Genomic DNA, 53,828 nt, shown 5'->3' on the forward strand with positions numbered 1-53,828 from the left:
TATATTGATCGAATTACGTAACATTAAATGCAAGTCTATCAAAGTTTAAAAGATATTTACAGTAACCGTTATATTTCATCATTGTTTAATTAAATTTAATTGCAGAATTTTATATATTTATATTAAATTTGATGAAATTCCAAATACCTAAAATGCAAATGAAATTTAAAAATAGTAAATCACATCTGTAAAACTGCAAAATTTATTGTAAAATAACTTGTTTAAATATTTTCATAATTTATTTCATAGCTTTCGTAATTTCATAATTTTTGTTACACGAAAAGTTGCATATTTGATATGCTTCTCTATGTTTTCAAATAACTGAGACTTGTTCCTGTTATTTAGAAAAAAATATAATTATTAACTATTGCACTAGATATAAAAGATATGTAATATAATTATATGTGTAATGTAATTTTTATATTTTTGTTATATATAATTAATTTAATATGACGAACCTTTTTAAAATAATATTTCAGGTTGGAGTTGGATATCATCTTTAATAGCAATCTAGGACTACTATTATTCCAAACTGCTTTGATGCATACATTACATTTAAAGTATTATACATTTATGAAATGCGAGTAATTATCAGTTGACCAGAAAAAAATCATCAAAGGTATTACGTTAGAAGTGGCAACATCTTTTATTGTTATTCATAATATAATATTTAATTAGTTTTAAGTATCATCAAGTGTTATCTGTAAAAATCTGTTTTATTTTTAGTATTTTGACGTACTATAAATGTATCAATAAAATTTATTGTTTTCTAAAACTATTGCATCAATTAATTTGTTTTGTGATTATCAGTATTTAGAACATTACTATTTTAATCTATTTCTTATTCTTTTCGTTTTCGCATGTTAAATATATTGCATCTGTTTCATAACGTTATGAAATTGAATGTAATAATTTATTTCGAATTTGCGGAAACGCTACTTCAGAATTTTCGTAAAAAATATTTAATAAAGATAAATTAAGTTCTTTTATATACAAACCAAATAGAATTTGTGCGATGCGGAAAAATTATTTTAGATCTGTCTGTTTCCGTACAACAGATACAACGTTTTCATACCTGCAATTCGGTTTTGTACTACCTTTTATTTCACTATTTATCTATTTTTGTTCGGTTCCTCTTCCTTTTGTTCATCACACATCTAAGTACACCTCGATGGCTCACACGGGTATAAACGGCCAAAACCCCTGGATACCTTTTATTCCTCAAACGTCCGTAAAAGTTGGCACCAAACGATTTCGTTGCAGATTGAATTTTGCTGGCGGCCGTGGCAGTTGGCCACGACCATTGTCACTGCAGATTGCATTGAACCAAATCAATATAGTCACACGTATTGGTGGATTCGAGCTGCAATAGCTTGAAAAAAAGATGTCATATCTGGAGGGGGAAATTACCCGATTGGAATAAAGAACCGACTTCCACGAGAACATAAATAAAAAGTAAACTAGAAGTATAACCAGTAAAACATTTTCAACATTTCCATTAAATTCAGAAATATTTTTAATCATTAAAATTAGTGTTACTATTCTAAATTTATGCCTTTTGTTAAGGTTTTATGTATTCATATTCTTGCAGAAGTGTCAATTCTCTTCATAAAACACATCCAAAACTACATATGTTACTTTTTACAAATACCTATATATATAATAACACTTCGACTTTTAAATAAGTAACAATCATATTAAGGTTTTTTTTTTATTATTTAAATTGAACTGAATTTTATATTGTATTTATAAATATTAAACTTAATTAAGCTGAAAGTTTCACTATATAGCGAGTCTGATATAAGTATTCATATTCCGCTGGTGCGTTTTTGAGTTCATCTCCACTCGAGTTGTCAAGCAATTATGCAGAATAATTGTTTACTCCATGTGTACTCCGTTGTTTTATAATTCGCGATTTAGCCAGATAAATTGCACATCCATCCGTTACTTCCATTATTTTTCTAGCAATGAGTCCACTGACTAGAAGTTAGTTGTAAGTTTCACACTTAATTATGTTCTGGTGAGAATAATATAGGTTTATCTCGTTTTCCATTCTAGAATTTCTCCGCGCCGTAGAGTGAATAATGTACCGTCGGCTTACGTTAGATTACTTCATTCGTGCATTTTATGGAGATAGCATGAGCGATTTAATTGCAAATTGGATTCGGGCTCTTTCGTTATTTTTCATTATTTCAACCGTAATTGAAACTGTTGCGAAGTTCTTTTATCATACGCATTTCCGAGTGTAGGATCGTGACTCATTTTAATACACGTGCCATGTAGAAACTCATTAGCGATATTATTTTACACGCTGTATTCATTAATAAGCTCGTTATTATAGTAAGGACTCGTTGCGGAAACATAACTTTCATATACGCATATTTATTTACCATTTTGAGCATTTATCCAAATTAATCATTATTTTTTGTATTACTAGTTTAACTTTACATCGCTTTGTTCAGAATGTTGAGTGACCCAGAAGCGAAAAGAGATGTGATCTGGAGGTAAAAATTAGAAGATCATTTTTAATTTATACTATAATTTATTACTTTTAACAAGTGTCCTGTTCTGTGTGTATGTATGTTCATGTCGCGTGTGAACGTGTCTTCGAGTATTTTTCACGCATTAGTATGTATAGATATTGCCTTCAGTATACATACAGCGTTTTTTAATCTTTTACGCTCTTATTTTCTCGCGGCTTAAATCTCAGCAAATTAAAGGTTCTTTCCTTAAATCTATGCCCTGTATAGACCATTGGTGATAATAAATAAGAAATCCATAGGAAAACACAGCATCCGATCTCACGCATCGGCATAACACGCTCGTACGTCGTATAATATACTATGTATAATATATATCTGTTTTTAACGTTATAACACTCCAACACTTTCATCCTCAAAAGACAGCGTGCCGATCATTTCACAGGAAGTTTCTGTAATTCTCACTCAATTATTAGGAATTGTCAGAAACTCCACATCGGACTCCCCCATGAACGTGCACACAAACAGACGCAAACATGCTCCCCTAATTAGACTTAGAATATTTACACAGATATACAGCGCTATGTTGACTTGCTCTTGCAATCGTGACATCGTTTCCATGTATATGTCGTATATCGTCATGAGTGTATCGATACATATCATATACAGGTGTCGCATATATGTACAGAGGGGAAAGTATCAGGTTAGAAAAATACAGCCATTTTACTCAGGATTATAAGAAACTTTCTAACATCTTTCGAAGTGTCACGCTATAACAGAAGACTAGGCTTACCTCTCTTCCTTTTCTCTTTCACTCTTTGTCTCTTCATACAAATGCATTTCTTACTCCCATTCAAATCATCGTCTGGAACCGTTAAGTCTCATATTCTTCTGATTCATCACTCAGATTGGGACCCGTATCTTCACCTTGCATTTAACGCATAGATAAACGAAATGAATGGTTTTCTTGAAACATCTAAAAATTTACTCGATACAGATCTGAAAATAATTTTGTTCATAACATAAAAATAATTATGTAGGACACTCAAACTTACTAGAACTTTAAAACTTTGTGTAACATTATTATCGACGTTTAATTGTAGAATGCTGTCGCTATTGAGTAGTGATGAAGTATTGCTATTAATATGTAAATTGTATAAGAGAACAGGTTACTATTAATTAATGTGTGTGTAACATAAAATGTTTCATACATTTCATTTTTAATAATAAAATATTTAAAATTTAAATCCTAACACAAATAACTTAACTGTTAACTTAAAAAAAAAAAAATAAGAAATGAACTTATCTCAAATTTAAACTTAAAATGATATAAAGTATCCAATTGTGTGTCTCTTCATATATGATACTGAAATTAAATATAATGACTGAAAATAATAACATAAAACTGCATAAAAATTGAAATTACTCATCACGTTCTGTACTGACCACCAGAGAGTTCAAATTGATGTACATATAAAAAAATGAACAATATTTTTGAAAGTTTATCTCTGCTTATTCTAGCTTTTAATACAGCAATTTGGATATCCCAGTAATTATTGAAGATGCATAGCTTAACGCCCAATAACCTCGTTCACTTATATGTAAAATTTAAATATCGATAGACTGTTCAACACAATTATTTTAATGATTCAACAAAATTACAAAAAAAACGGAAATAAATAATCAAGTTACGAACAGTTTAAAGATCGTATTACAAAAAATAAAAACCATTATTTATTTCCATTCCATAGTGAAATAAATAAATTAAAATAAGTGTACGTTAATTTGGTTATTCTTATAAAATTATATTCAAATTTGTATCTGAATTTTTATATAGGTACTTTAGCAAAACCATTCTATTCGTACATCTGATATGCATCTTTATTTTATTAATTGGCCTCTGAGAATGAGACTTCGAGATCAGACAGCCATTTAATAGTGCTAAGCGATGCAAAACGGGGATGAGAATGTGGCTGTCGTGATAGGTTGTGGAAATGCGAGGATTACGCAGAGATCGCGCAGGCATATCCTGCCATACTTGTTCACCGCGCTTCGTTAGTGATACGAGAAGCAAAGCGTGCGAACTTTGCTAATTAAGAAGCGATCGACTTCGTCCGGAAGTCTCTTTACCCCTTACAACGATGTTAAGTGGCACATGGCGCGATCTACGAGGATAAAGACGAGACTGGGGCGGCTCCCGCGGGGGATAAGTCAAGAGATGATCGGTCGACAAGCGAGAGAGAGGAAGTTGACAAACTTCCCGGCGGAGTTATGAAAATGACTTAAAACTTCACAGCCGGCTTGCGCGGATTCATTGTAGCCGAAGCGACTTAAGTAGGTTTTATACTTTTCAGAGGTTTACATAAATTAAAAGCTTTATCCTCCGAATTGAGAGAGAGAGAGAGAGAGAGAGAGAGAGAGAGAGAGAGAGAGAGAGAGAGAGAGAGAGAGGGGGGCATTAAAATCCGGGCGTCTCTGTTCGCTTCCGGTGCCAAACCATATTTCACTCCACAACGGAGTCGTCTCGTGTTCCCTCTTCGAGAAACTGTAAACGTTATCGTAACGCGAATATTGTCTTGCCAAAATACCGTTACCTTTTCTCTCGAGAAAAAGAAGTTGAAAGTAGTCGACGAAACTTGCAACAGCAGAGAGAAATTGGCGAAATTGCAAAAGGTTCCATTCGCGACAGTTTTCGTCTTCGTAACGTTACTTCGCAGGAAGACTTAACAAATTTATCATTAATCTCCATTAGCTGTATCTATTATTAGTTGCATATTATTTTAAATAGGACAAATATACGCAGTCCCTATTATACGAAATAGCGAAACGAAGAACGTTATTAGCGTGTTAAAAGGGGAACCATGTCGCGTGATTATTCCGGATTCGCGAAATTCAATTTGAGATAATGACGTAAACAATTAAACTAACGAAGCAATTTCTCATTTTGCAAAAAGTACACTATGCGAAACCTCGGTGATCCACGACGAATGTCGTTCGATTCTGCGGACGTTTGTCACGCTCGAGCACACATGTCATTTATCGCAAGTGACCGCACGCTCGTCCAGGCTTCACACGGCACGAAACATACGCGAACTACGTTTTACCAAATCAACTCGATCAGAACGTTGTCGTAAACCGCGCCATGTTTAACACGAAGCTATACGTAACGATAGGATTAATGGTACCGTTTATGTGTAGCTCGTAGAATATTTACAAATGTACATCGGAGGCTTAAAGCTACGTCGCACAGCATTTAAAAAAACCTAGCAAAAAGTTTTGATTGTAGACGTTTATTGCAACAGCACGAACGCACGTAACGTATATCGAAACGAACGATATCGTGATTTATTCGTAACATACCGAGCCGTGCAAAAATTTGCATCTGGTCTGATTTAAATGCGTTACTATACACGTCTCAAATATCTATTTATCAAAGAAACCTTAAGATTAAAAATGATACGCGAAGTAAAAAATTTACACGGTCTTATTAACACTTTGATTGTCATGTGTATGTAGTTGAATTGAATACACATCTACAGTCACGAAATTAATTATCCGGACAGTGTGCCATTATATATTGATTTTTCTAAACTGTTAAATATCACAGAAAAGCAACCCAATCCCTTAAGTTAAATGATCTTTTGTTATTTTTAACTTTACATAATATTGTATGTAGTATATTATGTGAAATTTAAAGAGATAAACTTACATACTCAAAGTCAAAAATTGCAATTAAAAGTATATTTTATTGGAAAATATTTTTATGGAATTAAAATTAGCAACGTAAATTTTAGATTATGTATCAATTTACATATTTTATAAATAAATTTAGTGTAAAATAGTAGTGCAAAAACCGATTACAGCAATCAAAGTGTTAATGTGATTTGTGGGTGATGTATTTTCAAGAATAGAAGGGAATTAAGATAAAATCAAGCAATTTAATTGATTATTTTTTCCTAAAAGAGTAAAATTATTACAAAACCTCTTCTACTTCTGTTTCGAACATGTAAATCTTTTAAACCTTAATACATTTCAAACGTGAGCTTGTCGGCTGGAGAGACAAAAATCGCTTACCATGTGTGAAACTAGGAATAAAACTATTGTTTTTAGAGCAGATCTCGAGATTTTGAGATTGACAGCATCAATTTTCGGAGCGGCTGCAATCAAGGGCTTATATCGACGTTGCGTAAAAAAGCATCGTGTTGTAAATTTTTTATCAAGAAGCGTGCTTCGGAAGTAATGTAATCGAAAACATGCTTGACGTGTGTAAAATTTCCAAACAAAGAGAAATGGTAGCGCTTGATATTCATACAATGAACATAGTCACGTTCGGTTGATTGATTTTATACACCTGTTATCGGAGAAGCAACCTTATACTTCTTGATATATCTTTTCAATAATTTAATATTAACCCTTATTAATACATACGATTGAGGACATTTATGTCATCAACGATTTTTTCCTTGAAATACTCTCTAGCTAAATAATAATTTATACTCTTTCAAAAAAAAAAACTTTGGTATCTAAAGAACAAGTTTCATGCATTGCCGACTTTCGTTTCTGCGTATCTTCCAACGAGAACGTTTTAGAAATTCACGAAATCTTAAGATTCGAAAGACCTATTTGTGTGTAAGATGTAAGTCTTTTTACAGCTAAATAATTTATATATTTTTTATTTTTTAAAAATTAATTCTTGTAAAGATTTAACTATTAAAAAAATTTGAAAATAATACTTGCATTGAGTAAATAATATTTAAAAAAATGTAATAAATTAAAATTCAAAAATATTAAAAAAATGTAATAAATTAAAATTCAAAAATATTAAAAAAATGCTTCCTCTAGTTACTTTCACATCTTGTAACGCAATATCAATGATAAAAGTATTATTTGAAGTGCAATAACTTTTAATTTATACCTATTAATGCATTTAAAAAATATATCATTGAGTTTCTCAATGTCTGTGAGCTTTTTGAATAGTTGACCCAGAATATAAAAGATTCATCGTGTGTAGTAAGCTAAAAACTATTGTGTATTAAGAGTTAACAAACTGTAAAACACTCCTATTAAATTATTTTCTCTTTCTCTCTCCTTTCCTCTACAGCAAGCTTGTAATTGTATATTTAATGTCACTGTTCGTTTTACACAATCTAATACCTGAAACGTTTAGACTAGATTCAGGAAAACTCGAAAAAAAAGATATATATATATGTATATAAAAAAATAAAATTTTATTAAAAACTTTCAACATAGTCTTTCCCTTCCTTTCTCGATCACAATGCTCCGAACGTTCTTTCAACCGTTACACACAAGGAAAGGTTTTCTTCAAATTAAATAACTTATGCATTGGAATAATCCAACCAAATGGATGTTTAAATTAAGAATATGATTATTTGCATTAAAATTAAATTTTTGTAATTAAACAAAATATGTTTCATTTAAAATTACATTTGATTCAATAAAACATAAATAGAACTCATTCTCGCGTGGATACAAACTAATCTTTTTCTCTGTGTAGAAAAGTTATTGCAGTACTTATTTTTCAAAATGCCCTTCAATACGCTTATCACATTAAAAGTTTCTTCAAGCTTAATTTGCTCAAATATTCAAAATTTATCAAAAGCGTTTCGTTTATTTGCATTCTCGAAGTTAAAACTATCTGCGTCTAAGAAAACGATCACATCGTGTCTTGATTTTGGATTTTGTTTCATTTTGATTGGTTTTACTTCCTTTGAGATAAATTCAGGATGAATTTTGAAATAAAATTTGTTTCAGAATGTAAATCTGGGATTGACCAACACCTTCTTGAATTACTGAGACAAAATTTGACAACAATTCGCTGTTTCATTACAAAAATTTTTACAGGAGAAAAAATTCAACAAAACCCACACGACCGGTTTTCGAAACATATCGCTTGCAGCGTCATGAAAAAAATTGCAAAGTAGTCAAATGTTGATATTCAAAGTTAGCCGTCAGAAAAAGGATATTACTTGTACATTTAAAAAGAAATCAGATTCGAAACCTTTTAGACAGACTATGATATAAATGAAAAGCGTAAATATATTAATAATTAACTATATTATATGAACTCTCTCAGACACGGGTTAATTACTTCGTTCAAATTTGAAACCCGAGGAAATCACCGCATTTTCGACATAAATGTGATTTGAGATGCTCACATTACGTCGATCAAATATTAGTTGAAACGTGAACTTCGTGATTGCAAGTCGTGAAACTTTGCACAAGTTAATTAAACACAGGACATATCACACTCTGCATTTCTGCGTATTAAGACCCGACATACGGATATGTTTTTCTCCCAAATTAAAACTGACGAGTTTAATTTTTGGCGTAATAGACACGGAGAAGTATATTTATACTAAATTTGAATAATTTATACTTTACGTATAAAATATAAATAGTGTCTTGAAGGATTGTATTAATTTTAACTTCTGTTGTTCTATATATAATAGATCGCCATAAATATTAAAGTACACAAATAAACGTAAAAATACTTACCAGAGTAACTTTTTTGCATCAAGACATCATAACGTGGATTGTAATATACCTCTTCAAATTCGAAACTGTTGTTAAATATTATTAAGTATTGATGCATATCTATTATACAAATTACGACAATAATATTAAATGTCTCTGAAGTATATAAAACGTTTACATACATTGTTAGGTATTAAAAGAACAGTGTATCATCATCAAGAAACACGATAACTTCTTGAGTCATAATCGTAAAAAATACTAAAAGTATATCCTTTCCGCAGTGAAACTGCTAACAGACTCTATATCTTTAAACGTTAAACAAAAACAAAAATTAATTAACTACTTCAGAGGAACTTTTGCTCTCTTTTTTCCAAGCGCAGTCGCAGTTCTGTTAGATAATGATTCACGGTTGGTTTTGAATAGAAGTAGCGTAATGCAGCGATCGTTGATGCGCACCGTCTCGCAGCTTGATGGAAAAGTTTTGATAAGTATACACAAGTTTTGATAAGTATATACAGTATTTTGATAAGAGTATACACAGCCGCATTATTTCAAGAAAAAGAAGAAGTGTAGCCCAGAATTCGATTGGTCGATTCGCAAGCAGCTATCGCGCTGCGTACTCGTATACCTGATATGCTTGAAAATTCGGTCACGGTGAATTTCACGCTTGACCACGAAACAGAAGGCGTGAAGTATCGTCGAAACTCAGAACACGTACGTACACAGCATTGCGAGAAGCTCAGCATAACTTCCGTCTGAACAGAAATCTTGCGAACATAACACGAAACTCGATAACGAACTTCTTATCAAGTTTCCCCTTTTATTTCGTATTTTCCACTTTTCAGATTGATATTTTTGTTTATAACTTTTATTTTTTAGTTCTTTGTAAGGTACATTAATTTTACCCGTATTTTACTGCGTTTTAAAAGAAATCAATACTCGACAGTTTGCATTTACATCATGAGCTCGAAAATCCCGATGTTGCGCTTTTGCGCTCGATCGAGTCGTGAAACCGAGAATTGTGTTTCCAATCTTCACATATGCCATCGTCATTGTTTCAAGTCCACCTGATTATTCATACGATTCGTAACTGGTAGCATTGGTATTGGAATATTGCAACAAATCCTACATATCAAAGCTCACCGAGGCGGTTGGAACAAGTTTTGGAATTTCGCTGTTCGATCGAATCTGTGCGATGCTCGCAAGTCAAATCTGCGTATGTGTGTGTACGTCGCGACAAAATCATAAAATAATATATACATATATATATATATATATCAGGAGATCTCAATCCCTGCATATGCTCATGCTCTGTTTATTATTTATGTATCCGTTGCTTACTGCATAAATACTTTATAGATGAGTGACGTAACTCAATACTAAATCCTCTTTACCATTCAGAAGAGGAACACCCGTAATATCGGATATACGAAAAACGTGTGTAAATTTTATTAATTAATAAAATTAGAAAAATCCTGGGAAAATGAATAAATGAAATTAAAATAAAAACAGAGACATGTTGGTAAAAGTGAATATAATTTCATATAGGCATAAATTTGGCTGCCTCATCAATATTCATAAACTGCACATGTTTTGTAATATTTATATATACATTTGCTTACGCGATTTGATTTTTAAGAAATTTGTGCTGTCATAGTTTGATTGTGATTCAACTACTAATCGTTTTCATTTAATTCTCGTTAAAAAGACGTATATTTAAAGTTAATAATCGTTCAGTGACTTTAACAAAGTAGAAGTGGATTGATCATTATTATAATATCAATGCAAAATAATGGGAGCGCTAAATTAAGAAATCCTGAGAAACTCGTATGTAAATATCGAGAGATTAAGTGTAGGTTTTAAAGTTTTTTAAAATATCAAAAACTCTTTCTATTCTAAAAGACGATTATAATAGCGAATTTATATTTTTTTTTCCGAAAAACATATATTTTCATAAAAATAAAAATTATGATTCTAAAAGCTCAATAAACCCCATCTCTCTCTTAAATATTTTCACGTTCAGAAAAATATCTTATTTTCAATGCACAGGTTTAATAAATGTTTTTCTAACTTAGAAATAATTATATTCTCAAACATTTGATAACATGAGTAAATGAGCATTCAAGCTAGTCTATCCAAAGTTACACTGTTCCCAAAAGTTAATCTTCCATGTCGTCCTAAAGCTTTTGCCCCATATTTGGTGTCACCCTGTATATCGTGAAAGGACGTAACTTTATTTATGTAACATATGTATAAGTAATATATATCTGTCTTTTTCTCCCTTATTCTCTCTTTCCCTCCTCCTCCTCCTCCTCCTCTCCCTCTCTCTCTCTCTCTCTCTCTCTCTCTCTTTCTCTATATATACCGAAATATAAATACATATAATTACACTGCGAGTGTGTACAGCGTGATTCTATGTATCGTCATACAAACGGCGGTTTCAGCTGCTTTTGCTTTGAGCGAAAAAAAATATTGCTATGTTACTTATATCCTACGTTAATACTGTCACGGCGTACTTAATCATCCAGATGGAGACGTATAGTGTGTAATATATGCTCGCATAATAAATACACTTCTAACAACTTTAACCCTCCGCACTCTCCGTGCCCCTTCCTCTCACGCAAATCTCATTATTACCTGCTTTCGCGAACTTAAATTATCTTCGAGGGGTGTAATAGCTCTTGTGAACGCGCGATTATTACATCTCGACATAGAGCCAGCCTGTCTCTAACGAGTCCTTTGGGCGCCGTAAACGTTTGCCGTATGTGATTTGTACAGATTATCTAAATTTCCTGCTAATTTGCGCGATACCGCGCGGTTGATCGACGCGGTGTATTTGCTTTCGCTTCGCAAAGCCTTACTTAGCAATTACTTGAGCTGCTCGTGAGAAAGCGAGAATTCAACTCTACGTTCATGCACGTGTATTCTAGCGCACATGTGTGTTACGCCACGATAGTTCGATATCACAGTGCACGCATTTTCACGCACGTGGACGCGATGAATCATTGCGGCGATACAACGAATACTAACAGACAATTTTCGCTGTCTGATCACGTGTCAATTTTATATATACATGAAGAAGTATTTTTTTCATTTTGCGTGATTAACGAATAATATTTTCAAATATATTGTACATTGATTTGTCTTGTGAATGTCTCATAAATTTGAAAAAAAGTATTAATATTCAAACATTTTATATAGTATACATGCACGCAGAAACTTCGTTAAACAAAAATATTATTTTTATTTCTATTTTTAGTTTAATTACTCTTTTGTAATCTTTATAAATTATTTTCAGAGAACGCATAAAAATATCATGTATGACGTTTATTGGAAATAACGTTTTATCTGTCTTTTCATGTCGCAAACCGTATTTACTAAGTATTTTAAAATGGAAAATGTTTCGTGAGACTCGGCTTTCCTTATTCGCTTGGAAAACGATTGACACGCGACGGAACGCGAAAACCGATAGGCAAATGCAGCTGTTGAGGTTCCAAATACAAGAACAACAGTACCTGTTGCAAGCTTGCCGAGTGCCTACAGTCTCGTTGTTACATCACAAATACGACGATTTACACCGAGTATAACGTTTGCTGTCCCGTGTCTCTTCTTCAGCGGTAGAAGTGGATGAGTTGCACGCTTATATACTGATCAGCTTGCGGAAGGCCTTACGGAATTCGGGGTTGAACACAGTGTATATTACGGGATTCACAAAGCTGTTCATGTAGCCCAACCAGGAAGTAATGATGAAGGCTGGAACACCAGGCTGACAAGCTTTCGTCAGTTTCGTGCAGATTGCATCCATGATGTTGCAAGTGAAGAAGGGCACCCAGCATATTAGAAAGACACCTATGACATTTATGGCGTTGATCAAAATACATCAGTAAATGTACGATTCATTATTATATCATACTTTATAAAAATATAACATCTTTTAACGTTCTTATAATTTCTGACTTATTCAATACAATTTTAATTATAACCATAAATGTATATCTCAATAAATGCTTGTTGTTCTTTCTCTAATAAATGTAATTTAAATATAAAATAATACAAATTCTATATCTAATAAACTCGAGATATATATAAAAGCTTTATATATTTTTAGTGTTATATCGTTCTATTAATATTTTGAATACTTTAAATACTTATCGCATTATGCATATCTAAACATTTTAAACAAAGAAAATAAAAAAAAGAAAATTATTATATACAAACTATATATTTATTTTAATAAAAGTCGGAGAGTTTTAATATACAATAAAGATTAATAATGCAATTTAACTTTTCATCCCTATTCCTCGTTTTCAATTTATAATGCAGTATTTATTGTCGGAAATTATGAAATGCGTGCTAAATTAACTGTTATAATTTTCTACAAAGTAAGTATATTTTAAGCTTCAGCATTTCGCTTAGTTTGCAAAATACATTCTGTTAACAATTTTAATATATTAAGGACTTCAGAAACTTTCAGCATCTATTATTAATTTATCCTTTGATGTTTTATGTATTAGAAATATTTCTTGCAAAGTACAAATTATAATCCATCTAAATCTCTTTCATTCAACCTCACAGTGAATTTTATTTGAAACAGATTTGACAAGCTTTAGAGCTTTTTAATACCGAGATTTTCGTACTGTCTCTCTATAATAATACCTACATTTTTCACGGTATTTCTTCGTATTGATTTCAACGTTTCAATATTCAAGTAGTTTACATTTCGTATAGTAAAAATAGCAGTTTCGTATAGATATTTATTGCCACATATTTATTACTCGCAAGAAATAGTTACAGAGATAAATCGCTTGATCTTATCGAATCGTCATGTTGGACATGTAACTAATCTTCCAATCGTTCGATGTTTTTAAACCAGTACTTGCCTATATTCGCCTAACCATGTTCAGACTTTCACATATATCTATTACAGTACCGTCGTTCTTTCTGATTCTCGCTTCGACTCGCAAGTAAAACCTGTGAGCTCATCAATAATAAACGTAAGACGGAGCGAGCTGAGCTATTTATTAAAGCAACGGTACGCGCCTAACTTACCTAACACGATCGCCAGAGTTTTCGTGGCCTTGCGCTCCTTCTTGGCTGAGCTTTTCTCTCTCTTCTTTTTACTAGCCTTATTGGCCTTGTATATTGTGAACCTCGACCCGGCCGATGCGTTTTTCCGATCCTTTTTGCAGGAGGACGACAGTACGCTAGGTGTCCTCGCGAGCTGCAGCGGCAGGAGCGAGCCAGCGCTCTTCAGCCGCTTCAACTCCTGCTTATTCGCGCCGCCATTGTTACCGTTCCTCTTCGTCTGCGTTGAAGAAGACACGCTGGTTGGACCTCGTGTCGGTGGAGGCGACGATGAGGTCGACGAGGACGGTGGGCCCGACGTAATCCGCGGATTCGGACTCGGGCTTGAATTTGTCTCGAGTGGCTCGTGGATCATCGTGCTACTTGCTGCGACGTCGTACCCGCTGGAGTCCTGCCGTTGTACATGTGGTGTTCCAGTCAGCTGAGCCTGTGCCACCGCGCTAAAACGACAACTGTCATTCGAGTGTCAGAAAATCCCGACGTTTATTCGCTTCGCATTAGAGTTTACAACCCGCATCACCAGTCACTACTAAATCCGATGTCAGGAGTCCAAAATCTCGTAATAGAAACGCAAAAGATACTTAATACAAAAATAAAGATAGCCCTCAAAAATTTTACTCGATATCTTTGTATAAATTATTTCTTTTTTGTTAATATCACGATATTATATTGTTGCAATTCAAAATGATTACGGGCAATATATCTTCAACGATATCATATAATGCAATATTTTTTGCATGTCTGTATCATCATGCGGATAGAAATTTTAAACGGTAGTTATTTTCAAATTTCTTATTATTTATTAATAACTATGGGCTTTATTTTTTTCCCTAGATATTAAATTTTGTACTTAAATTTTTGCGTTCCTATACATTTTGAGATATCAGTTAATATTCTACGAAAAATGATAATATAAAATATTTTTAGGAAAACGTTACGGGGAATTGGATAATATTTATTTAACAGATTAATGTAAATTAAAAAATAGTACTTATTAAAATATTCATGCAAATGACAACAGGTCTTTCAAAGACAAAAAAGACTACAAAAAAAATATTCTAAATAAATATACAACAAGATTTAATTAATTATATATAAAAGAATATCTTTAATCTCTCTCTTTTTTATTATCTATGTTTTATTGGATTTTCATATAAATCATCGTTTAACTGATATTATAAAATAATTATGTAATCATTTTTATATAATTTTAAGATAATAAACCACGTACAACTTACTTTCCACCATAAAGGTCACGTTATATTTGCTCTTTTTCCTTTTGGTATAATTTTTTAGAAGCATAACTAAAAATATGGATGCGATTATTAAGTTCAAGAATGATGATAAATTGTACCCCATGTGCAAAGATTTTTTATAACAACTCGGTGCGAAGTTTCGCGCGTCCTAAAATATGCGGTAGTATTATTTGAGCGCTGAAAATATACAATCCAATTAATAACCGTGAAATGCCCATGTGCATGAAGTTGATTGGCTTATTTTTAAAGGTAACGCGAAGTGCTAAATGCAAATTGTTCGTGGACGCCGGTACAAAGAGGCCACCCTATCACGATTAGCTCGCAAACTTCCGGATTACTATCAGAGCGACGAGTTTCCGTTAAACTAGTATTGTGCACGGGCTTTGAATAGAGTTTTGGACATAGAGAGAGGAAGAGGGGGAGGGAAAAGGAGAGAAGGAGAAAGCATGCTGACTTTCATAATAGCTCCGAATAACATCCACTATAGTCACTGTACTGCAATTATCGAAAGAACGAAGAAAATAATCACGAGATCATAGGCTTTTCGCGATTCAACCTGCGCTCCTATTCACTCTTTTTTCCCCAATCTGCGAATTTTTTCGTTTCGCCTCATCGTCCAACGCGCAAGAACTTTTGAACGTTCAACTTGTCAGCTGTCCCGAATATCGACGTGACTTCCTGTTCGAGTTTTCCGATCGAGCGAAGTTCCAACGTCGCTTTGAATTGTCTTCACCTCTTTATCCATTCGGGACGAATTACTGAAAGGTGTTTTTAAAAAAGGAAAAAACCGATTTATGTCTTTCAAAGGACAAAAAAAAATGAATTGAAGAAAAAAATAATCATTCAAGAAGTTTAAGAAAACGCGTTTTTAATTTCTTCGTGAAAAAACATAAAATTGATTTATAAACAAAAATCAGAGAAAAATTGTTTTTATGTACACGAAAAAAATAATTTCGCTGAAATATTAAAAAATTTAGTTAGGTAGATACAGATATGAAAATAATTTTTTTTTGTTGAACAATCAAAGTAATTATGTAAGAAACTCAAGTATAATGAACAATGCTGCACAGAAAATTTTGATATTCTAATAACCAGTTTGAGTATCCTATACATAATTATTTTAATACAACATTACTTTCAAGTCTAGCTAAATTTTTACTTCAGCAAAACTGTTCTTTCCGTGTACATACATAATATATATTATATAAAACTGAAAAAAAATTTTGTAACTTGATAACATACACACATATTTCGCTATTACAGGCATATTATTATATTACTTTGGATAAACAGGGACAACCTGAAACAATAATCACCTCTTGCTTGAAAAAACACTGCAATTATTCTCACGTTACATGTAATCTGAAGAGGATTCGGAGCAGAGGGGACATAAACTAGCAAACTTTGCGACACGTGAGGCAAAAGTAATATCCTCTTAATTGAGGATTCCCAATTGGCCATTTCAACGGTAGACTAAGACTCTTGATTGACTCCAAGCTTTTCCGTGTTGATTAGAAATCTTCAGCAAGAGTAGGAAAATAATTGTGTAACTCACTACAAAACCTGCACGTTCTTTTATTTGTCCATTTTATTTAACGGATTGCTCTTCCAACCTCTCGTGCAGCTTGAAATTCCATTAAATGAAATTTTACGAATCTCATTTGCTATACGTTAAGTAGAAAATAATAGCATCCAAAAAGTTTGTAGAATCATTTGATGAAATTCTTCTAAATATATATGTAGGTCAAATTATATAAAGAAAATTTAATTTAGCATCAATAAGCCTCTTTTAATCCTCTTTCAATTTCGTATTTCATACTTTTCTCAAATTGCAAGTCGTAACCAAGAAGAACTAAACAGAAAGGCAATCTACTTCGTGTGATAATGATACGGAGAACCTCAGATCAGATCATTTCAAACGGCGCGTAATGAAAAGAACGCGAACATTTCTCTACTTCCCTACTTTACAGGTGAATGGAATATCGTATAATCATCTCATTTGCCTTTCAGACATCCAGGACTTTTTAACTGTTCGTTTTATTTCTCGGAGCTCAGCAAAAGCAGATGGAAAGAGAAGTTGTATCTTGGTAATTCAGTGCCCTTCATCATTCGTATAAGTCATTTTTAAATTAATTCTGACATGCCCATGATGTAAAAATAAAATAAATTTAATTTTATAATTTATTTAATATACTTAAGGATATTTATCATTTAAGTTTTTAATATAGAAACGCCGTTTCTCTTCAATAATATGCATTTTTAATGACTGTAAATAAAAAAGTATATAAAATTTTATATTATTTAAAAATAATTTTGTACGCGCGCGCGAAAATTGATGTATTAATAGCTAAGTTATTGACCCTAATTTTACAATAATTGAGATGGATACTTAATATCGAGCGCAATTTATCTTGAATCAATCATATATTTTACAAAAAAAAACTAACAGATATTCTTTGATCACTCGACTATATATCGAACTGCCATCGCAAGAGATGCACATTTCAAACTAAGCGACGCTAACTATTTGAAAGACGGTAACCATCTCAGAGACAACGCGATGGCTTTTTGCATCGATGATCGCTATGACGAGTCGCGTCGCACAATGTCGTGACAATGCGATTCGATATCGTTGAAAGAAAATTCCGACATCTTCCTTCCGATCGGGATGCGCGAAGACGCAGATGGTGAAGAGGAACGAACGATAAGAAGATATGATGAAATTCTTACGCTGCTTCCTCGACGACCGTGGCTAAAAAGAATTCCGTGCTCTTGTCATTGGAGATGACGACGACGGGATCGAGGGGCGTCTCATCCTCGTCCTCGTTGCTGCCGGAAGCGGTGTTCGTCGGTTCCTCGATCCCAGGTGCCACCAGGGCGGCCGCCCCCAGCGCCGTTTCCGCAAACCTTGCCACAGAATACCCACTACGTGATCTTAGTCAAAAGCCTCTAGAAAAGCCTCTACACCTATCATGCACTTCCTTGTTTATCCGGCATCCCCCAGCGTTAATCCAGCAAGTAGCGTATCTATCATGCACAAAGCGACGACACGCTTTTTGACAGCACCTGCAAGATCCTGAGTGACAGTGCGTCGCTGTTTCCTTTTTATGGCGGAAATCTCAAACGAGTCTTTAATTTGTTACGAAACAGCGATCAAGTCGAAACAAATTTAGTCATTACAAATTTTCCTCTATAATTTTGAATATAATAAATATTATTTTTAAATATATATATATTCCTTATATTTTTGTAGTTAATATTTATAAGTTTTTTTATTATACCAAAATAGAAACATTTAATCATATCATAAGATTGCAAATCTAAGAAAAAGAAAACTATGTAGGAAAGAAGGATCGATAAAGAAAGAGAAAGAGAGAGAGAATGGAAGAGAGTAAGAAAAAGAATGAGTGATTTTGATTAAATGCGCGATGTAAATTAAAGTTTGTTGCACGCTGATTTATCTAAATGTATATTTCCGTTTTGATCGATAACATTCTCAATAATATAATTCTGCAGCCAATGTAACAATTTATATCGAGCATTTCATTTGCATTTAGGGTTACAACGTTTATCGAATATAAATCGTTACGTTAATTTGTACATAACAAGCTTTTAACATGCTAATAAATTCAACCAAATTTGCTAAAAATTTTTTAATCTCTCACACAATATCTAAAATTCGTGAATTTTCTAAAAGTTGAATATTCTCTAAATGGTATTGTCGAAACTTTGGCTGCTTGGATAATGCAGAATTGCGTTACAATGTTTAATTTCCGTGAACTCGCACAAAATTCGTTTTGCATTGCAAAATAATTCATATATTCGGCGAAGGAGACCGCGATTTGAGCTGCCATAAGCTTTATTAACACTCTTATCCGCAAATTGGAAGCTTCGCTGTTAAATTTTGCATTATCGAACTCTTGGAAGTGATAGTGTCCGCGATATATTGCGACAATATATGTAGATACGTTCAATCGCCTGATCAAAGCATGATCCAGCATTTTCTCATGCACATTTTAAATACGTGAAAAAGCGATACATCTAAAACATACATAAATTTTCTGCAAAGAAGAAATGTTCTCACGTAAAAGAAAATTCTCATAGCTAAGAATTTATTTTAAGAAATTATGATGAGTCTTCAATATGCATTAAATTTAAAATATTGTAACATATCTTATTAATCTATTATTAAAATAACAAAAAGTTATAAAATACACACACTCACACATTTTAAGACATATATAATATCTACATTAGAAAACATGTGCAAATGTATTTATTTTTACAATATATTATATTAAACAACAACAATCAAACATTAATGAATATTATATATACGAAAAATAAATTAAGAGACACTTTTATGATAACATTTGTTTTATTATTTCATTTTAAATACGTTTATTTTAATTAAAACTATTTTATAGGTACGTATTCTCTAAACAAAAAAAAACTCTTTTATCGTAACATATATGAAAAAAAAACATCGTTATTGTCATATAAATATAATACATACAATCTCAATTTAGAACAATAATCTATTTTGGCCTTCCATTCTGATTTCATTTTAATCTCAACGCAAGCAATTCCGGCTTTACATGTATTATCACATGGTACAATAATTAATTGCATTAATCATTTGCTAAACCTTAGCTTCCGGATAAGATACGCGTGCCACGGCAACATGATTCGTGCATTAGATTGACAAGATAAATATCAAAATTTCGATGCTCTTGGCTGAACCTTCGCGCGATAACAAAGTCGATAAAGGGACAACGTGGTCAACGTGGGTGCATGTAGGCGGATTAACTGGGACGCCAGATTATGTCGGATACATTGCACTCTAGAGATATCAAAATGCGGATGAACTTCCCAAATTGCGACTGCGACTGTAAACACCTAAGTTTAATTTATCGTTCATCGCCGTCATGCGTCATGTGTTATTATAATATAAATGAGATCTCCGTCAAAGTCAAAAGCAATTATTGATTTATTGAGATGCATTGTCATTGATTCTATAACGAACAAATTGTGTATTAAATGGTATTTTTCGCACTTTTCTAAATTGTATGTGTGTGTATAAGAATAAAATAAAATTCAAAAATAAACAATTATGATACGAATTTAGATTATTGAGAAATCTAATTAAACAAGAGAAATCCTATATTTGATCACAGCGGATCTTATATGCATATCTGATTATATTTCAAGACCAAAAAAGATTTTGACACATGGTTTGCAGAATTAGATATGTTTATAAATTTACACTGAGCTATTTAAGCACTAATTATAAGATATACTTTGATCAAATATAGGATTTCTCTTGAATAAAATTTAAAAATGTTTTTTTAAATACGCAAACAAAAAAATCTGTAGGAGTTTTAAAATCGTCCAATTTTAGAAAAATTAATCAACAAAAAGATATCGAAATTGAAACTCACGAATATAAGTTTGGCTATCTAGATATCAAGTTATAAATGAAATTACATTTTGTATCAACATAACTTATTGCAAATATTCTTTGTTATTTTAAATATTCTTTATTCTAAAAAATTTTATCTCGCGCAGAGGAATATCAATTGAATCTAAGTTAATCAATATTATTAAAATTAATTAACATTCAACTTTCTTTTATACAGTACAGTTCTACCGATACATGTAGTATAAAATACAGTAAAAATCGAGATATTTTTTTACTGTTTAACTTAAACGATACCTTTGTGCAACAACTAGCCTTACTTTTCGGTCACTATTTCCCCGTACGTGCCTTTTCCGCATTCAAGTGCTTAAATACTTAGATTTTCTGCACTCTTCCCTAAGGAAGGTAAACAGGAGTTTGTAGGAAAATTTCGTTTACCTTGGTGGTACTTCCATCGGGTAGACTCAAGTACTTAACGAAGTGCTTTAATATTTTTCGAAAATCTTCTTAGATAGCTAGGGATGTCGGATATTTACGAACGTATAGGTATACGTACTATTGAACTTTACGTGGTTCTGTGTATACATTTCTAAAACAGCGATTCTCTTCTTTTAAATCGAATTCAATAATTATCAACTTCAATTAATTTGTAATTAAGGACATGAATAAAACTTTAATTGAGCAACACTACGTATGCTCGCAACTTTTTAATTCCCGTAATATTAAATATCTTCCCCACTTTAGGCTGAAAATTAAATTGATTTTTCCTTGGAAAAATCAATTTTAATTAATTGAATTATAAGAGTTTCTTATTCACCGTCAGAATTCAATTCGCCATTTTTTAATTCAACGTTAACACAATCATCATTTTTTATAATTAATAGTATAACATTCACAATATAAAAAGGTGATTATATTATTTGAATATTTATGCAAACAAAAAAATTTGTAGAAGTTTTACAATAGCTCAATTTTTAAGAAATTAATAAACAAAGATAAATTAATATTGCCATCATTTTAACTAAAAATGTTAAATTTTTAATTTGCATGTTTAAATTATATGCGTTCAAATTGCATATGTGACGGAAACAGATAGTGTTAAGGTAGAATATTTTATATTTCTTTAAAGCCGTCATCACGATATTCTGCGAGGAAAATAATCCTTACATCAAATTCGAGCTGCGGTAAGGTTATATGCGATTCTGATGCATCGAAAGTAAATGGCAATGCACATAAATAAACACGAATACTATTATCTTGGTTTACGACATTACGTATGGTACATGCGAATTTTATACAGTTGCGATATATGCACTTTGCATAATGTCAATAAAATATCGCGAGAAGCGATATTTTATTACTGGATACATTTTAAACTCTGTACTTAAAATAATCGAGTTATTCTTGTTTCTTGAAACTAAAATAATGTTCATTACTTTATACATATTTATTAATATATAAATACATATTTTCATTTAAATGAAACATATCATTCGTCTATATACTTTAAAAGTAATACAACTCAAAACATTGAGTTTTTTTTAGAAAAAACTATTTTTCAATTTAATAGAAAGTTATTAACGAATCTCTATACATTTTTAGAGCAAATTTTATTTAAAAAAATTTTGAAAGAATCAAATAATAGCAGCAAAAAAAACTGTTGTTTCACAAATTTTAAAATTCATTCTTTTTTTCGAATTTGACAATTTTAATATTCTATAAAATTATAACAAATCCAAAATAATTTAATCAGTTAAAATAACTAAATTTAAAATAAAACAATTTCTTCTTCTCTCATTTTACAATCACAAAAATTTTACATAACTCTAATTTTCTATAGAAAATTCATTTTTATTTACAAAAACTCAAAATACAATATGTTGTTCTTCTAGAAGATATTATAATCTGTTTGAAGACATTAAAAACAATATACATAAATGCTGTTTGGAAAACGGATTCTAAAGTTAAGTTAGTTTACTTTTAATGATTAATCGAGTAATTCTTACTTAATTAATTTTTGGTAATAACTTGAAAATCATCCATATTTCTTAATTATATCACTTTTAAGATAAAAAAACGATATTATATTATAATAATCCAAAATATGCAGAACATTTTCTTTCTTCCTATTCCTTTATTTTCGTTCAAATTTTATTCGACATTCTTATACATATCAATCAAAGACTTTACTTAATTTGCTATCATCTTTCCATTGTAAACGTCAAATATCAATAAAGAATATCTTTCTCGATAATATTCAATTTGTATAAATTTTAACGCGAAGGGACGAACAAGGAAGACGTAACGAGATACATGCTTAATAGAAAGGTACACGAACAAAAAGACTAGCGATTAAGCGGCGTACAAGTAGTTTGCTATTCAAGACGAGACTGCCCTCGTCAGCACGACGGAAATGAAAGCACGTGCGAGGTGGAGGCGTGCGAGAAAAGCGAATTATCCGGGGATGCTCGGGACTTAACCCTCGGCCGCTCCGTATCTCAACTCGCGTTGCGCCAGCTGGCACCAATCTCCACGAGAAATTGTCTCGTTGGAATGCGAACCTTACGCGGTCACGAAAATTGAAAAGAATCGTCGCGCATTGCGCGCGCGACGTGTTCCAAGTGTCGTCAGCCCGTTCTCGCGCTTATCATGCCGACAAACGGCTCGGATAATGTCGTATAAGAGAGCTTATGAATAAATTTTCACCAGCAATATTTTCTCGGAGAACGATTTGTCCGCAGACATGCGAATTATGCAAATCAATCCTGATTAGATCTATTACGAATAATATCGTTTCAACCGCAAGCTGTCTTATACGATTTTGAGATAATTTATATTCGGCAAAATGGTGAAAGATCAACATCTGTTAAACCACTTTTTAATTTCTTAATGTTGCTATAATCTATGTAAAAATTTTTTTTCAAAAATTAATTAAAAGATAAAGATACTCTTATTTTTTAAATTAATACATTATACTGTATAATTGCTCTGAAATTATAGGTAAGTATATTGAAATTTTTGTCAGCAAAACTCAATCAAATTTGAATTCAATTAAAAAAAAATTTATACTTACAAAAGGCTTGTCACAATTGTCCAAAATCAATTATTCATGAAATATGTTGTTAAACACAAAAATCTAAGGAATACATTTTTTTTTAAATCTGTCCAATTTGAAGGGTAAAAAACAATTTTATGACAACAATTGTGTTACATTAAAACAGAACATATTTTAAGTAACACATATAATGAAATATCGTCTACATTAAGATTAAGAAAAGATTCTCTAACAGCCTATTTTTCGGATAAATCTGTTGCGCTCTTAAGAATTTAACAAACAGAGAAAAAGTATAGACAGACAGAAAAAGTTAAAAATTCAAGAATTTATGGCACAAGTTCAGAGACTGAGAATGTAACAGTTCAAGGATGCATAAAAAAGTACAAGTGTATCGTAAAAGATTTACAAGCTGCCGTGTTTAATTTTTCTAAACGTTATATTTGTATCTTGACTGTGTTTTACTTGTATTATTGAAAGTTTGAAAAGATACAAAACATTGAGAAAGTACAAATGTATTTTTTATCCAATTTATCAGTATAAGATATTAGTGCTTCTCTGAACCAAAGTTTAATTCCAGAGCTGAATTAAGATTCCATCCGTCTTATTTTTTTTACGAAATTATATGATTGTAAATATATCAGAGGAAGCTGAAACGATAGTATACAATACACGTGTGTGTGTATGTTGTGTGTGATTGTAATATTTACATGCGTCACATGCGAAACATTAATTTTAGTAAAAGATACAGCATAGTGTCTTTCATTTATCTTGTATATAATAAAAGTAAAAAGTACATTTAAAATGAAAACAACAAGAAGTACATTCGTTTTTCCAAAGATTTAATTACAATTAAAAAGTAATTACAAAATTATTAAGATTAAATTCTCGTTTTTCGATTAAATAAATAATATTTAACCACAAAATCAAATATATGTATGAATAAATTAATTCAAGAATACAAAGAAATAATAAAAATTATATAATTCTTGCTGTAACTTTTACCATATAAAAAGATAGTATTTAATTAGTTAACGAATTATTTACACAGTCGAATACTCACCTACGCGTGTGTGCGATATTCTCGATGATACTCCCCGGTTTTATATCGCCTAAATTCGGTTTTTTAGTAGCACGAGCCCTTTTCGCTCTGTTTCGCAGAGCCTGAAACGGTCAATTGAAAATCTACATTGTGACATAAATCAAACGAGGGGTTGCAAAACTCGAGGCGTAAACGTATATAACATAAATCTTTGCGTGAGATTTCTGTAGATAACACTCGAGACGCGTTATCGAGCACCTATCTACGGATAACGAGATTTATTTCGACAGTTTTACGGAAGGAAATCTCTGTGCTGCTAAAGCATTACAATATTTCACTGTTGACTTATGCCATCGAAAAAGGTTTTGTTTTCTAGTTTAAAAAAAGAAATTACATAATTCTCGATATTTTATTCTCTTGGAAAAAACTTATTTTTCTAGAATTAACAAAAATATTTTCTGTAATATACATAATTATAATCATAATTATAATACAAATAATTATAATCATAAAAAGGATTTAATACAGCTTATATTTTTTACTTTTTGCTACTAATTTAAAATAATCAAGTTTAGAGAGAGAGAGTGTGTGTGAACAAATAAATTATTATCAGAAATCATAAAGTTAAAAGATGAAAAAATAAATTTTAATCATGAGCAAAGAATTTTTTTTACATTTTATTGTGTATCGTGTATGTGAGTGGGTTTAACAAAAAGGGTTATTGAATTTTTTTTAATAAAAAAGAAAAAGGTAGAAGGATGGATGCTGCTACACAAAAATTCCGTTCGTTATTTCTTTTAAATTTCACTAAATTTTTCTTTTGAGTTCTTCGCCTTTCTAAAGTTATATCCTTTGCACTCCAAGTTTTCTACGAAGTTCGAGAGATTTACAACTGACAGTGATGCCGCTCCGGTTTTATGAAGGGTGTAAGCTCATGATATAATATCACACACGAATAATGTGGTAATATCATATTGAAAGTATAAAGGTTATATATCAATATTATTACGGTGTTTCGCGCCGATATTATGCGCGTACAATTACCACAAGTACGAAATTAACAGTCCAATCGAAATACTCTGTACGCTACAAATGTTGAAATTGTCCAACTAGCTGTATTTATGATCCACCGCAATATGATAGAAACCGCTGTATAAACCGCAATGCACTTTGCTCCATCTGCGCCCGAAATTAATCGCATAAAATTTGAATGCAATTTTTATTATGAACGTATCAAACATGAGAAATCCTCGATGGATAAAGTTGATTTTGATAAGCTTGTTTATAGCAAAATTATTCGTCGTAAAGCCACATCACATTATTTAAACATGTGTACGATTTTCAAAATACGTAACATTCATGTGGTCGCATTACAATTTTATGTTGACTATGTATTACGACTGACACGTGTATTTTAATTATTATGGTTGGCTACATCTTTTTTCTATTTTAATTTCACAACGAAATATTAAAGAATTCTGCGCTGTCGGCAACAAAGTCGGATTAATTTTAGCGGTATCACACACAGCGCATACGTGACAATTAAATTAAAAGACAGCAGACTCGCCTTTGCAAGAGTTACCTTTCATAGTACAGCCAATTTCGCGATTGGTTCACGTTTCTGAAGTAATCATAAAGATAAAAGAGGCATGAACAAATTTTTGCCCTTTTGTAATCGAGCTAGAGGTAATTTCCTTTGCGTCTTGTCATACGTGCGTGTGTCAGTTCAGCTACAAAGACTACTATCGATTTCTTTTTGGAGCAGAATCTTTGAAATAAATTTCACTACGCAGTCTTTGAGCAATTGCTATGCAACAGCTACATTACAAAAGCCATATGCTTTGAAATTCGTCGTCACATAATTTCAACGTCGCGAATTTTTTTGTCTAAGATTTTACCTCACTGCACCATTAATCAATTTCTAAAAATATTTAAAATATGGCGACGTCAATCGCAATTTAGAAATATAAGTATTAAATTGCAGATTTTTTATTATTACATCAAAATTTGTTCACGTCGTTCACAATTTGTATGGGCGATGGTAATGACGTTTTATTTAATCTACGTGTTCGTTTAATACGCAATTTCGATTACCCGTATGATCCTATATTTTCCGCTAGCCAGCTTGACCTATTAATACCAGCGTTTCTCAACCGTCAGTGAGAAAACTTAATCTCTCGTTTAGTATATGTACTATATGTGTATACTAAGTTTCATAACAAAAATTTTAAATTAAGTAAAAGATTTTTTTTTAAATTTTATGGTGTAGAATATAAGAACCGATACGTATGTTGATATCGCTCCTTATTTCAAAAATAATAACATAGAAAACGTAATTTTCAAATTATTACCATAAATGAGAGTTAAATAAACATTTTTCTATCATTCATCAAAAGTGGATTAACTTAACTCTTTTTATAAAAAAATCATCAAAATCGTTACAATTCAAAAGGGATGATCTCTTTTTAAATTGTAAAACAAAAATAATAAAAATAATATTTGATCATGTTAAAAATATATTCTTTTCGCCAATATTATTTAATTTAATTAGTCAATAATTTTCTACATAAAATCGAAAAATAGTTTTTCTCCTTTTTTGAGAAACTTAATGTTTTAAGTTGTCATTTTTTTAAGTAAAGTAGTGAAACAATGTATATTGATTGATAAATGAGGTATAGCAAAAACGTAAGTGCCAAAATCGTGAAAAATGTGCCTTATTACAAGACTAGGTAAATGGTAAAATTTGGTCTCAAAAGTATTATCAACAGCAAAAAAATGGATAGTAAAACTCATAATATTCTATCTATTATGTAATTGGCATTTTTATTTATTTATTGGACAATATCTTGAGTTGCACTTTTATGTGGAATTATAGCATTTATAAAAATTTTAACTTTAATACGATATTTTGAACATTAGAAATACCTAATTGTAAATTCTTGCAGAAATTAATTGTTCATACTTTTAATTTTATCATAGTAAGTTTTTTTTAGACTTTTTGAAGTAATTATTTTTCAGAAAATAAGTTTTTCCTTTCTCCTGAAAAATTTAAAAATAGCACTTGCGTTTTACTTTGGCATATTTTAATTAGTTATACTCTACATGCATCAGTCGATTCTTAAGTATACGAAAAAAAATATAGGTTTATATGACGGAGTATTAATATGTATTGCTGCAAAAAAAAATCACATCGATCTCACCTTGAATATATTGTAGTAAAGGAATACCATGATGATGCAGGGTATGTAGAAGCTGGACAGGCTCGAGTAGATGATAAAATCCGTATTGTAGAACAGACATTGGTCCGGTATCCGATCCGGAGTATTATTCAGGCCTAGGACAATCGGGCTGCCGATCGCAGCCGATATCGCCCAGACCAACAGTATCGTCAACCATACTCTTCTATTGTTCTTGTGCTTCGCATACTTTATCGGCTGGGTCACCGCTATGTATCTGCAATTCAAAATCGGTTCGCGTGCGTTGCAATTGCCTCCCGCACGATAGATATTATATCGTCGCAAAATCATCTATGCAGATCCAGCAGCTCTTGTCTCATCCATTCTTCAGAATTTCCATTTCGTATGACATTAACATATGTGTGTGTATTTGTTATTATCATTAAAGCCAATTGTCGCTTTGACAAAATTAATTTCGGAAGAAAGCGGGAATAAATTTTAAAAGTGTGTACATATATTTGCAGAATTGAGAGGTAACTCGTCATTTGTTACAGTTAGAGTTACTTTTTTTCAATAAATATAATTTAATTTTGTTCCTTCTTTCCATCTGTAACTTAACTTACAATTAGTTACATTTCTTGGTAACTATTGTACATAAATACTTAATGTAATAGTACTTTAGGATTTACATTTATTCAACATATGAGCACATCAAAATAAAGTATTCAATGAACAATACACCCAAGCTGAATAAAGCTTAGCACTAAATAAAGCACACTTTTAAATTTATTACTTAAAATCACCTGGAATTCTATTATAGAATTCACTATTTTGAAAATATAAATAAAAATTAATTCTTTAACAATTTGATAAAAAACACGCTTTTATTGTTCGTAAAAATCTGTAACTGATTATATAAATTTCTTACGAAAGAATGAAAAGGTCATGATATTTTCAAGCCATTGTAATCCCAAGAATTTCCAAAGTTTGGAAGAGACGCTATAGAATAATTTTAAAGCTCATAGTTTCTTCGCCAAACTCTTTCAAAATGTTTTTAGTTTTTGGTATTTCTGTAACAATTTATCGTTACAATTATTTCAGATAGAATACTGTTTCAAAATTGTTCCAAACTTGAGCATTAATGTGTTTTTTGTTGCAATTTAACTAACAACAATTTGTTTTTGTACAGCCGAGTGTAAAGACGAAACAGCACTGATATGTACGATCCGTTGTCGTATGTATCATCGAGCACCCTTTAGCCTTCTGTTTATCCTTTCTGTCATCAATTAACTATTGTACATTACAAAACTATTCCTAATTATATCATTTTCGAATAAAGAAAGCAATGGAAAAATGCAATAAAGAAATTGTCGTATTTTCAATCTAACACAAAATTAAATAAACAAAGTAAATATGATTCAAAATGTAATTTATATGCACGTTTTCAATTTACGTATTTTTTGGCACACTTAAACAAAAATGGTAACTTGTAATTTAAATTTTAAAGGAATATTGTTCAACAAATATACAGTATTAATGCTCCTAAGAATTATACCAAAAATTATATACAAAAAAATAATTGTATTATTATTAAACTTTATCAATACTATATAAATATTAACAAATCTCTCGAATTGCCCTTTGTTTTATCCTTTTATTGTTTATTAATACTCTATTACATAATATTTCAATTTTGTAATTTTTTTCCCTTAAAAAGAATATAGTGAAAAATTATACAATAAGATAAACAACTTAAATCTATGTAATAACTGTTTTTTAAAATAGATTTTATACCTAACTATTTGCGATGTAAGCCTTTATTTATTTAAAAAAATCATACTCGGCAAATTTAAACGTAACGGTATATCTAATTTTCCTATCAACGAGATGCATTCCGAACATAAATGCGATCTTTATTTGCATTTTATTCGAGGCACGTAAACCAGTAAAATCAGCCTCTCTTTTTCCTGATTTCCAAACTTTCTCGGTAATGATCATGGCTCTTTTACGACCATGGCGAAAGCACATGTCTTGATCGTTAATGTCTTCCACTATCGGAATTTAAGGAAAAAACGTGGAAGATCGTAACGCATCTCTATTTCTACGTTAATTTGATTTACATGCGAAACATTTATCAAGTTTTAGAAATTTATTTGGTAACAATATGTCACGTTTATAGTATTTTATACTTTATAAAGAATATAAAATAAGGCCCAATAAGTATAAACAATATGAGTAATAATAAGGGCAATGAGCCAAATACTAAACGCAAGAAAAATTTTTCAAATTAAGTATAATATAAAATTTAAACGACGTTTCGACTCCGATCGGGTCATCTTCAGTGTAACAAACATAAATAAATTATAAAATTTCGGTGTCGCTAATCAATAGATAATGTCAGGAAATTGTTCGCATCTTGAAATTGTAGTCCATCATGTAAAAGTTAATCCAATACAGTAAATTCAATCTAATAGAATTTATATAATTTGTCATAAGAATCTTAAATAACATGTTAAACAAGTGTTAAAAGATAGTTACCTTATTAAAAATTGTGTAATAACTAATGTCAATAATGTAAAATTCCATGATGTGAAAAATGCAATGTCGTCAATGATAAGTTGGTTTTTGCCTCTTTTAAAGAATTTATTTCTTCATTGCGTTTCTTGACATTAACATAAGAAGTCGATAAAGCTGTAAATTGGATTAATTTGAATTGTTATAACATTTTATCATTGACGACATTGCATTTTTCACATCATGGAATTTTACATTATTGACATTAGTTATTACACAATTTTTAATAAGGTAACTATCGTTTAAATTTTATATTATACTTAATTTGAAAAATTTTTCTTGCGTTTAGTATTTGGCTCATTGCCCTTATTATTACTCATATTACTTTATAAAGACTTTTAAACTTTATATAAGGAATAAAAATTGGAGTATTATAATAATATACTATGATTCGTTCTTATAATCAATACTGAAAAATTTCGATAAGCTATAATCTTTATTATAAATACAAAATATTTAGAGGAATGTGAGTTATCTCAAGAGAGTTTCCAAGTGGTATCTTCAGATTGGTATTTTCATTCTTGTGTAAGCGAAGGAAGAATGTTTACCTGTCTATCGAAATAGCCACGAGATTGAATATAGAGCTGGTGCTGCAAGTCACATCCATTGCGATATAAAAATCACAAACAAACCCGGGTAAACTCCAGGAACCATTCACCTGTAAAGATAAAAAAAACTTTATTAATTTCAAAGAAAGATCACTAATTATTATTAATTGTATTTATCTTATATTATATAACACATTGCAAGACTGTATTTTTGTTACTTGCCATTAAACAAATTATGTAACATTACGTATAACCTTATATTAATATAAATATCACAGAATTTTATTTCTCTCTTACAAATATTACTAATTTAAAAAAACCCTCAACTCTAGTCGTTTGAAAGCATATTTTACATATATAATAATTGTAAGATATTTGTATTCTCCGCCACAGTGCATTTAAAATGTCTTTTAATATAAATGCTAATACGGAAATTCAATTATGAAATCAAGAAAATTAAAGGTACATACAATTAGATGCAGATAAGCGTAAATATTAAGTCTAAAAAATTAATTTAATTAAATATTAACATTCACTTATTACTATTTTTATTCTGCGATTGAAGATAATTTAAAATAAAGCTCAAAATATTTTGTTACAAAAATGGACTTATTTTAAAACTAGCATCTCGTATTTGCTTGTTATCTTTGTGTATTTTAGGGATATTAAAGAAGTCTTTCGATTTTGTAAAATTTTATATTGACAAATCATTACTCTATTAATATTGAATAATAAAAGTCTCCATACATGTTTATTAATTTCAAAAATTTTTTAATGTCATTTAATGCTGTTGTATTACTTTTTATATTAACATTAAAATAATTTCATAAATTATATATAAATATTTGAAATAATTTGTAATAATAAACATAAACGAGAGCAAATGTATTAAATAACAAAAGCAGGTTTTTCAATTTAGCAATATAACTGTAGTTTAGTTCAATGTCAGTAATTAATCATCGATCTTACAACCGATTTCACGTTCGTGTGTTTTTCGAAAATTTCTCATCCCACTTATCTTTCCTCACAGATGAAAATAACGTTGCTCGAAAATCACGCGCGCACCGAAACGATCATATGTCACAGAGCGATTTTGCGCATCGCTGGACAAGCATTGTATGCATGGCTGCCAACAAATTTTGAACAAGGGCTACATGCATTTTTCAAGCGGACTACAGTTCGCCATATTCCGATTACATCGTGCGTTAGTGCAGTATATGTGATGCGTTTTATCGTCATGGCCTATATTACGACGTCGATTATTTATTTCGATTTCTCCGTGCGCAGCGCCTCACAAAATGTATCTCGCCCGATAAGATTGGCTCGTATTTCCGTATGAAGTTTTCTCATATTTATTGCACACATTCGCGGTAGAATATGTATTAAATATACCGCAAGAGCAAACTCCTAGTATCAAAGTATCGGTAGATTAAACAAAGTTCATATTTGCTTGGTATTTAATAATTAATTTAATAATTAATATAGAAATAAATCGTGAAGATTTAAAATTAAACGTAGTTTATTAATATAAAAATAAAAATAGTTTTGTGGCTTTAACAATAAATCAAATGCAAGTAAAATGCCAATATATTAAGTCTCCGCGGGTGTTAACAATCTTAGTGCGTAAACAATCTTAGAATGCAAAATATAATTTGATATATTTTATTGTAATTGTTGCATCAGTTTTATTAAAATTAGTTTCCAAAAATACGTCACTATGAAACATCGTGTATGTGTAAATACAAAAATGATATATAGGATGCGTTCGAGAGGAGATACTATTAGCGTTATTTGTGTCATTCTATGTTCATCGTTTATTAGACGTAAAATAAGGATAGATGACACGAATAGTGCTGACAGTGCGCTCCTTGAATGCAGCCAAGGTATACTTTATTATTGAAGATTTTATTAAAATAATAAGATATTGCACGTTATTCGTGTTTACTGAAAAGACAAGTTATTCAAGAGAGAACGTAAAATAGGAATTATTATTTAAACATTTTAGTCAATAAATCGAAAAATAAGCGCTTTACGCCTCCTTTTCGACATTCTATCTGCATTTTCTCTACCAGTCGCTCTGCACTTTTTATCCATTCAGGAAAGCACACCTACTCGCTGGCCCTCGTGGATTCTCTACAACGGAAGCCAGAAGAGCCTTGATTTATTTGCAACGTTCGTGTCTCGAGTGCGAAATATCCTGCGGCCGAAACCCGTTTGAAACACTCGGTCACATTTCCGTCTCCACGCTCATCCCTGCAGGACTGTTTTCATCCTGTGAAACGTTTGTGTGAGTAGCTGCAGATAATAAGATATTTCTAGCAAGACATGATTACTTCACCGATTTCCACACAATTTACCATGTATTGATTTACTGCGCTCTCAGTTCGACTGTATATATTTTCCATCGAATTTTCCAATGTGTACCAATCTTAACAAAATAGTTAAAACTTTAATGAAGAGCTTGTCTGAGAATTTAAAATTCAATTGAAACTCTGAAATGCGCGTTGACTGTGTCTACATCTTCATATGCGAATTCTCCGTTATTCCTTTGATAAATCCACTATTGTTGGGTGCACTGGAAGATTGTTTCATCCTTCCCGACTACGTTATCGCACGTACGAGAATCGACGAATTCACGCTACAGGCACGTGCGGGAAAATTTATTTATATTGTTGCGATCCCACACAGCTGAATTGGCACAACAAAAATTTGTATAACTACACGAAAATACAAATGTGTTCGTCTTTTTTTATAAGTTATTTTTCTATAAATGTATATATTTTAGCTATTCAATATGTTTCTTACGTTTCCTGAATTACATTTATTATAGTTATTCGAGTCACATATACTGCAAAATATACATATTTATTATATTTAATATGATTAGCGTAAAACTTGAATCCTTAATTACGTTTACAAGCGCAGCGTTTGAGAGTCCATATACGTGATCATATCGCGGTTGCTACACGTGTTTCAACATACTTCGCGGAAGAATATATAAACGCAAATATAAAAGATAAAAACCCAAGTTCAAAGCGGAAGAGCAGAGAGATTTAATTCAGACCGTTTAAATATGTGCAATCTGTACACGTAATGTCGCCCGTTGTATTCTTTCTCGAGTAAAGGGGGCAGAAAAATGATATGAGTGCGTTGTGCTTCCGCAGTATACACGGAGCGGGAAATTTTCACTTCTGTAACTCTTGGTTATATATGCGGCGCAGGATGTGCTCCACGGGTAAACACACGCATATGTGAATACAGAATAATATTCCACGGCTATATAGGCGTACGCGATGCGGCGGTATGCATTAGTACAGGGTCTAATATAGATATTCCCACGTGCCATAATACAGGCATGAATCGCAGTTATTGCGATGTTTCAAACTGCTTGTTAGCTGCATTCTCGTCGTTTTCCTAAAAAAAAAAACTCGTATCATCTAATTGCGCATACATTTTATGAAGCTACTAACTTCATCTTTTCCCAACAGATCGACAACGCATTTATTAATTTCAACATTTATTGGTGTTCCTATATTAAATAGAAATATTAAAATGATAAACCTTTTATGTCACATGTTGTATCTTTATAAATTTAATATCAACCATTTTAATAGATATTTTATTATTTGACTCTATATATTAATTATTTACACACAAATGCTTTACAAACAAAGTAAAAGAGAGACAAAGACGGAGGAGAGTGCGTGTGTGTATTTATTTATAAACTAAAAATTATAAAATATAAAAATACAGACACGATCTATTCATAGCAACATTTAATCAGTAATAACCCGTAATATTTATTACACACAAAAAAAACTTTCATTCTAATTTAACATATTATACGACAGTAAATTTAACAGCTTTATTATTTATAGCTATACGTAAATTATTATTAATATTGTGTTGATATTTGCATTTACATTATTATTTAGATGTATTTAATAATTTACACACACACACTTTCATATTTTTACTATTCTTCATAACGTCCCTTGTATTGTCTATTTTAAAGAATTGCGAAATCAAGAAAATTAACAAATCATCATAAATAAATTAACAATTCGTAATAATCAAATAAATCAATGTATATTATATAGTGAGACTTGTACAGCACATTTAACTCACATAATTTCTTAAGTGTCGCTGTCAATTAATCGTCAGTAATCGTTAATTATTGGCAATCTGCGTTGCACTGTCTTGAATTAAAAACTAGCGCAAACTAAGTTTCCGATAACGTTCGCGGCAGCGGCGTACAGCGAAGTAATTATTACCGCCCCTCGTAACTTCCCTTGTTACACGCCCTATCAGAGCGTTACGCCAGTTTATATATATACCGGCTTTCGCAAGTAAAAGCGCACGTACACACACGTCTCCGTCTAAGATCAGAGAGTTCCCGCTGTGTTTTTAGCGAATGCGTTCGATTCCGATTACGATCGGATTCATAATTGGGCTATAACCAGGGCCCACATGATAAGCGATGTTTACGGGCAAATGAAACCTGCGTTATGAGCGTGTCGGAGTTTCAATGACGAAAGAGCCGACCGCATGCAATGCGTATGTGGCACGCGAATTGCGCACGGTGAAACGTATCGTGTTTCCACTTTCCATGATTAATTATTTAATTGCCCACGTAATTTCAAATTATTGTGAAAATTATTTCTGTACTAACAGAACTCGAACATTTACCTTTAATATAAATCTTAATTATTTAATCGATTGATTTATAATAACAAATATTTAACGGATTTATATATGTTTTCGTATTAATAATTATATTTATTACAATTAGAATTGCCTTACAGGAATAATTTTAAAATCAAATTCATTAATTTAAATTCAACAATTCAGTTTATGCGCTAATATGTTGGTAAAAATAGATTGATAAACGTAATTTAAAATATTCGTTGCTTATTACACGCAAGCTGCTTTCCGCCAATACTTTATTAGAGGATGTTGTTATTAATTCTAACAACAATAAATTCAATTAAATAAAAAATATTGTATTATAAAAAAGGGTTACCAATATAAATAAATATTTTTTCGATAATTGAAAATATAGGAGAGCTGTACCTTTTCTCAGAGAATTTCGTTTTCGCAACATAGCGAGATATATTTCCTCAGAATGCAGTCATATGTGGAATACGGCAATAATGGTATCTCTCGGGGAATGTTTCACATTTCTCATTACCACATTTGATCAAAGTAGGTTTTACTCGACTTTGTAACCCATATAGAATATGGCTTATATCCCTTGTGGTATCATTAAATTTTATAATGGCGAGATCTCAAAGGTGGCAAGATTATAAAAAGATATAAAAGTGAGCTGGCATACCGCGAAAAGTTATATACATTGTGCAATAATATATATTTATATAATTATATACAATAACAAAAAAAGTTTGACATCGAGAGCTTTGTTTGTTAATATTTACAATAACAAAATTGTTTATAAATTTTGAATGATTTTTAGTACAAAAAAACTCTTTTGTTAAATTCAAATCTATCTCCAGAAACATTCCATTAAATCAAATTTTTAACACAAAGCAATTTAATTTTAAACATGTCATTTTTAAGATACAGCATATCAATTTTTTAAATGCAATATTTTTTTCTGAATTTGGGTGCAATCCAAAGCAAGTAAAACAAACGTTTCTATCAAGATTTGATAATAACTAACGAAAAACGTTATCAGAAATATTAAAACAAAAATATGCTAGGCGACTACTGTTAGACTCTAAAACGTGAAACTGATCTAAATCATACACAACAAAAATTAAGTGCTAAACTCTTTTGATTTACAGTAAAAGTTTGATTTACAGAAAAAGTTTGATTTACAGCATAAAGTGAAATATATAAACTGAGAAGTATTTTAAACACAATTCAGAGAGAAGAAAATTATTTTCGGTTAAAGATTTAGTACTCACAATTAATAATATTTATATGTAAATGTGCAAATACAATTATCAGTTCTATAGAGTATATGTCGATTCGGGTTGTCTGACTTTACACACAATCATAAACTAAAATAATGGTCGCACAATTAAATTAATTGATCATCGATTTAATAATAATGCTGTTACTTAACATCCTAAAAGCCTGTAAATAACTTATTGCGAAAAATATCATCTTAGTCGGGATACTTTTCGTAATAAGTCATTTATATAGGTTTTTAGAATGCTAGTAACATTATTAAATCGACGATCAATTAATTTAATTGTCGAGATTATTATTTCCGTTTATAATTGTGTTTCAAATTCTGACAAATGGAATCAATGCACAGTCTAGACTAATAATTATATTTGTATATTACATAGAAATATTACTAATTGCAAGCACTAAGACTCTTGAAAATAATTTTCTTCGCTTATTTGTGTTTAAAACACTTCAGATGTGTTTTCTAATTTCATTAAAACTTCACCGTATATAAGAGAAGTATCTTCTCTTTATATCTCAGAAACTGGACTTGATGAAAATATTGGAAATATTTTGATGGCAGATTCCGTCTCAGTGCACAAAAATTAAAAAAAGAACAGTTTTCATATATACTCTTACACTGCAAAATCTTATGAACTATCAAGTTCAATGAATAACATTAAAAAAATAATATAAGACACAATACTATATTATAAATAAAATTTGGAATAATTTAATTTTTTTAATATGACTAATTAACTTGAAAGACAGAGCATATTTATATTATAATTAAAAATTAAGATTTAACGTAATATATTATAGATAAAGTAATATCAAAGTCTTGAAAGTGGTAAAAGTATTCCTCAGATAACTACGTCGAGAACTACGGAAATTTCGTCGCCCTAAGGATGTGAGCTGGGCTTTTTGCGCGCGACACGCTTGCAATAAAAAAGATACGGCGAATTTAGCGCAGCTCTTTACCTCGGCAAAAACAACCACCGCAAATTTTGTTTCGGTGAGCTTGGGAAATTAAACTTTTTTTGTTACACATCAACGAAAGTATTTGCGGCTTCGTCAGCACGAAGTTTTGCCAGTTTGTAACTTTGTCGCGTCGCGCCACCGCTGTCGTCGTCGTTGCCACCAACGCGTTTAGTAACAGACTTGAAATGCGAGTCTTTCCTAGTACAGTCCCTTTTGTAGACAGCAGTTTGTTAAGTTTGTCAACGATGGTCGTGCTCCGAGCGAGCGTGCACCTTTGAAACATAACCAGTTGACGTAATAAATTTCCGATGGCGTGCTATTAATTAGTCCTACTGCCGTTTAAATCCCAACATGGCCAAGCTGCCGGATGTCGCAGTGTTCGCCCTCGTTCGAAGTTGAATCGCGGCCAAGATGTCAATGAAGCATCTAGGCCAAAGTAATTTAAGCGCGTTTCGTCCGTTCGATGTGTCAAAATCGCTTGCCCACGTTACGCTTTTAGGTTTACACGAGATTCATCGCTTTTTCAAACTTTATGTCGCATCAAACTTGATAAGAGCACCATTTGTTGTATAAAAAGCTCTGTTATTGATGTCGACTCCAATTTATATATTTTTCAGTTGTAGTAATATGCAAACTTCTTTCCGCTTGAGGAAAGAAACTAATAAAACAATTCTTGAAATCTCTAATGATTTGCAGTAAAGTTATTATATTGAAATGATTATATAAATATATTGGGAAAAGTTTGTATCTTTCTCGGTATACATTTTTACGGTGGCACGAACGTTGTTAAACGTAAAACGAAACCAGCTTTCCGAATAAATCGTTTCCATGTTATGCAAACAGTCCGTGAGGTATTTCTCTGAATAAATGGCTTTAAAACAAATAAACTATGTCAATCACTCACGGCATTTTGTTTTCTCAAAACGACACTAAATGATATGAATGTTACATCATATCTGTATTCAGCTGTCATTCATATTAATGTTCCTTCGCGTTTTCCAAGTTTAGTGCAAACAAAATTCAATGTATCTTTCTCACAATATGCATTTTGGTTCAATCAAATGCAAAACTAAATATATTTGTACTTATATACATATAAAATCGGTTATCTATATTCATTAAAATGTTTGTTTCGATATTCTCAAATATTGAAAAAATATATAAATAAGCAACAACAAATTATACACTGTTAAATATTAGATAAAGGAGTAATAATAACTCCATTCTTTGAATTAATTATTTTAAACTTTTATATGTGTTAAGAAACAATCTATTTTTGTAATTAGCTCACTAAAAGAGCAATTTTGCTGAAGAATCTAAATTTAGCTAGATACAGATCTGAAAAGCAATTTTGCTGAACCATTAAAGCAATTAGGTGAGATGACAAAATTGTTTGCTAGAATATCGAAACACTGAGCATTAATGATGAGCAATTGTTCATCATGTGTAACATTCTTTGCAGAATTATTTTTGATGATCCAACAAAATTATTTTCAAATCTATACAGCCAAATTTTAATTCGCTTTAGCAAAATTTTGCTCTTTTAAAGTTTTAAAATAAATATTGTTTGTATTTATATATATACATTTAATAAATAATACACTGAATCAAATCTAATACATTTTCTTAAATATATGTATAAAATTGTCAATTTCATTGTTTTAATCACTTTAATGACATTAATTAAGTAAGAGCAGTGGCGATAGAAATGATAGAAAATAACTTCAATTGACTATAATTTGACATTATGAATTTAACAGTGTAGACGTACAATTTGAATAATTCAGGGATGTAAAAGCAGCTTATCGCTATGTGTTAAATTATTTATTGTATTTATTGGAAATTAATATTTCAAATATTTAAGATATTAGCAATAATCGCTAGTATTAAATACAGCAGAATTCAGAAGCTATTCTCTTCCTTTTTGAAATATTCTCGGTTACAGGATTCTATGTAAACTATTCAGTACGACATAACAACTACTATTTGAGGAATGGCAATCAAGCCGTGGTATGTATCAAAGATAGCGGATATTGCGACGTTAAAACGCGAGCAGTTTCGTTGGTATCGCGTGGAGAAACAGATGCGTGCGTAACGTTAATTGCGCTGTTCGTCGAGAGCAATCGTTAACTAACAATAAGTGTCTATTTGGCAAGCACGCCAGTGTGAATTGCTCCTCGACAAGAGGGAGACGCACGAGTGAATTTCGCGCTTGGCGAGATGATGCCTCGTTCAACATATCGCCACGAATCCCCGGAAGGAATAACGCACGCGACATATATAATTATAGTGCCCGACAGAAATTATGTTGACGTTTACGCACTGGCGCTTCGGCCAACCCCGTAAAACGTCACGTCAAAGCAAACATACTGACGTTTTAATTGACTCAACTAGATGTTGAACATAACAGCATGAGAAATTTAGTTCAGCTGTAATAATTACACATTATACGTTAATTGTTTTGTTGTCTTCTCACAAAAAAATTTTCGTTATTTTACTTGCAACTAATTAAATTTGTTAAACTCTAACCTTCAAGAGATGAAATTGTTCTCAAAATATCAAATTTAAAATTCCTCGTTACACTTTAAAAGCGTAAATAAATGTGAAGTATAATTTTTCATATTTCATAAAATAAAAAATTTATACTATAGCACAAATTAAAAATAATAGCACTGTCTAGCAAAATTTGACCTTTTGCAATATCAGTATGAATAGTGATCTTCGATATATTTTTCACTGGCTGAACACGAATCCATTTCACGCGGCATTAATAAAATTTAGAAAAAACCATTTTTTGCCGGTACCAAAACGTCATAAAAACCTTCAAAATCGTCGTTTTTGTCCTCTTTGATGTCATTTTTCTCAAAATTGTGACGTGATAGTCAAAGGCTAATGGATTCAGCAGGCAAAAATACATCGGAAATAACTATCTACATTCGTATTAAAAATAGTGTTGAACAGTGTAACTTTTTTATTCAAAAATATAAGCATTGCGACAATAAGTTTACGAGTTAATCGTTTGTAATTATCGTACGCATTTTCCGTGAAATCGAGATCCTGTAGTTCGAGTCCCGAGTTCGATATGAGATCGTGGGATAATGATCTACTTGCGGTGAAACCTCTATGCCGTGCACATTCGTGATCATGCCATTTGCGGCACGAATATGCCTTCGCACATTGTGATGTAATTAGACAAGAGGATAATACAAGAGAAATTCACGTGTTTGACTAACCTTAGATGTTTAGCATCTCTAGCAGTATCAATCGAATTTCGCTACGTTATTGAGGAGAATGCTGAGATTCAGATGTAATTCTTGCGAACAAAGCTATTTCATGCCGTCGAATAGCATCCGTATAAAGATGGTAAAATATTTTTTAACAACAAACATCACGTTACAAGATTATTTTAAAAAATTGTATAGAACTGTTACAGGTTTCATTGATTTTACTTATACATTGCAGTGTGTCATAATTAGTTCGCGAATCGTCCTGTATTAATTCTTTGATGGCACTCTTATTATACCAGATTTTCATTTTCCAATGCTTTTGCTATTATTTATAATTTCTTTTAAAATTTTTAATTTAACACATACATTTACGTGATACACTCATATTTCTTAACGTTTGGCATTTAGATCAAAAAACATTTTTTATATATTTATTTTTGTAAGAAATTTTTAAGCATTTGAATTATCCATTCTTGCCAATGTGGATTAACTTATTCAATTTCGATTTAACTTTTGATCTTTATCTTAATTTTCTTTTCTAATTTTTAGAACTAGATAAAAATAAAAAATAAGTTACACCAAAATATTAAATGACTTACAGTGATATAGAAACGGGTATTTGTTGAATATGCCCAAGTGTGTTGTTCTTACATTGTAGAATCGAAGGGTTAAGTGTAATTAGAAAAACAATTCCTCAGTATTCGAGGTTCCGAATATTGTACCAGTCGCGACATGGGTCCCATCTCTCATGGGAGCAAATGCTGTGCTCACCGCACAAAGTGGAATAGCAGACAGTAATAGATGGTTAGCAATGGCATACGCCGGACAATAGAACATTAAGCCACACAGGATGCTTGCGACGATTACTGTAGATGACAATCCGCGCTCGAGTCGGTTATCAATTTGGCAGCTATTAATTAACTGCATATTCTTGGTGTATTTACGATGAGATTGCGGAAACATGATTGCCGGCGAAGAGTGTCGTGCGAGTGAGAAAAACTGTGGCAAATTCTCATTGAAAATCGGAAGGACAGACTCACATCACGCGTCGCATCGTCGTATATTCACTTTAATGCACTCGATATAATGTACTCGATTGTCGTACATAACGCAATCGACCGATGGAATATATACACAGCACTCGCTATACAGAATGTACAGGACATGAAGGACACGGACGAGGTACTTGACTATAGTTGAGCACGAATGTCGAGAATCTAGCCGGACAATGCTCCTGTTAATTTTCCGCGAACTGTACGCGAAAAAAATCGCCTGTGTTATGCATTTGGAATTTGTCCAGCAATAAAGAAGAATTAATCTCACTTTGTCATTTTGCAAATATGAATTAGGCTATTTATTTTTGGCTCACTGGACCAAAAATTTTATTAAGCATACTTTAATATCGAAATAATTTGGTAACAAATATAAATTAAATCCATTTTGTATTTTCATTTAAGAGAAATTTTATTTGCATTCTAGTTTTGTGATACGCCTGTTGTATGTATATTATATTTTTATTTTTCAAATGAGGAGATTTTATTGAATTTTATACTTTAGTCTAAAAATTTTAAAAACTTTAGAGAATTTTTTCTCCCCCTTTACGCCTCATATAATTAATTGGAAAATGATTCCTTTTACGTCATCTAGAGTGTTTTTACGCTTCAATAACAATCACTGTTATAACATATTGTATATTATTAATTATATTTTTCGATTTACTATTATAATACTTACTTGAGAATATTATGGATATGGATTTAATAATAATTTTCTAATAAAAAAAGCAGGAACAAACTAAATAAATATTTAACGGAATATAAGCACGTTAAGTAGCGTATTATAACAATATTTTTAAAAGATATAAATTTTAATTAATATAATACTTTTTGCGAGTTTTTAATAAAATTGCATATTTAAAGATTCGTGAGCGAAGAGCAGTTATTTAAAATATATTCAACAATATCCATATAAAATAGTAATTTACAATAACTTATATTTTTTACTCAGAATGCAAAAATATCCCAAATGGCTATTTTTGAATTAAAACATTTTTGTATCAAAAAGCAGAGTCTGTAATAAATATAATATACGAGAGAGAGATGATATATGATAGATACATAATATATGTTATGTAAACGGACAATGCGTGCATAGACGCAAACGATTGATTTCAGTCGGTATATGTAGTCGACTATTATATTAGTTTACATCGATACTGCACGATGATAAGCGCTATAATTTGAAGGATTAAAGCTCTTGATGTGAAGAATTGTTTCAAAAATGCGATTAATTTTCATCAAGGAGTTGTGTGTTTAAAGTCTATTAATGAAAAACAACTTATATTCCAAAAAAATCAATAATATTCTTGAGTAAATTATATTCGCTGACCGGAATAAATATGTACGAATATACCATGAAATCGCGAAACCTCGGATGATCTACGATAAATATGAGGTTCTCGCGCGAACAAGTTCATAAATGTTTCAGAGAGATGCAGGGGTTTAAATTTTTTAAATCTAGATACAACACTTGACTCTTTTAATCCTGTTGATGAAATTATTTATTAAAATATTTTAACGCTGAGTATAACGGCCGTCACTCAATATAAAGTGATTAAAATAAATTTTTACGAATATAACATTCTGCTTCTCGTACAAATCTTTAACGTAACAAATTTTGTATATTTTTATTAAAAGTAAAAGCTAGTAAATCCAATTAGTTAAACAGATAATCAAAGAAGCAAATAGTGATTTTTTAAAAGCAATTATTGTTTCTTTCGATATATGATACTCGTATTTTTCCATATACATGCAATAACTTTTACGTAAAAGTATTAAATAAAAAAAACTCGGAAATTTATATTCCCAGCAATACAAGAATCGTATCAAGATACAGTATTAAATGGAACATGTTTTCAAACTTTAAAAAGTGACTCGATGCGATAATGAATTGTCATCTGAGAGAAGGAATAATAGCAAACATTAAAATGACAAGATGCATGGATATATGCTGAAGGTAGTGTAGTTTTCCAGTGACCGTATTTTCCATCGTCGGCTATCATATCGAACGCTTAAATGGGTAACGTCGCTCCCATTAATTCCCGTATCGAGCGGCTGCAGTACTCGAAGCGATTCATCCCTTGTAATTCAATGACGCGACGGCAGTGAGACAAGAGGGGTGGCGGAGGATGTCGGTAAAATTGATTCGGAATTGATATAATCACCAAAGTTAAACTTATGGATGAGAGAGATGCTAAGAGACAGGGAAGTCTATATAGGAGAGACAAAGAAGAAGGAAGGAAAGAGAAATGGAACTAGCGAAAGAGAAGTCTTGAAGCAAACGCAAGGAGTGATAAAGGGTATGAGAATCTGTCCTAGGTGGATGAAACCTTTTCGTGCAAGCAGGAATCAATCAAGAGTAAGGTGGTTTGTTCGAAAAGGATAAAAGGGATGGAGGGTATAGCAGACGGGCGGTAGGAAAGGCGAGGAAGATGGCATCACTGAGGTAAAACCGCTCATCCGCGCAAAGGGATGATCGATCGAAGCAGGTAGCCGAAGTCACGCTTTTTGGCTTTTCGAGCTTACCGTGCAAATTAATTGCTTTTAGAACCGTCGACGACTGACAGGTACTACAGGTGTTTCTAAAGGGATGCTGCCTGCTTTCTCATCCTCGTTCTGTTTCATACTTGTTACAGTTAAAGTCTTAAAGTCTTTATTTTACTCGCGTAATCATTCTTTGTAACGTAACCATTGGGAGATATAAAGATTTGTGAAATCTAACAAGGTAATTTTAGTCAAATAAGGAACGTGCCACTCAGAAACAGAGAGAAAAAAGCATCAATGCGATTAACTTCAACCGGAATACTCATTCTGCCGGTAGAAAAATATGATGCAAGTTAATATAGCGTGAGTGATGCATTTCATCTCGTAATCTCGTTTCACAGAAAAATATTCAGAAGACAGAAAGAAGCATAGGAATAATGTAAAACTGCGATATTGTTGCCATAATATGAGAACTAAGACAATATTTAATAAAAATACATAATTCTATGCTTTTCAAAATTTACGACATAAAAATGTTATTCATAATTTAAACAAATTCTTTAAACAGTAATTCTATACGTCTCAAATTTTACGACGTAAAAATGTTTTCATAATTTATTAAATAAAAGGATCAGAAAAAGTTAAATTTCTTATTTTTATTTTGTCTTAAAATTATATCCTCTGTTTTTTTTATGAATAGATACAATTCTGAATCAATGAAAATAGATCCATACAAATATTAAAAATGAAATAATTCGTAACAGTTCCGATTACTTTCCCTAGAATATTACAAAGTATTTCCTAATTTATATTAAATTTGAAATTTACAAGAAATAAATGTCTGCTTCTAAGAATTTAATCAATGCATCGCTAAGATGCGCTTATGGAATAATAGAGCCTCGTTAAAAATCATAAAGGAATAAAAGTTCTTACAACATTATCAAAGTAATCAACAATCCGACAACGCGTGGTCGTTATTGCCGCCGGAAATTCCAAGACCGACATTAAAAATCCATTAAACGTAATAATGGCAGATCTTGTATCCACAAATCGGTGACTCTTAACTAACGGATGTCAGGGAAGCTGTATCAGGATATCGCGCGCGCGAGGGTGAGTTTTTGAGATTACAGTAATTTTCGCTAGTAATCTTTACTGTGAGCAAACGGAATGTGCCGGATCATCTACTTCTTATTTCTTCGTGAAAAGGTTATCTAATACTCGATATTTTTCAAGTCGCAAGAAGAATTGGAAGCAATTTAGGATGCTTGCGAATTAAATTGCTGACCCTAGCTGAATAAATCGATATACTTTTCGAAATCTTTGTTTCTTCAAAATTAATTTCAGTATGTAATAAAAAGCAAAGAGAAGAACAACATTAATTATTATAATTAAATCAAATTTATTAGATTGTTAGGCTATGTTATTTTTGATATTATGTATTTTGAAAAATTATGTATTTGTGAAGTTTATGAGAAATTTATTTTACTACTTATCTCAATAAGAGATTAGCCTTTTATTTACTTTCAATTATACAGATTATATTCTAATTACAATAAATAATCATTCAATACTTGAATATAGTTACCAGTGGAATATCATACCATTTTTCAGTAGAACATCTTTTAACTGTTCATATAAATAATATTGAAAGAAGAAATTGTTTCCCTCTATTGTCCAAAATTGCCTTCTATTCTCCAAAACTTCATTTTTTTCGATCAATATAATTGTTTAATTAAAATATCATTTGCAGTTATAAAAAGCAGAGTGTACAGAATAGATTTTCTTAAATATCTTTTAAGCAATTAGATGTTCTACTAAAAGAATGGTATAATATTGCACTGTAGCAGTTGTTACATTATGGCTCTATTCCAACAAGAATTTGTGTTAAAGACAAAACATGGGCCAAATTCTCTTATTAATAAAATAAGTAAATAGTATATATTTTCTTAAGTGTTATTTTGTCTAGCTTCTGTATGTAAGTAAAAAGCTAAAGAATAAAGAGATAAATTAAACGAGTAGATATAAACATTAATATAAGTGACAATAGCTGTGTTCAGCAGAAAGAGCAGCTTTGTAACTGTTGTAAAGTTCTTAATAGGGTTGGTCTTAATAGGTTTCGTCTTTAGTTCCTCATTGAACCGAAATGTATAAACCAATCATATATTTCACAATTTTATAACAGTTGTAATGCTACTTTTTCTGCTGAACGCAATAAAAATATTAAAAAATAATAACAATGTACTGAACATATCTATTTACCATCTCGTAATACCTTCTTTGCAATTAATTTTGTTGAATTTTCGGTCAATAAACGCAGGTTAAATTGCTTCTGACATGGAGTTTATCACGTGGACTATTTTCTGTGCGAAATGATCTAGCGTATGCACTCGACAAACTCTGCCAACGACTGACTGTAGATAAGTACAGTAAAATATGCACAGTCCTTATAAGCGGAGATACTCCGTTGGAAGATATTTTGGGCATGCATATCATTTACCAAAGCGTATGTAAAAGAGTTAGATACCACTCTTATTGAAAATTGCATGATGCAAACGGCGAAAAGTGCCTGAGAGATGATGGCGACCGTAAACTGCTCAGAGTTAAAACTGTCAGAAGCAGTAGCAATTTTGGCGCTGTCAAATCGTACGTGAGTCACTGAGATCGTGTAAATGTGACGCCTGCAAGGATTGGCCACTAGTATTAATTATACGAAACAGCTTCGCCAGACCCATTTCATTAAGTTTGTCTCTTTTGGTTAATGTATCGTTTCAATATTTCACAGGAACAAAAGCTCTCTCAACGCAAATAGATCGAATAGTCGCTTATAATGTAAGAAAATAATATTATAATAGCTATATTTATCTTATATCTATTATTTTAGCATGTATAATGATTGCTAAAAATAAAAATTTTCTTTCTTTAATCTTCCTCAGTATCATTTTAGAATTAATACAATTTTTTGTGTATATATATGTATATACAGACAGAAATATATTATATAAGAAAACTATGTATAAAATTTCTCATTTTTATATTAGAGTAAAGAAAATCTAAGAAAAAAATATGTATTAGGTCTACAACTTAATTCTCGATCTTTATATTCAATCGACTACAGCACTTATTCAAATTTGAATCGTTTTCTTGCCATACAGTCGTTCGAAAAGCAGCATTTGTTCCAGCTGAAGAAAAATACTGCGAAAGCTCAAGAAATAATTTGCTTGGCGTTAGGCAAAAACTCTGTGCCATACAATACATATAAAAAGTGGTTCCAAAGATTTTATGATAGCAATTTTAATTCTTTTCATCATAAAATCCATCGACTCAAATTCGTTATTCGCTGAAATTATTCGTTCTTTTATAATTTTACATTAAAACTTGTTAAAAACGGCCGAAAATTAAGTTGTAGAGATCTAATATTTAAATTTGCATATATATGAATTTATATTTATAATTGATTTCAATATTGTTTAAAATTATTTGCGAAACGAATTGTCGTCGCGTCTTAGGATTTTAGTGATTACTACACACTTACTATCTTGTTGATACATTTTTTGACAAGTTTGCGGTATCTAATCTTTATGCGAGCAGCTTTATACAATGAGAAGCAAAATAATTCAAAGCGATTCAAATAATTGTACGACGCAGCGTTTTCCACGGATATCACGGAAGTGACGAATGGGACCAACTTAATAGGATTTGGATACGTAAGTTAGGACTTGGATGGGATCAGATTAAATTTACCTATTCACCTAGTGGCACGTGGTGAGGTGAGAAGAGTGGGCGGGCAATGTAGGAGTTCATGCGGACTGGACGGCTGAAAACGTCGAGATGCCGTGGTTAACTTGGCGCAAATTCAGACGGTCACGAAGCACCCACATAGTTCAGCATCAGTACTGGACTGGCATTATTACTAGCCACGGAAATACGTGCTGGTGATATAGATTACCGATATCACCGTGATTCGATGAGCCGCGGCGACGAAGATAGCGTATAATTGCCAGCATTTCGGATGCAAAATTTTCTCGATTTGCGGCATGATAGTTATTAAAACTCTCTCAATTACAATACAGGGACGTGCAATAAAAATGTAATTATGTTTAACGCACAATTAAGTTGTGATTTTAATATAACTCGTACTGACTTTTTTTTAGATATTAATGACTACTACATTAAAAAAAATTACTTCAATTAAAAATAGAAGTGTACCTACTTTAAAATGTAATTAAGAAATAATGACAAAAATCTCAATTTCTAAATATATATATATATAAATAATAAGCACTTTAAATATTCAAGATTTACGTAACGATTTATATTGTGATGCAGAGATTAGTTCTGTAAATAAATAAAATTTATTTATATGTTTATTAAAAATTTAAAATTTTTGAAGAATAAAGTAAATATACTATAAAAATATATTATTTTAAGAATATAATGTTATTCACATCGTTTTTATATATAAAGGTTTATTTAAAATATAAATATATCAGCACATAGGATTAATTTCACTTTACAGGGACTGGATGAGTGATACTTACATCTTTATTAATTCGATCGTGTGTATTATATTGATAATCCATGCGTTTCTATCTCAGTCTACATATATTAGTATACGAAAAACGTAAATATCAAGATAGAGTATTAAGCAAAATAGATTCACGTTAAAATTCTAGTTCTGTTGTTCCTACCAGATGAGTTTCGTAATCAAATCGACCGAAAGTTGATATTGTAGAAGCTGTTTGTTAGTTATAGACGCTTGCTGTACGGATTGCATTCTTTCTGTGAGAAACCAAATACCATGCCGAGCTATAATCTCAAACCTTGAAAAGCGCAAAATTAAAGTAATCTCTGTACGTACATCGGTAGTTTGTGCCGAACATGGGTTTTTTGTTTAGCCGGCATACTGCCAAGCGTCGGTTTAATGCATTCAATTTTCTGAAGCTGCTCCAGTTGCTTAGACTTTTCAATCGCTTTTTCCTTTTTTTAATTCCCCTGTCTGTATTATCCAACCCGGCGCTCACATTTGATTACACTAGACTACAAAAACAACCATCTGCCTTCCCTGCATTTTCTCGATAATTTGAGATTCGCATGCGGTGAGCATGCAAATTAAACCGTGAATTAGAACCTGTAGTAGCGAGAATAAGAATGGTGGCAATCTCGCAGCTGGCTAATTAGCTCGATTTTCTATTCTGTTTTGTAAGTTTTTACGCAGTAACGATGCAACATAATATGACAGATAAAACCGAATAATAGAGTCGCGTGCACGTGCTAAACATTATAATAGTTTTGATTAAAAAACGGTGAATCGAAATTTACGAAAATTGAATATAAGTTTAAATGAAAGTTACGATCACACACATACACACACATGTAGGAATAAAATTTTTCATCCAAACGGAAAGTTTCGGGTACTTCAACTTTCCCGTATTTACAGGCGCGGAAGTTTCGGAAGTTAGACCAAAGTTCCAATGTCGAAAACTCTCGACGACATTATTTTAGGTATTACAGTTAGTACCCCAATACCACAACGGAAGAATTTTAATTTAAACTTTAATATATTAGACAATATAAAGAGTGCGAAGTCATTCTTTCATTTTTACAAATTTCATTATAGTCGTTTATTGTCTTTTTTTTTTAATACAAAAAGCCAATTTTCAATAACATGCAACTGTTCATCATATTTGACCTCGTGTGGCTACGATAATTCAAGTTTTTAATAACACTACTCTGACCGCTTCGAACTTTAACTTTTTAAGTGTAGAGCGTGTCTGAGCATTAAACTGCACGTAATGCAGAGAAGAACATCAGAAAGACGCATAAATTCATCGTTTACTGCAATTTTATCCGTCAGAGTCTTCTGCTTTTGATATATATTTACGCGCGAGGTATACTGTTAGATATCAAAAAGCCAATGGTAATCTCTTGAGTTAAATAACATTTTATTATTTAACTTCCATGTGTATAAAAATGTAAATCAACTATTTTTGTAATCAGTCTTAAACTAAACAACGCCCATATTAACGTATATATATTCTTAATAAAAAATAAACTAAATTTGAGATAAATTTAATACACTGGATGTGTCTATAGCAGAAAATTTCAGCAGAAACCAATTATATTAAAGAATCTTGTAACAGTTGTAAAGCTGCTTTTTCTACATGGGCACAGCCATTTCCTTGAGTTAAACTATTTAAAATTTCATTGTTTTAATTAACGAGATATATTGATTAAGAACAGTGGTAACTTATAAAAATGATCAATGGGTAAATTCTAAGCAGAATCGTAAGACTCGTAACATATTCTCGTAAAACTTGTAAGTACATATAACTAGTATATATACATTCTAATTTTATGCGTTTATTTCGTAAGACGTACGATTATTCATAAATATCTACTATTTCTCGTAAATTTTATGACTAGCAAAAAGCTGTCTGTAAAGATATTGTATAAAGATGTAAGCACATAAAAGTTCTTATATAAGTCCTACGAGAATATGTTGCGAACTTTATATGATTCTGCTTACACACAATTCAGGCATAAATAAGTCAAATTGAGTATAATCTGATCGTGAAATTAACAGTGTGTGATACACCCGTAGCATTGCAAGGCTGATATACTTATATAGCGTATAAGAAGAATGTAGCGACAATCGTTAACGAACGATAGAGACCTTCGTCACATGGAGCGACAGCTGGAAGATCCTCATTTGTCTTTGCCAGGACATTTCGCTGAACTCTCGTTACGTTACTACGATGCACATCCTATGGAGCTGAATATTCGGTGAAGAAATATCGAGCAGCCACGATGTTCTCCTTTGACGTGTTAAGAGTGCGTCTTAGTGAATAATTTGAAAATTATGCGATACTTTCTTACGTTCTCGTTCATATATCATCTAGTTGTTCCTACCGTTCTCCGCAAACCAGTATCCGAAGAATTTGAGTATCACTTGCAGTGGGCAAGGTGGAACGAGTGCGAAAACAGAGATACCGCTTGAGAATACCTCTTTATCACGCATGAGCGAACTGTGTTAATATATATGCGTATCCTATAACTTCCCGTAAGAGTATGTAAGATACTTAGAACTGATTAGGTTTCTGGCGCGGAAAGATGCGCATGTTGAAGGCGTTGATGCATGCTTTAATAGAATACCCATGTTTACTGCAAAAAGCGAACTTTCTTAGTCTAATGTTAAGTTCCTTAATGTTAAGTTTCGAGAGCATAGTTGGTTATTATAGATTTAGCACTCTTTATAGGATGTTGTAATCAGAGCAACTACACACGTTAAATTTCCATTAAACTTGTCATATTAGCTTTGACTTAAAAAAATTTAGGAACATTACAAATAGAAGGGTCATACAAAAAGTAATAAACAAAAATTTTTCATAACTAATTTTTTATTGTCGAAAAATAAAGTATATCATCTTAATTCACAGTCTTTTGTTTATTACTCTACATATATAATCCCCATTTCTTTATACACATTTTTCCTACCGTCCTATAGTAGTTTAAATATTGCCTTGTAATAGAACTTCTCTGGAGTGACTGCTTTGTAGATTAGCTCTGTCGTTCCGTAACAGAAAACTATGTATAAAAGAAGAGGATAATGTAGAAAAAAATAATGATGTAGCAAAGTATGTAAATTAAGACGATGTACTTGATTTTTTAATAAAAATTCTAATGCAATATTTTCATATGACCCTGTAATGGTATATGCTTCAATAGCTTTTTAAAGATTTATTTGTATTAATTTTCTTATATCGTACATAAGGATCATGAAAAAGCAAATACAATTAGAAATAAGTGTCTAATTTTTTATCTATTAGAAATCTTTCATGATTCAAATCCGCTGTTTGTTTTCAAAGTAAAGTTTCTTCACGACAAAAAATGAAGATATATTGTTATAAAATACAATATCAGTAAAACAAGTTAAGGAGTTATAATAAGTTCTGATTGTACGCAACACACACAGTTAATTAAAGAAGCCAATATCAACTAATATTAATTAAAATATTTTTGTCGTAAATCTACAACCAACTACATAAAATAAAACAAACAATTTGGGTTATAATGGCTTGAGGCAGTAAAATGACTATATTTAGTAAGTAAATTGAAATAAACTTTTGCATAAATATTTATTTAGTTTTATTATATAAATAAAAAATTTTATTTAATTTAAATCATTTTATTAAATTTGTAAATAATTATTAGAAAAAGAAATGATCTTATATAAGAACCAAGCCTAACATAAAATTAAAGAACTTTTAAATCAATAAGAAAATGACATTTCTATGAAAATTTTCATAGATACTCAGATGTAACAATAAAACACAATCCGTGAAACATTTATATTATTAATAATATAAATACATTCTTAATTTCTCTATCAACATAATTGTGAATGAGAACAGATAATGTGTATATGAACTAGCATATTTATGAAAGATGGAGTTCCCTGCATGTACATCTGCTTCATCCTGCCAAGATCTGACAACAAGGTGAAATTACTCGCTAATTACTCGCTTCCCAACTGATTATTGAAGACATCACATACAAACGGTACGATCATGTATGTACGATCCCTTTAACTTGGAATATGTTATGCAAGAGAGAGAGAGAGAGAGAAAGAGAGAGAGAGAGAGAGAGAGAGAGAAGCCGCCCTGGGGATTTCCTCAATCCAACGTAATCGGTGAATTCAAATCAAACACTGTATAGGATAACCAGTGAACAGGATACATACTCCGATGAGCATATAGCACACAATCTGAAGCAATATAATACAATCTCTACCCGGGTTTGTCTACCCTTTATTTATTTATTTAGATAAAATATTAAAAATGTCATAATCTTTTAAATAAATTATTAAAACACAATAACATATTGAATAAATAAATTTTTAATAGTGATATTAAAAATAAAATAATAATAAATAAATCTTTAATAACAAAATAATAATAAAAATTAAAATTATCTCTATCAACATTAATTAAAAGCAAATCACTCTGAATATATTAATACATATTATTTATAGATAA

At 31.2% G+C, this 53,828-nt stretch overlaps 1 protein-coding gene across 1 annotated transcript; it reads right to left on the bottom strand.

The window, feature by feature from the left end:
• Positions 1-12,615: 12,615 nt before the first annotated feature.
• LOC108774551 (dopamine D2-like receptor) lies at positions 12,616-31,186 on the bottom strand. The gene is made up of 6 exons (XM_018540690.1): positions 31,128-31,186; positions 28,030-28,282; positions 24,851-24,951; positions 18,047-18,223; positions 14,025-14,500; positions 12,616-12,824 (listed from the first exon to the last, which is right to left on the bottom strand). The coding sequence occupies exons 1-6, from the start codon at positions 31,184-31,186 to the stop codon at positions 12,616-12,618; spliced, it is 1,275 nt and encodes a 424-aa protein (XP_018396192.1).
• Between the last annotated feature and the right edge of the window lie 22,642 nt (positions 31,187-53,828).

The sequence above is a fragment of the Cyphomyrmex costatus genome, unplaced genomic scaffold (assembly GCF_001594065.2).
Source record: "Cyphomyrmex costatus isolate MS0001 unplaced genomic scaffold, Ccosl1.0 scaffold26, whole genome shotgun sequence".
In the NCBI taxonomy this organism is placed as follows: Eukaryota; Metazoa; Arthropoda; class Insecta; order Hymenoptera; family Formicidae; genus Cyphomyrmex; species Cyphomyrmex costatus.

Bases quoted from the DNA above. Each gene is read 5' to 3' on its own strand.
- LOC108774551 (XM_018540690.1), bottom strand. From the start codon at position 31,186: ATGGATGTGACTTGCAGCACCAGCTCTATATTCAATCTCGTGGCTATT. The intron at 18,224-24,850 runs GTGAGTATTCGA...TTCTGTGGCAAG, and splicing joins AATATCGCACACACGCGTAG to GTTTGCGGAAACGGCGCTGG. The intron at 12,825-14,024 runs GTAAGTTAGGCG...TAAATGTCATAG, and splicing joins AACTCTGGCGATCGTGTTAG to GTGTCTTTCTAATATGCTGG.